This window comes from Pteropus alecto, unplaced genomic scaffold (assembly GCF_000325575.1).
Source record: "Pteropus alecto unplaced genomic scaffold, ASM32557v1 scaffold24, whole genome shotgun sequence".
Taxonomy (NCBI): Eukaryota; Metazoa; Chordata; class Mammalia; order Chiroptera; family Pteropodidae; genus Pteropus; species Pteropus alecto.
The window spans coordinates 15904526-15976614 of record NW_006439192.1 but is presented as its reverse complement, the minus strand read 5'-3'; the positions used below and the strand labels follow the sequence as shown (position 1 = coordinate 15976614).

Sequence of the window (72089 nt, the reverse complement as noted above, 5' to 3'; positions counted from 1 at the left end):
CCCTTTTTGTTTGTTTGTTTGTTATTATTTGTTCTGTTTTGGTAGCATTTTTAAGCGTTCATGATTCAGTCATGAAGAGGGAAAGAAATCAAAAGACAGTCATTTTAGAATAGACCTAGATTTAAAAAACAACAACAACAACAAAAAAAAAAAACCCCTGCATCTCAAGCACCAGCCCAAAGGCTAGAATGCAAATCTCAGCCCTGGATCTGGAAACAAGGTTCCTTTCCTCAGCGATTTGCCCTCCAAAGTCCTAACAGTCTTGGGCTATTTCCTACTAGCGCTCCAGATATAGAAACACTGTCACGCTAGAGTGCTTACCATTATTTCTTACAGTATACACTTTTTTTTTTTTTGCTTTCTTTTGTGTTCAAGAATATCTTCCTATTTCTCTGAAATGTATCCATTAGATACTTATTCCTTAATATTTGTATCTTTTCTCAGAAATTTCCCTAGTAAGCGTACAAAAATACTACTCAGAGAGCTGATATTTTACGTACTTTACATATTCATTGACATCTGGAGTAAGCCCCCCAGAGGTCAAACAAGGAACAGGTGAAATCCTGAATTGGGAGAATGTGGGGGAAAAAATACTCATTCTTTCAGCATGTTGTTCTCCTGCTCCAACTGTAATGTACACTTTAGTCATAATTTTATTTGGTGAAAAAATAGTGCGATTTTTTAAAAATTGTGAATGCACACTGGTAAGCCACACATACTCACTTTGCCAGAAGCCTTCCATATAATTAGCTGCCAATTATCGTGTGTGTGAATACATGCATGTGTATGCATACATATTAACATCTAGCCTGGTTCACCATAGTATGTGGTTATCTAGGCTACAGATGTGGAAACTAAAGTTCAAATATAAAAATGATTATTTTGAACCCTGAAGTAAAAATACATATAAGCATTGCAATTTCGAGTACTTAGGGCTAATATTAATTTACATGTTCAAAATGACTATTGAAAATCACTTAGAAATGCATTCTTAATATATAGCATGTTTCATCTCTTGGTTTTAAATTTTTTCAGCATTTATAATCATTGTTACCATAAAAAAAAATCCTAATATGGTATACTCATCTTTGACCTTATACTCACATTTACATGTTATAAAGCAATGATTCTCTATCCAACTCTCCAGGCTTACATTTCCTATGCTAGCCTCACCTGTCAAAGTTGAGAAGGAAGGTTCCTCTTCTGGATGTACCCTCCACCAGATTCCTTATCTCAGCCTGTTTTCTCTACCTCTGGCATCTTTAATCACTATATTCGGGATGAAGTTGGGGCAAAGATCAGGAAGCCTTTGGACAAATTCTTCAATTCCACCCCAAAGGGGAAAAAAAGAAGGACAGTGGATTAGCTGATAGTGAACTTAAGGTTATAGAAATTCTGGGCACTGAGAAAGTTAATTTGCCAGAGAGGCCAGTGCCATTTCTCTTTATCCGTGTGAAGACAAATTATCAACTGTGTACCAAGTGTGACTGTGCTTAATCCTTGGATACAATCTCTTGAATATAGTCATCCTTAGAGTCAAGGTGACCAGATTTCTAGCCTCATAGTCGCTAATCCTTCCTTCCGCAAACTGACTACATTTGATTCTTTGGTTATTGAGTTTCTTCTTTCCTCCTTAGGACCCTTGCAAATGTCCCCTTTGCTTTAGACACAGCCATTTCCTCCAGCCTTCCACCTAGGTTAACTCTTATATGTCATCAAGCCCCACACAAGGTTATTTGTTAAGGATGAAAAATAACTTTTTGATTGATTTTGGGACTCCTTTATTTGTTTTTGTGGCTTCTGCAGCAGAATATACACCACGACGTATAATTTCATGCATCTAAAATTATTTAATGGATATATTTTTTCAGCTCTGGACTATAAATTCCATGAGAGGGATTTTCATTGTATCTTCAGCACTTAGTGCTGTGCCTGTCACACGGTAGTTGCCAAAAGTACATACTTACTAAATGAATATATGAAAGAAAAATCAATACAATTCAGGATAGCCTTGAAAATAGAATGCTGGAGAACTGGGACATGACAGGGTAAAAAAGTCAAGCTACTCTATTTTACCCAAGTTGATTCTGTTTTCACCATTATTATGGAAACCCCTGTTATTTTTAAAAAGTCCTATGCTATCTTCAAAAATAAGATATCTTATTGTTACCTGTTAAGAAATAGTTGTATTACTATAGCAGTTACAAAAATGAAAAAATTAATATGGGCCTTCTGATTTCAGAAGGTTCCATGAAAGGGATAGAATAAGAAAAGCAGTTTTAAAATTAGAAATTTTGAGAAAGGTCAGTAGAAGAATGGGCACTTAGGAAGAAGTTAAGATGCAAAAGATTGAGTTTCAAAGGTATTTGAATGCTCTCTAAAAATTATCCCAGTAAGAAGAGAAACTTTATGCTCTAAATTCCCACTTGTCTTTGACATCTGCATTTTAAAATCTGACTTTGTGTGAATGCTGTAGTGGGAATAATTTGGCATTAAACAAGGGTGCAAATTTAAAGTTTTAAACACTTATGGTATTCTTACTTTACAATTCAGGGAGTTAGTGGTACTTTTTTTCAGTGAGGACAACTAAAAAGTCCTGTGCTCTTAAATACAATTTACAAGTACATATATTCATGAGGATTTAACATAAATGAAGAGATCTATATATTTTAAAAGATTATTTAACATTTTTCATTTAATAGTGAACCCCTCAAATGCATTTTAAATATAATACTTATCAATTTGTAAAATAAACATCTCTTATATGTAATGATGTATGTATAATATTTATGTATAAATAAAGTCAATCACAAAATGTTCTCCATAATTGACAGAGGGATCCAACAGGCTAATTAACGTTAAACATTAATTATTGTTAATTAATAAAAATTTTAGTTATTAAAAAAAAAAAGTTAATAATGCCAGGAGCCAAGCAATGTCTTTTCAAGAGGTAAAATTTCTCAGAGTTTTTGGAGAACTTTTTCAAATATTACTTTTAATATTTATTTCTGCTAAAATAAGTTTTAAGACTAAAATTTTCAAAGCTGTGAATGAGAAGGGAGGAGAGAAATCAAACTCAATAAAGAATTGAATATCACGAATGAATCCTTGTTACCCAGAACCCAACATAGATTTTTCAATTAGCAACTGAAGTGTATTTTATTTTTTTATTATTACTATGTATGCCTACAGCACCTGGTCTTCTTAGGTGGTCTCCCATCCAAGTACTAACCAGGCCAGACCCTGCTTAGCTTTCAAGGTCAGACATTGGGCTTGTCCAGGGGGGCATGGCCGTAGATCATGGACTGTGGCTCCACTGGGGTGTGAACCCAGGACCTTCTGCATGTAAAGCAGAAGCACTAACCGCTACACTATGGAACCATGTCCTGAAGTCTATTATAACTTATAAAAAAGAACACATAAGACATTTAACGAAAAGAAAGCAGTTAATAAAATTTTATTGTATCCTCTATGAAGAAAACAAACACCAAAATAACTATCTGGGATGAAGACAAAGATGAGGCACGTGAAGCATTCTCCTCAGTATATACTTAAAATGAGGTGAGAATTGAACCACAAATAAATGAATGAAGTAATATTTAAATGCTATATTTTTTAAATAGTGGTAAAATATACATAACATAAAAATTACCATTTAAATGATTTTGTGTTAATGGCATAAAGTACATTCTCATTATTGTGCAACCATCACCACCATCAATCTCCAAAACTTTTTCATCTTCCAAAACTGAAACTCTACCCATTAAATAATGACCTCCCTATATCCTTCCGCCCTCTGCCCTGGGCAACCACCTTTCCACTCTGCCTCTGAATCTGCCTGCTCCAGAAAACTCATATAAGTGGAATCATGCAGTATTTGAAAATTTTATGACTGACTCTTTTAATATAATGTCTTCATTGTTCACCTGTGTTGTAGCATGTGTTCTAGAGTTTTCTTCCTTTTAAAGGTTAGCTAATATTTCATTGTATGTATATACCACAATTTGTTTATTCATTCATCCTATAATGGACATTTGGATCGCCTCCAGGTTTTGGCTGTTGTGAATAATGCTGCTATGAATATGAATGTACAAATATTTGTTCAAGTTCCCACTTTTAATTTTTTGGGATATATATATCCAGAGGTGGAATTGCTGGATCACAAAGTAATTCTGTGGCTCATTTATTTATTTATTTATTTTTTTGAGGCGACACCATACTGTTTCCATGGCTGCTGCAGCATTTTCATTCTCACCAGTGCACAAGAGTTACAATTTCTCCTCAACCTGGTCAACATCTGTTCTTTCTTTTTCTTTTTCTCCCCTTCCTTCCTTCCTTCTTTCTTTCTTTTTCTTTCTTTCTCTCTCTCTTTCTTTCTTAATTTTTGTTAATGTCTTTCCTTTTTCTTTCTATCTTTCTGTTTCCTGGGGTTTTTTTTTGTTTTTGTTTTTTGAATAATAACCCTTCTAATGGATGTGAAATAGTATCTTGTAATTTTGATTTGCTTTTCTCAAATGATTATCAATGTTGAGCATCTTTTCATGTGTGTTTTTTTTTTTTTTTTTTTTTTGCCCTTTGTTTTTTTTCTTTGGAGAAATGTCTATTCAAGTTCACTGCCCACTTTAAAATTGGGTTGTTTGTCTTATTGTTAGTGAGTTATAGGAGTTCTTTATATATTTTAGATCTTAACCCCTTACCTAATATATGATTTGCAAATATTTTCTCCCATCTTGTGGGTTGCCATTTCACTCTATTGAGAGTGTCCATGGATGCACAAAAGTTTTTAATTTTGATGTAATCCAATTTATCTATTTTTATTTTAATGCAATTTTTAAATAAGAATTAATTTAAAAACATTATGAACAAAATGTCCGAATTTTAAATATAAACTGGTCAGTATTATCAGTATTTTCTTTGTCTCAGGCCCCAATACGGCTCAGCATGGCATTGCTCTGTGCATTTTCTACACTATGCACTGTGAAACATAAGAAGTCCTTTGAGTTCAAACACCTCTATTAACACATGTGGACACATCATATATGAAGGATTCTATAAGAGGAGTTCTGTACTGTGAAATAAATAGTACAAGAATAATGTAAGTTTATGATTCTCCTTATTTGGATTTTCTCTATTTTAGGAGAAGATAAGCAATAAAATTCAGGTCTATACATGCACCTTTTCTTTCATCTTTGCACAAATACGATTATTCTTGTAAATTAAAGGAATCTTATTCCTTGCTGGGAATCACAACTGGAAACAGCGCCCCAGTGGAGTTACCGTGGCAGTGGAGCAGGTGGCAAAGTTCGTAAAAACCTATTTTGTTTTTAACGTTGAGCCTAAAGCTTTTCTTAACCCAAAGAAATCATATTTTCATGTTATATAGGGGAATCACAAATCAAGAAGTCTGAAAATGTTCTGAAAGCTCATGGAAAATTTGAGATATTAATAGATTAAATAGATTTCTTTCCAAATGTCAGCATATGGCGCTCTAAAGATTCCTTTTATCTTAACCACTAGTGACTATATGTAGATTTACCTTGCTGAGCAAAGCATACACATATCTCATTGTTCTACAGTTCTGTACCTCTACTTCTGTCAAATGAAAACAATAAAGTAGATTAATGTACATTTTCTTCTTTGTAGTGTTTTCCATTGTCAAACACTGAGACCTTCTTTTTTAAACAGTTGGATCAATGGTTGACTTTGTTTTGAAGCTTGTATTTAAGAAGATATTGAAAGAGAATAAAGTTCATGCACTTAACATCCTTAGAAATCAGTCCTCAAAGAGCATTGCAGCACTTGTCAATCTAGTAGACAATGCCATATTACAACAAAGACCATGAAAGTTGCTGATAAACTACTTTGAGTTGGAGCAGTTTACTTTCTCAATAGATGAGAACAGAGGACTTTTTATTTTTAACAAAATGAAATTCAATTTTATAAAGCTATCTGCATCTTTTTAACTGCTTTCTTTAAACAGGCATAGTAAAATCTTTCATGTGAATTTCATTAAGCTTCAAGGTCATTAGGAGAAAATGGTAAGCATATCAATGACAGAGTGCTTTGCATTTAATGCAGGTGTTTGCCTAACAAATAGATATGTGTTAAGACAATAGACTCCTTTATTCATTTTCTGTTATTATTAATATATTTGGAAAGGGATCATAATATACCACATATTCTCTCGCTCTCTTTTGTAACTAAGATCATATCTACCATACAATATATACATTCATGTCACTATGGTTATTCTTGCTTTCAATGAATTAAAAGGAGAAGAGAAAGGAATAAAATAGTTTATTATTTTTAACTGATTTTAATTCTATCTGAAAGTCCAGGATTATCCGAAAGTTTTGAAAAAGAAATATATATATTATTAATCCTAATTTGGACTTTACATCAGAGGGTATTTTCATAAGTATATTAAAATTATAGAAATTCACAATCTACACTTATTGTGTTTTTATAATATATATTCAGTTTTAACTAAGAATCATGTCCACAGCAGAGAAAAGTATTTGAAAAGTTCGATTAAAAAAAAAATAATGTCTCAAATACATTTAATTGTAGGGTCAAGGATCTAAATTTTTACTTTTTTTTTTTTAAACAAACTCATCTCCAACTATGTTGCAACAAGATTTAATTATACATATTAATGTGTGATAATATAGACTGAAATTCTTTTACTCAGACACATGAAGATAAAGAATTTAAAAATATATTTTTTTAATTTTATATTATGTATAATTTACTGGTGCGGTTTATTGGAATTTCAATGATAATCATGAAAAACAGAAGATTTTTCTTTAAGTTAATAATCAGTGTTGTCAATAAATAGTATGCTATGTGAGCTTATTAATTGCTGTACCTTGCTGGTAATTGTGACTTCTACATAAAATTTTGAAAACACATTGCTAGTGGAAGAAAATCTCTACACTGAAGGAAAAATATCTTTTAGTCAAAATAATGAAAATACAAAAAATGTATTTTGCATTGAGATGATCTGATCTGAATCTTCCCAAAGACAAGAGGATTAGTTATGGTGAAGTCTTGATTAGTTAGAATGCTCTCGAATAGCTGTGTATAATTAATTACATTTTCGATTGAGAGTTAATTAGCATAGCTCTTGTTTCAATTATTTATCATTTTTTTTTATAAATGCATTAGAATAGTCCCTTCCTTAGAAAATAAATTATAGTAAACACTCTCAGCAACATGATTTTTAGGTAAGTTTATTTATTTTTTTAATATAAATTGAGTTTGTCCTGTGTTATAGAATGTTTCGAACATTAGAAATACAGAGACGAACAAATCTTACCTTCCTATCAATAGGTATTTCATATTTAGACATCCATGAGAAACGTTGAGAATGAGTGCAACATACACTGGCTAAAATAGGTGTTACTAAACTTTTCAAGCTTTGACAATCTAAAAGATAGAGATGCTATTCATTATAATTTGATATTAACTTATTAGAGCATGTTTGGTCATTTTCACCTTTTAAACTCCATTCGTAGTGTTTATAGTGTGAACTATTTTTTACATTCGATTCCCATTTTTAGTTGGGCTGTTACATTTTTTCTTACTGATATGTGGAAGCTGTTTATATATTAGATGGGGATTGTGGTGATTTGTCATATAATTTTTTATAAGAAAATAATCAAACTCACTGTTTTTATTTATGGCCTTTGAATATTGCATCACACTGAGGAAGATTCTATTTCAGCATTGTATATAATTCTCCCAAATTTTCTATGATGACTTTTGTAGATTCATTTTTTTTTTACATTTAAATATTTAGTTTTTGTGATATGAAGTGTCATTATGGATACAAATTACTTATTTTGTTCTAAAATATTCTTAGTGGTTTGAATGTCACTTAAATGCTCATGAATTTTGCCTTTTTCTGGATACCAGTTGATCTGGATTTCTATCAGTATCCTATTATTCCACAGTATTATTATTTTTGTCATTATAAAATATTATAATTTACCACCTGAAACAAACAGCGCTTCTCTTCCAATTTTAATTTCAAGTTCTTTGTTTCTCCTGACTTTCTAGAAGTAATTCACAGCTAAATGAAATGAGGAAAAAAGGTATTTTTTGGATCCCAAGAGAAAATTGGTGTGAGACTTCTTTTACTGAGGATTCAGTAAAAACATGAAAACTAAATCAGACCTGTAGGGCAAAGCCTGGTAATCTGCAGATTCTTGAAAAAGAGCTTACAAAGCAGAGACTTTTAAAACCCCATAAGAAAGATCAGTATTGGCCCCATGTTAGAATGTTGTTTCTCTTATAATGAAGAGAACAAGATAGAGGGAAGCTATGGACAGATTACTGAACTGGCTTGAGACTGAGTGTGTATGGAAGCCAGATGCCGAGAAACTTCTTCAGTTGTCCCAGACATGGGTTATGCCATGACTACTTCTACATCACTTTCTATTACTTGGTGACTGCTGACCCTACACATAAACTCAAATCCATGTCCGAGCATTGGGGCTGAAAAGAAAAATAGACATATGTCTGAGAGGGTCTGTTTTAGTTTCCTATTGCTACTGTAACAAATTATCACAAACGTAGCAGCTTAAGACAATACAAATTTATGATTTTATAGTTCTGAAAGAAGTCTGAAATGAGTTTTACAGGGCAAATATCAAGGTGTCAGTAGAGCTGCATTCCTTCTGGAAGCTCTAGGGTAGAATCTATTTTATTTCCTTGCTCTCTCCTTGATTTATGGCTTCTTACTCCATTTTCAAAGCCAGCCATGTAGCATCTTGAAATATCTGACCCCCTGCCCCTCGGCTTCTGTCCTCACATCACCTCTCTCCCTCTCCTTTTACTCCTCCCATATCCCTCTTATAAGGACCATTGGTCATTATCAGGCCCAGCCACTTAATCCAGGCTCATCTACCCATCTCAAGACTTTAACTTAATCACATATGCAAAGTCCTTTTTGTCATCTACAAAAACATAATCACAGGTTCTTGGGATTTGGATATCTTTGGAGAGTATAGCAGAACAATAAAGGAAGATCAGTCTCAAGGTTCAAAATATACCTCCTAGAGGAATGAGATGAAAACTTAAAGTAATGATAGAAGTACTTGAGGAAACACAGGAGCAGTACATATGCGTGCGTGCTCAAGCACACACACACACACACACACACACACACACACACACACGAGCGTACACAAAACATTAATAAGATATTTGGAGGAAGAAACTATTAATTTAGGCCCTGGAAGATCAAGGGCAAAAATATAAGGTGATGGAAATTCTGAAGGATAAGAAAGAGACTGTAGCACATATTCAGGAAATGCATAATAAAATTGATAGTCATTCTGGAAAGATGAAACAGAACAGATGGAAGAAAGGCAATAATTAAATAATAGGGGATAATTTTTCTGTGATGAAAAAAGACCTGCATCTACAGGACTGAGCAAGCTCGCTGAGTTCCAGACTGTTCTAATGAGAAAAGAAAAACACTTGGCAAATCCTGTAAACCTGAATGATGAGGACAAAGAAAAAATATAAGCGGCACAGGTGAAAGTACAGATCCTTACAAAGGGAGCACTTACTTGTGTTTGGGGTTCTCTTGTGCAACATTGGAAGTGAGAGAACAATGAAATAGCATCGACAAACACATAAAACTATGCTACCAGAGGATCCTATGCCCAGTCAAGATGGTAATCATGTGTCAGGGAGAAAGAAATATTTTGAGACTATATAGGAAATCATAGAGTATATAATTTATATGCTCTATCTGAGGAAAGTATTTGACAAAAGACTCTTAACTAGTAAAGAATTGATCTGAAGTAAAAACTTTAAGATGAGAGGGAAAAGAAATCAGAGAAAGGTGAGAAGAGCATCTCATTTTATGTTGTCATGGGCATATGTTGTCATTAGCACTGATAATTAATCCAGTGGATAATGAATGACTGCCAAGGAATATGTAATACAATTGCAAAATAGGAGTTTCCTAACAGAGGAACATACTGTTAATGGCATTCTAAGTATCACACAATCCAGGAAAACATAGGAGTTTGGGGAAGGAGAGAGATGGGTGGAGGGATAGATAAATGTTTTCCAAAGTGGTCATCTGGCAGAAGTGTGTGGAGGAGTGCAGAGAAGAGAAAAAAAAAAAAAAGTGTTCGAAAAGCTTGATTTTATTGGGACAGTTGTAAGTATCGACAAAATAGAGAATCTTAGAGAAAGAAATAAACAGCTTCTTGTTTTCAAATATGCTGAATCATATGGGTCTTAACACATGAGCCGAGAAAAGAAAGTGGTAATTAGTGGAATAGAAAAGTAGAACTTTAAATTAATAAGGGAAAAATTGAAATTATTGGCATCTGTATCAAACCAGTAAACACCAGGAAAGTGATAAATGAAATTAGCTCACAGGCCTCAATCTCATCACTGGAGATGGCCAGGTCTCAACCTTAGATGGCTTCTATTCTCTATCCACATCACTCCTTCGAGGAAATAAAGTAGACTCGAAACTTTAAATACTATTTCCATGATAATTATTCCCAATAATTCTTCAACTACACACATATATTCAACTACCTACTTGATCACTCCACTTGGATGTTTAAAAGATCTCCCACATGTACAATGTTCAAAACTCAACTTCTCATAAATAATCTGCTTCCCAACATACACACACACACACACACACACATATACATTGTAAAACACCTGCCTCACAGTCCCATTGAATATCCTCACTGCTACTCCCTCCTGACTGTCTCATCGCTCTATATGTTTATGGTCCTACCACCTTCATCTTTTGCTTGGAATATTCTCTATCGTCATAGTCTCCTAATGCATGCTCAAACTCCCATCTTTGCCCCATGTTTTTCCTTCTATTTCCTTTTTTTAAAAAAACAACAACTTTATTGAGATAAAATTCACACATCTTAACATTTATCCTACTGAAGTGTAAAATCGAGTGGTTTTAAACATTTTTGCAGAATTGTGCAACCATCACCATTATCTAATTTCAGAACATTTCATCTGTCCCAAAGAAACTCTACCTACTTGGAGTCACTCATTCTTCCTCACCTCCCTCCAGCCTGCGGCAAGCACTATTCTACATTTTGCCTCTATGAATTTGCCTCTTCTAGATATTTCCTATAAATAGAATCATGTAACGTGGTCTTTTGTGACTGGCTTCTTCAATTTGCATGTGTTCAAGTTTCATCCACGTTGCAGCATGTATCGGTACTTCATTCCTTTTTATGGCTGAATATATTCCAGTGTATAGCCATACCACATTTGTTTATCCATTCATCAGTTAATGAACATTTGGGTTGTTTCTATCATTTAGCTGAATAATGCTGCTATGAGCACTCATGTACAGGTTTTTTTGTGTGGATGTCTGTTTTAAATTTTGGGGGGTATGTACCTCAGAGTGGAATTTCTAGTTCATATGGTAACTCTATGCTTAACATTTTGAGGAACTGCCAAATTGTTTTCAAAGCAGCTGCACCATTTTATAGTCCCACCAACAAAATGTGAGAGTTATAATTTCTTCAAATTCTCATTTGTTCTTGTCCATCTTATTTATTTTAGCCACCCTAATGGGCATGAAGTCATATCTTATTGTGGTTTTGGTTTACAAGTCAGTAATGACTAGTGATGTTGATCATCTAGTCATATGCTTACTGCCAATTAGCATGTCTTCTTTAGAAACATGTCCCTCCAAATATTTTCCCTTATTATTAATTAAATTATTTGTCTATTTATTGGTGTTATAAAAATTCTTTTATTGTCCAGATTTATTGATATATAATTGATATATATTATCATGTAAGTTTAAGGTTTACAAAGTGATGACTTTATACATTTATATATTGAGCAATGATTACCACAAAAAGATTAATTAACATTCCAACCTCACATGATTACTCTGTGTGTGTGTGTGTGTGTGTGTGTGTGTGTGTGTGTGTGTGTGTGAGGTATGTTGCCAGAACTGTTGCAGCAGGAAGAACCTGGAAGAAATCTTTCAAGTATGAACCAAGAACTGTCGCAATGTGTGAATACCTGACAGAGGGTGTTTCCTGGGAATAATTTATTATTTTTCAAAAACAAGACTAATAAACCAATAACGTTCTAGACATCTATCTAAATAATCAGACCCAGGTTTCACACACAGTACTTTGTGGGTCTCTTTTTTATCTAGCTGAGCTACTAAAAACTCTGGAAGCAAAATAATAGTTTGTTAATGAATTCTGTGAATTCTGTGTACAGTAATGTGATTGAAAATAAGTCTAACAGCTGTAAAATGACATGAAATAAATTTAATAATTATAGATCAGCAAAAAATGTTAATTGTTTATGCTTTGCTTCCTGATTTTGTTTGTTTATCTGCATTCTCTTTCACTGAGTTTCTATAACATGATTATTTTAAGTTCTTTGTCAAGTAATACATATATCTCCATTTCTTAAGGTCAGTTACTGAAGCTTTATTCATTTTCCTTGATGGTGTTAAATTTGCCTGATTCTTCATAATCTGTGTAGCTTCACATTGATATTGGTGCATTTAAAGGAGCAAACATCTCTTTCAGACTGTTCCCTGGGCTGATGGGGTTACATCACAGTACTGTTAGCTCCTTCAGCAGTACTGTGAGGCTCTGTATGAGGCTCCTTCTGGGTCTGCCATGGGGTCCATGGTTGGAAGGCTTTTTATCAGAGGCTTGGGTAGACATAAGTCCTTTCATGTCGCTGTGTTGATGGGACTGCCTTCAGTCCCTCATTTGTTCATTTAGTTGGGACTGAGACAAACATATGCTTCAGGGTTCACAGTTATGTCCTCAGATAACTGGCCTATTATCAGGTACATGGTGGGTCTGGCTCCCATCAGGTGCCTGGGAAGGTTGCTGCCTACTCACTGGTTTCCTGGTGGGCAAGACTGGCCCTTGACCATGGTCAAGAGGAGATGAAACCAAGCCTGAGGGCTGTTTCAGGTTTCACAATGAAGTTTGAGGTCTCTAACCTCAAACTCTAGACATGGCTCTAGAGGCACAGGTCCCTGGGTGGGCTAAATGGGTCCCTAACCATGGCTAGAGGGGCTGGTACCATGTATAATGCCCCTTAAGAAGGTGTGGGTATATCTTATCTTAGTCCTCTTATCTTATTCCTGTGTGGCAGGAAAGCTCATGGACTGCAGCTAGGAAGACCTGGAATGGAGCACAAGCTGTTTTAAGATCTTCAAGGGCACACACAGAAGTGTCTCCTACTAGTCTCTGGGCTGACAGGTCTGCTGATAAACTTTTGCTATGATGGGGTTAGATCCCAGTATAGGGCCCTTCAGGATCAATAAGGGTGGAGCCAAGAATATCTTCTGCTGGATCCCTGTGCAGCAGGACTGTTCATGGGCCATGATTATGAGGGGCTGGAGTCCAGGTATAGGGTCTTCAGGATATTCAGGGTTACAGATGGGAGCCTCTTCTGCTGTAACCCTGGCCCCTCAGAACTGCTGGAAAACAGTGGCTATGAGGGGCTGGAGCCAAGTATAGGGTTTTTCAGGATCTCTGAGGACATGGATTTGCATGTCTCTTGCCTGGTCCCTGTGCCAGTGGACCTGCTTGTGAATTGTGGCTATAAGAGCTCTGGAGTCATGTATAGGGCCCTTTCATCATCTCCAGGGTTGCAAACATGTCTCAGTACTGGCAGCCTATGGCTGTGAGGAATATGGATCCCTGTACAAAGATTTTTAGAATATCTGGAGGTTTGGGAGGAGGGCAGTCTCAGCAGAGGGAAATGTCTCCTACAGGGTCCCAGTGTCAGCAAGACTTTTATGGGACAGGCAGCCCAGTTATAGAGCCCGTTCAGGACCTATGCTCTGACTGAGTTTGGCAGGCTTACCTCCAGGAGCTCCCAGGCTGTAGCCAAGAGGAGCTGGGGATGGTTCATGGGCCACTTCAAAGGCCTGCCAGGACTGAGGTCTGTGTGTCTATTGCCTGGTGCACGGGTGACTCCTCCCAGATCCCTTGGTATATGATGTGGGTCACAGACTCAAAGCCAAATGGTACTATAGCAAAAATCCTCAGATGAACAGGTGTTTCCATTTCTTTACTGGGGATCATGATGGGTAAGTTAGCTGCCGGGGTGCAAGCCTGCCTTCTCATAGTCCTCAGTCTTGGACTGCCCTGGTGTTTCACAGACTCCCACATGGATCCCAAAATTCCCATGGAGGTGCTTTTGTAAGAAAACTACCTGTGCCTGGATAAATAACCAGCTGAAAAACTCGGAGGGAACAGTACCAGATATACAAACAAATCTGGGAACAGTGTTAGTTTCCCTGAATGGAAAAACCCCTAATTCACAGTGCATTAAGTAGAATTCTCAGATAGTTCTTACTTCAGAATTGGGTAAAACCTGACCTTAGAAAAAAAAAAAAACACGTTGATTTTATTCTATGCAATAAACCTTAAAAGCAAGACCTAAAATTACTAAACTTTTTCCAAGTAATATAACAACATCCTAGAACAAAGCCCAAGATAAGTAATAGGAAAAAAAAAAATATTTAGCACCCATTAAGGTAAAACTCACAATGCCTGGCATCTAAGTAAAGGTTTTAAAACATATAAAATAAATAGGAATATATGACGTATACTGAAGAAAAAATAAATAAATTAAATTAAAATCAAACTGATACAGATGTTAAGATTAATAGAAAAGAACATGAAATGGTTATTTTAATTTTATTTAAAAGTGTTTAAAGGGTAAAGAATGGAAGATATAAAAAAGACCTAAACTGAAATTTTGAATGTAAAAACTATACTGTCTGAGATGAAAAATAGCCTGGATTGAATTAATAGCTGATTAGATATTGCAGAAGAAAAGTTTCATGAATTTAGCTATCCAAAATAAAATACGGCAAGTATAAAAAATAAAAAATAAAAGAAAATAGCATTAGAGAGTTATGGGACAACTTCAAATGGTCTAGTTTATGTGGAATGTGCACATAATTGGTATTTACATAAGGAAGGAGGGAAATGGTATGACAGAAAACAACATTTGAAGAAATAGTGGCCAAAACTTTTCTTAATTTGATGAAAATTATAAAGTCAGATTCAATATGCACAAGAAACACTAATAAAATGATATATAGGCGCATTATAATCATGTTGCTCACAGTTCATAGTAAAGAGAAAAATCATCTTTGAAACAGGCAGAGAAAAAGGTCACATTAGGTACAGAAGTACAAAAATAAAAGTGATAGTAGATTTTTTATACAAAACCATGTAAACAACACAGTGGAACAATATTTTAAGCAGAAAAAGAAAAAAGTCTGTATTAAGTAAAAATTTTATGTAAAGCTAAAATGCCATTACAAAGACTAATTTGACACATATAAAACTAAAAAATATGAAAATTATTTTTACCAGGAGATTTGCAAGAAATTATATGTTTAAGACAGTTCTTCAGGTAGATTAGAAATAAGGACCTATATAAAAAGCAGGAGAAATGATAATTGCATGGGTAAATATATAATATATTTTCTATTATTTAAAACTATTTAAAAGATAATTGACTTTTAAAACAATATCAATAATGCATTGTGGAGCTTATAACATATATAAGTGAAATATATTATAATAACATAAAGGCCAAGAAAGAAAATAGAAGAATAGTATTTTAAGGTTTTTATATATACTATCATTTGAAAGTAGACTATGAAAAGTTGAAGCTTTATACTATAAATCCCAAAGCAATAACTAAAATAACAAAGCAACCACTGAAATTATTTTTTTCAAAAATCAATTTAAAAAGCCACCAAAGGAGATGAAATGGGATAATAAAAAGTACTCTAAAGAAGGCAGAAAAAGATAGAGAACAATGCACAGATGAAATAGAAAACAATATGATGATAGATTTAGATCTAATCATGTTATATGTAAAATGATCTAAACACTCTAATTAAAATATACAGATTATCAGGTTATATAAAGCAAATATTGGGTTGGAAGTCTCAGTATTTTAATTTGTAAAATATTACTAAATTGATTTATAGATTCAACATAATTTCGATGAAAACACCAGCAGGCTTTCTTTTTTGTAGAAATTGGTAAGCTACCCAATGATTAAAATAAAAATGACAAGGACTGAAAGAGTCAACGGAACTTTGGAAAAACAAAAAGTAAGTAAGAAAAGAAAAAAATTGAAAGGTGTTATGAACTGAATTCTGAATTATGTCCTCTCAAAATTCATATTGAAGCCTTAACCCCCAATGTTTTAGGAGATCTGGCCTTTAAGAAAATAATTAAGGCTAAATGGGTTCATAAGTGGGGGCGCTAATCTAATAGGGCTGATAGGAAGAGGAAGAGATACCAGGGATTAGTGTCCACAAAGAAAGGGCCATTTAAAGAGGCAGCAAGAAGGAAGCCATATGTTTATCCTGAGGAAAGAGGCCTCAGGATAAACCAACCCTACTGACTCCTTGATCTCATAACTCCAGCCCCTAGAATTGTGAGAAAATAAATTTCTGTAGTTTAAGCCACTCAATCTGTGATGTTTTGTTATGACAGTCCTAGAGGGCTAATACGGGGTAACTCTACATATTTTCAAGATTTATTATAAAGCTACAGTAATCAAGGCAGTGTGATATTGGTATAAAGATAAACAAATTGATCAATAGAACATAATAGAAAATGCAGAAACAGACTCATATACGTATGGGCAGCTGATTTTTGACAAAGGTGAAAAGGAAAATAAGTTGAGAAAGGATAGACTTTCAACAAATGGTACTGGAACAACTAGATAATCATTTGCAAAAAAATGAATGTTGATCCACACCTCACATTGCATGCAAAAATTAACTCAAAATGGGTCATGGACATAAAAATAGAAACATCTAGAAGATATTTGTTTATTGTAGTCTTAGACTAGACAAAAAACTGAATGTCTATAAACAAATGAAAGGATAATCTGTTGTACATTTGTACAATGTAATACAACTGAACGATAAAAAGAAATGAATATAAATATATGGAAACCATAAACTAACTTCAAGATATTATTGATGAATGAAAGAAACAAGATCCAAAATAGTTCATACTGTATAATTCCATTTTATAAAATTCTAGAAAAGATAAACTATTCTGTAATAATAGAAAGCAGATGAGTGGTTGCCTGGGCAGGGCAGAGAGGGGATGACTGTGAGATATAGGTTATAACGGGGCATCACAAAACTTTTAGAGGTGGTGGATATATTCACTATCTTGATTATACTGATGGCTTTTTTCATAGGTGTCTACATATGAAATTGCATCACATTTATCAAAGAGTACACTTTAAATTTCTGCAGCTTATTGCATGTCAGTTACACCATAATAAAAAATGGAGGAAAATTGTATGTGTATGTATCTTCTCTGAATATAATGCCCATGACTAATAAGAGAGTGGAATTAAATACTACAATAAACACAATATTCTGTATTGATCCCAATATCTAGGGAAATGTCATCAAATAATATAGAATTAAGAAGGCTAGCATGTCTTCCTGGAGGGTGCACGGTGTGTCTTTAAGAAATCTTTATGCTATGGACTATATTAAGAAGCTATGAAGTAGTTCTGGGAGCTGGTCTTCTATATGGCATAATGCTTCACATCAACTTCATCATATTTACACTACAAAACAATAACATCAGCATTACATATGAGCCACAGTGTAAATAAAATAACAAGAGAATGAGCCATCAATACATTACTAAGAAACTTATGGAAAATATTTTAGCACATGGTAGACATTCAATTAATGTTTTTGAATGGATATAGTAAGCATTCTAGCATCAAAATCTTACTTTTGTTAAGATGAGAAAGAAGAATAAGGACAAGTAGGCCAGAGAGAAACAATACTATACAGCATAGCTAAAATTCTACTTAAAATTGTGCATTATAAATAGATACTAGATACATGTTAAATGAGAAAAAAAGAGATCAGAGATTGTCTCAATTTGAGCAAAGCATTTAAAAATGAATGTAGTTTTCAAATTATAGCCAAATCTACATAATTGTTTGCTCTCTCACGTATTTGGCTTTATTTGAATACATTTTTTGTAAATTTTATTATAACTGCCATGGACAACATAGAGGTTCTCATTTTCTTTTTATATAACCATATCAGTAGAGTATAGAATCACTGCTTAGCTTTTTGTTACATAACCTTCATTTCATTTTAAGATTTCAACGAAAAAGAAAAAAGATGCTGTTCAAATTTCACTTAAATTTTCATTGTATTATTATAATATAATTATTAATTCTGGTATCACTGAGATTCAAATTGTACTTCAGTGATTATTCAATCATTTAAAATATTTATTGAGCACCTATCAAGTGGCAAGTGCTGTCCTGAATAACGAAGACGCAAGTGTTAACAAAAGATGTAGTTCCTTCCCCGTGGAGTTTACAGTCTGGCAGGAAAAACTGAAAATTATGGGATGATATAGAGCATCAGTCAGAAAGGGTAAAGAAATAGAGGTTCAGAAAAGGCCTCTTTCAGGATGTTTTATTTCCAACTAAGATTTAAACATGAATAGAAGTTTACCAACAAAGGAAGAAAATCAAGTTCCAAGATAAGCATGTAACTGAGTGAGGCATATTTCAGGACCTGTCATAATCAAGCTATAGCTCAGATGAAAACAGAGAGGTGATACCATGGAACAGAATTTCTTTTCAATTTCAACACATACTTTTTAAAGTCCCAGCAATTATTTTGAATTTGTGTTTTACTCAGCAATATAGATTGTGATAATTTCATTAAGTAACTATACATTTACTGTACTATATTCTATAAAGAACTTTTTTCCTTTGATTTAATATTAAATGTGTTACATGTATTACACCTTTTCAAATTCAATGCATAAAACTGATAGCATGTTGGTATCCTACCTACAATGTGTTCATTAGAACATCATGCTTTCGAGATTTTTATTTCCTGGTTATAAAATTCTTTATATCATGAACAAAATGTATGTTATTACGTTGCCACAATTAAAAACTTTATGAAAGTATTAGTTTGGTGGATGGCTATATTCCTAGAAATACACAAAGTTATATAATAAATGTGGCATACATTTCTAGGGAGCTTATTTTACTATATAGCAAGTAATTTAAAGTATTTTCTATTAAAATAAATGCAATTACATTATGAAGTAAGATGTAAAGTTTTATTATTATTTCAGATAAAACATGAGTCTTCGAAGAAAGTTTATTTACTTTTAAATGGGTAATTTTGAATTATACTTCAATGCCTCTTTAATTCTCTTACTATAACGACTGGGAGTGGTACATTAGTGAAAATATTTGAGAATAAAAATTGACCATTTTAACTTATCTATTATTCATTCATTAGGTAATTGACTTTGATTATTCAGTAAAGTCTTTTTTATATGTGAGAAATGCTCAAATTTACATAGAATTTTCATGACACAGACCTGATTTTTCTTTGCGGTAATTTTCAAACACAAACAAGTGATACTTGTTAAAAGACATATTGCATAGGATAAATTATTTTGGCTTTATTTCCAGGTCATAAATTATAAATATCAAATAATTATTCCTGATGAACTACCTCAAGGATATCTGTGGAAGCTTGCAGTCTGCTCAAGTAGAATATTCTCTCAGAATAATGAAAATGTTATTAAAAATATTCATTTAGTTTATACTCTTTCATTATTGAGTGTATCAGCTTAAAATTGATAGAATAAAAGGATATATTTTAGTGTTATTTCTATTATTAATAAAATAGATTAATAGAAAACTCATAAATGTAAAAATAACTAATTGTCTTCCAGAATAGCCCATCTTAATTTTTCATTTCTCATCTATTAGAGTTCAAATAGACTTTGCCCCATAATTTTACAATGTGTCTTAAGAAGAAATTATATTTTTAATATGTGAGAGTGTTGTTTCCCCAGATTGATTATATAAGCTCATTAAGTTGTTGTTTACTCAGTGTGGTGAACCCAAAATCCTTCCTGAAGGGGATGTGCTGTTGGTGGTCCTGCTACAATAGGTCATTATAGTTTTCCATTAACTTTTACTACTAGAAATATTTGAGAAACTCCTTTGGGTTTCAGCATCATCTTCCCTTCTGTGATTGTGTAATAGAAGCCATACTTTCCCTTGGTAAATCAGGATCCATCACCCCAACCAGTACAGAGACAGCCTTCTATGCCTGTGTTTCAATGGCATTAGCAATCCACAGTGCTCATGGCCAGATGGCAAGCTTTTAATACAAAGGTACCACTGTTGTGTCAACAGGCAAATACATCTTCCCTTGGGAACATTGAGAGCACAATGCTGTAGAGAAAGAAGCAAATTTTTTTTCAACAGATTCTAAGAAATAATAGTCATAGGAGTCATCTCCACACATATGTTCCTGGTTTTAGAGAAACAACAGATTCTAAGAAATAATAGTCATAGGAGTCATCCCCACTTTTAATCTATTAACACATATGTTCCTGGTTTTAGAGAAATTGCATCTTCTTTGGACTTTGGTTCAAAACATAAGCTACATTTAGCAGAACTGCTTCATATCAGAGAGTGTTGTCTCCTGGCTGGGGCCACAATATTGTCTTCTATAGGCCACTCCAAAATTCTATAATGCTACATTTGAATGAAACGTGAGAAAAATTTAGTGAATTCTGTGAGGATAACTTATTACTATTTATACAAAATGAGTTTCCTGATCAAAAATAGTATTTTATAGGGTGTGAGGAATGTGAATAAGGCTTTATGGCAGTATACACATGATAGCGTTAACACCGAAATTTCTAGCAAAAAAATGAAAAACATGTAAAGAATGAGTGTCTATCTTGATGAGATAAATTGCTGCCCCCCACCCCACAGTGATGGAAAGAGAGCAAAATAATTTTCTAGATCCCTCATCTCCACTGGGCAGTGATTTATAAGAAGCTCAACATCAACATACATTGTTTGCAGTGTAGGTATTTATCAGTAGTGGGAGCTAGAATAATTTTGACCGAGAGAAGTCCATATTGTTTCATCACTGTATCTTGACCAATTTGAACATGATCCTGGGGTGGCTGAGGAAAGTGGCTAACATACTTCTGAAGAATGAGTCATCTTATCTAATTAACTTAATTGATAGTCAAAAAACATTATTTTCAAAAGCTGCAGAATCTGTATTCTTTACAAGTGTATATAAGATAGTCACCAAGATAAATAATATCTTGCCATGAAGAAAATTCTCCAAAATTTCAGTTGGTTAAAATCATATAAAGTATGCAATTAAGAACAAACATAACTAAACTATAAATGAATAACAGATAACTAGAATACCCCAATGTTTATAAATTAAACAAAACATTTCATAATAAACATGTTTCAAAAAGAAAATACAAAACAAATTATTAGAAAATGTTTTGAAATTGATAATGAAAATACAGCACACCAAAATTGTGCAAAGCAGCTAAAGCAATGTTTAGACATTTATAATTTTATACACTTAATAGAAAAAAATTAAAATGATGATGAGCAACAACTTGAAAAAGAAAAAAACAGAAAATAAAACTCAAAGTATAAATAAGGAAATAATAATGATAAAAGCAGAAATCAATAATATAAAATTAAATGTAGAAAGTAGGAGACACGAAAAGTACATGTAATGTAGGATCCTGGACTGGATCCTCAAACAGATAAGGAACATTAGGTAACACTAAGAAAATTTTTACAAACTATGGATTTTGGTTAATAATAGGTAGCAACATTGGTTCATTAATTGTAACAAATGAAGCATACTAATGAAAGAGGTCAATAATAGAGGAAACTGGATGAAGAAGTATGAGGAAACTCTGCCCTGTCTTCTGTAAATACATTTTTTCTATTAAATCTAATGCTATTCCCAACAATAAAGTCTTAAACTCTATGGCAAAAAAAAAAAAAATATATATATATATATATATGGCAAAAAAATATATATATACTATATATGTACACACATACACCCATACATACATACATATATCGAATAGAGAAAAACCAAAAAGTTTAAACATTGTTTTTTTTAAAAGTTTACAAAATTGATAAAATCCCTATGAAGACTTTACAAGAATCACAAGAGAAACAACACACCAGTTATCACTATCACTAATGGGGGAGGGACATCAATATAAATACTACAGTCATTAAAAGTTAAGAAAGAAAGATATTACAATAACCTTAGGCTAATCCATTTGAGAAGTTAAATGGGCAAAGTCCTTGAAAAGCCTAAACAAAAGCAAAAACACAAGAAGATATAGAAATTAAATACTGACTACATTTTTTTCAGAAATTTAAATTATCATTAAAATTTTTTCACACATATGTATCTCTTGTGTCAATAGTTTCAGTGGGAATTCTTAACATTTAAATGATAATATTAATCTTCTACAAATTTATTTAGAGACTAGAAATTAAAAAAATCAATGTCAAATTCCCACCAAGGCCATTAAATAACATTAATAAGGACATTCAATAAAAATGAGAGACTCAGTTTCTCCAATAACGCTATATGCAAACATCTTAAACACAATAGTAACAATTCAAATACAGTTATATCTAAAAAGGATAGCACATCATGACCAGTTGGAGTTTATCTTAAAATTGCAATTTATTATTTAAAATAGATCAATAAATTTCATCACTAACAAAGGAAAAAATAAAGACATTTCAATAGATTCGGAAAGAGCATTGATATGCTTAAACAACAGTATGATTAAGAAACAAACAAAAAACTCAGAAAACTGAAAATAAAGAGGACTTTCTCAATTTAATTGGAAGCGCCCAATAAAAAATCCATTAGAGTTTCATCTCTGAACCAGGCAAAATTTTACACACACAAACAACCCATAACCTATGGATGCCTCAGTTCACATATGGAGCAGGGACATATAAATGCTTTTTTTCCCCTCTGCAGTTGCTACAAAGCAGAGAGCACCAGAGTACTCACTCTTAGATTCCCACTCAGCCTATCTGGGTGGGAATCTAAGAGCGGGTACCACCAACTGGCCTTCCTTCGTTTTCTTCATCCCTATTCTGTCACCTCCCAAGGAGATAAACAAGACCCAAATGCAGAGTCAGGATTTGCTTACTCATTTGCCTCATCATAAATCAGAGTGTCATTCAATTTCTCCTGTGCTCCTCCTGAATATTTGGCAGCTACTTCTTTTAAACAATAAAAATACAAGTTCCATACCCTTTTTTAAGCAATAGGGAAGCAATGCCTTCTATGGCACCATGGTTCAGGATGAGGACCCTAGAGCCAGACACTCTGGGACTGAGCTCTGGCTTCATCACTTAACTCCTTGTTCTGTGTACTTGAAGAAAGTTTTAACTTTTTTCTCTCTCCCTGTACTCATCTTTAGATAGGGAATAATAACACTAGATGGTATATGGATTTTAAATAAGAAATAATAATGGCATATTTGGTTGAAAGGATGAAACAAATTAATATAAAGCACTGATAATAATGCCTGGCAACATTACTGGCACTATTAGGAGCACTATTCGCATCATTTCCTGGCAACCTCCAAAATGCGGATACCCTTTTAGCATTCAGGAAGAAAGCCATGTTGTTCTGAGCTTTTCTTTCCATGGACAGCTAAGATGTGTTTCTTACATTTTTCATCTTTGGTAGGAAAAACATACCCACACACATCTACACATACATTTTCTTAAGATTAATAACTAGAGCGTAACTTTCATAAATAAAAGTGTTTTGTTTCTGTTATATTTCCAATTCATATGGAGGATATTAAAGCTAAAGATATGCTTTCATTCAGAGTAATTTTTTACTTCTTAATGATAAACTTAGCTCCATGCCTAATTTTCACGGGTGCTATATTGTTAAATGAATAGTCTTAAATTTTTTTGCATGACACATAAGTTCTGCTTGTAGTATATATTCAGTGGCATAGCAAGGGTGTGGAAACCATAATCTATGACCACATTTATGTCTGCTATAAAATTATTTCAAAATCATTTTGTTGTGAAAATTCTTTTCTTGGCTGTTGTTAAGTGTCCATATAAATTGGGATATATAAAATGTGACTAACAGATAAATGAAATAATGTTGCTAATGAATAATGGATGACTCTGAAAGTGGAAATCAAATTAATGGTTGCCAAGACTTATCTGGTAAAGACTGCCTACACAGAAGAGGTACAGGAAATTCCTCTATCTTGTTATCAATTCCAGAACCATAAAGATGATGTACTAGAAAGGAGAGGCAAAATCTGACTGTATTCAAAATTTGGAGGGGAGATGATTATTCAGTTGGCCTAAAAAGATGTAAGGTCACTGCAGAAATAAAATAAAATAAAATAAAATAAATGAGGATCACAGGTGAAAAGTCAAGAAAAATCTAAGATTGAGCCTATTATGGGTAATTTAGGAGTGAGTTTCATGATCCATGAAGTGTTTCCTTTCTTGACAGCACACTTATTTCTATAGGATTTAAGGGATATTATCAAATTAGACTTTACTCTCTTAGTCATCAACATTTATCTGGACTAAATCTTTTTTTTATTGGATGGACTCCTGTCTAATAGTTGGAGAAATGCTTGAGGTGAGTTTGATGAGATTAAACACTTAGCTCTAGATCAGTTTCTAAAGATACTGATATAAGCAGTGGTAGAAAGAGAGATTGAAATTTAGACTTTTTTTTAGCCATGTATTGAATAGCTTCTCATAAAGCTATCTCTTGAGTATCTCTTGAGTAGTAGGCAGAGGCTGCTATGGTAATATTTCTCGTAAATAGAAACTTGGTTAAATATTCTATAGGAAAATTCTTCTTAGGTGAGTAGTACAGCAATTCAGTAGAACAGAAGTTTGGCACTTTATTTATTCTTCCAACTGTTCACACACTTCTCTTGTAACCAGTCTTAAGTGGCTGGTAATATAGAGACTCATTGAGCATATAAGCGCCTTAATTAGGACCTTACTGGATTTAACATGAATGAAGGATGTCAAGAACGAAATGATTTTTTGAATAAACTACATGGTAGTATAACAGAAAAAAAAATAATAACATAGGCAAATAGAACCAAGGTGTTCAAAGATGAAGAGGGTACAGCTTAGGGTAGCTAATCATCATGGTTCATCCCAGACTAAGATGTTTTCAGAATATGTGACTTTCAGTTTTAAAACTGAGAAAATTTTGAGCAAGCCAGGACAAGTTAAGCATCTAATAAAGTATTATCAGTATGGCTATCATGAATAAGATGGCTTCATGGGCCTAAAATGTCAAAAGGTCCAAGGTGAAGTCAAGCAAGGGGAAACTCTAGAGCCATTCAATAAACGGTATTTGTCTTTTCAGTTTTCCAGACATCTTCCTTTCAAAATATGTTATAAATATTTTTCTAGATTTGTATAAATTAGGTATTTTTAGTAACCTGATTATTATTATTATTATTATTATTATTATTATTATTTTCAAAATCTGTTTCCTGAGAACTGAATATAAAAACAGCAGAGGTTTAATGTAAACCATGTTCTGTTCTTTTGTGGCAGGAATTCCTGTGTGATAGCTTAATATAGGATGTGTCTGTTAAAATAGAATTATTTTTTGGTATCTTAGAAATATGTTGCTGAAATAATGCCTTATCAATAACTGACATCTTAGAATCTTCCAAGAATTGGTCTATATATATGATCTGAATACTTCAAAAATACTAGCACAGCCAAAATTCTCCAGAGTAGTTGAACAGGCATAAAATAAATACATACCAAGAAATTTCCACTTCTATCAGGGAATTGAGATGTTTCTGATATATCACAATTAGGACAGGGAGGTTTAGATTGAGACATAGCACCTACACTGTGAATTTCTGCTGCCATAGATAGCTAAGAATACACAGAGTAGTCCTTTTTATTTGCAAGCACTCCTGGTCAACCATGTGTGCTGCCCATCTCTGAAATATGAAAAGACTGTTGAGGAAACAGGATTCAACGTATTTTTCCACCTCTTTAGCCTAGTGCTAGACTTATCTCACAAAGATCTAACCAATACCAACACCTAGTAAACTTTCACAAAAAATAGCCACTCTTATTCAAGGCCAAATCCTTTACCTAATGAAATACCTGGCTGGGGCGGCGGGGGGGGGGAGAGGGCGGCGGAAGCAGAAACTAATACATTCCCCAATTCTGCCAGAGATAGTGAATAATTTACTGTGTGCTCTTGCTTGAGCTGGACATCAAGAACCCTGGAGAGCTGTTAGGAACATCTTAGAACATATGCAAAAAGAGGTGCTTAGGGACCTTTCTTCCATATTTTCTTTTTTCCTTTCTTTCTGAAATATTATTTGGGCAAAACACTTCAAGATAAGAATACAAGATTTTATGAGTATATAAAAGAGAGGATAATTGGATGGAATCAAATTCTAGTAGAATTATAGTTATAGGGAAAAATGTTTGATAGCTTTTAGAAGGTTTCTGCATTCTTAGTGAGTAAGTAGCTGGAGATCACCTACTGATATAATGTTTGATGTTGGTAAGTGGGAAACGTGTGAAATTGTTGTTGGATATACTATCGTACAACTTGATCAAATAAGTATTGGACGATATGCCATATGGAGAATCTACTTATGGTGAGTGATCTTGAATTCAGAGTGGCATCAATTTGCCAAGCTAGATAATTTTCTATAACTGTGTTCAGCTGTTCAGAGGAGAAAAAAGAATCAGGAGAATAAGAAAAAAATTTAAATAATTGTAGTGAAGACAGAAGATAAAATATAGAAAAAAAAATAGTAATGGAAATCAAAGTATCAAGATAGTTGAAATATTAAGTGCAATTGGTAGACCAAGTGAACTAGAAGAACAGAGCACATGATAGTCAAACTAATGAATTGGGAAATAGAACATTTGGATACTGAAATTAATAGCATAGAAACATTTATTTATAATGATCTAGAAGGCAAAAGCAGAGGGTAGGATTAGAAAGTTAGGTCAGGACCAAGGAAGTTAAAAAGAATTATGCAATGATAGACTGCTAAAAAATAGAGTCCCTGCCCAGGCTATGAATATGGGTGGGTGAGACTAATGGGGACTATATTAATCATGGTTGTTAATTGAAATAATAGAACCTACTTAAGTTATCTCGAACCAAAAAGGATTTATTAAAGAATCAGAGCATTACAATTGGGTCTCATACAACCAGGAAACACAGTGCTAGGGACAGCACAGCTAAGAAAATCAGACTGCCAATGACACTACTAGAGTCACTGTCCCTCCTCAGAACTTCTGATGCTAGTAACTGGAAGCTAAAAATAGTGTGCCATGGTTGCCTTGAACAACTGAATGTATCTGTGACACTGGTCACTTATAGATCAAGCCAATCATGTGCATTAGGTTGCTCACTGCCACATTTTAGGCTCATGCAGAGGTATCTGTGCAGTGGAACATAAGACACATGCAGGATTCTCACTTCACTGGTCTCTTTCAGCTTTTCGGTCCCTACAGACAGGTAAGGTTAGAATGGATACTAAAAGAGTGAATCTACTGTATCTGTTCCAAGGTAGTTTATATTTGAGTATTAATTGATGGACGAAGAAAAGAGAATTATGGTTCAATTCAACTGAGTCTCCAAGGTAGTTTATATTTGAGTATTAATTGATGGAGAAAGAAAAGAGAATTATGATTCAATTCAACAGAGTCAAATGGAAAGAGGTCCTTGTTGTTTTTATTATTATTATTATTAGTAGTAGTAGTAGTAGTAGTAGTAGTAGTATATTTTTAGCCAGATAACAATGGTCACATCACACAAAATTAAGTAAAGTATATGTGCTTGGTTTTGGCTCCTTCAAGTCTGGATGGTCAGTCTGAGGGATGGCAGTCTCAGCTTGTACACCTGAGGTATGACCTCTTTTCTTTCTCTTTTTGTAAGTAGGGCATGAAGAAATCTACTCACCACCTTATATATTTGATCATAAATCTAATGCATTTAAGCTGCAAAAGAGATTAAGCTATAACAATTTGAAAAAGTAACCATAGGAGTAAGTCTTCATAACCTTAGGTAAGGCAATTATGTCTCAGATATAACGCAGGACTGTAAGATCCAAAAAAATAAATATATTGGACAGCATCAAACTTGAAGATTTTATGCTTTAAAGAACACCATCATGAAAGTGAAAAGACAATTTACAACATAGGATAAATATTTGCACATCATATATCCGATAAGGAACTTGTATCCAGATTATATAAAGAACCCTTAAAATTCAACAAAAACCACAAAGGCAATTTAAAAATGGTCAGAAGAAGATAGGAAAATGGCCAATAAGCACATGAAAAATTGTTCAATATCTTTATTCTTGGGAAATAGATATCAAAACCACAATGATACACCACTTCCCACCCACAAGAGTAGCTAAATTAAAAAGACAGGCAATAACAGGTATAGGAAGAATATCAAATAATTAAAACCCTCATACATTGCTGGTGGGATTGTAAAATGAAATAGCTATTGTGGAAAACAGTTTGGCATGTCCTCAAAGTGTTAAATTGTAAAGTTTCCATATGAGCTGATAATTCTACTCCTTGATATTTACTAAAGAAAAATAAAAATGTATGTTCACACAAAAATGTTTAAAATGTTCGTAGCAACACTAGGCATAATAGCTAAAAAAAATAGAAATAACCCAAATGTCTACCAACTGATGAATGGAAAAAAATAAAATGGAATTTCCATGCAATGAAATGTTATCTGGCAATAAAAAGTACTGGCATATGTTATAGGATGAACCTTAATGATATTCTGATGAAGAAAGCCATCACAAAGTATCACATATTTTATGATTTCATTTATATCAAATACTCAGAATAGGCGAATCCATAGTGGTGAATAGATTAGTAGTTGCTGAGATTCAGAGAAAGAAAGGAATGTGGGATGTGTACCAGTAGGTATGGGAGTTTCTTTTGGGGTGATGAAATGTTCTAAAATTAAATTGTGGTGGTCAATGCACCATTCTGTGTACATACTAAAAGCTGATGAGTTGCACACTTAAAAATACACTGAAGATATAAATATAAATTATATCTCAAAGAAGCTGTTATGAAAATATATATCTGATATACTTGCAATCCCTAAAGGTGAACTAACAAAATACTAGCATCTTTGGTGATTTTTCAGCACACTATTGCTGCCATACTCGTTCTTCATTTATTTCTTTGCCTAATTTCTGATTCCGAACCTGTGTAATATAACTGCTCTAACTTTCTCTTTAGAATTGGTCTATTTGCCAGATATTTTGTTTGACACTCTGGTAATAGACACCTCCTTGTTATGACATGAATATTCACTCCATAATCACTGTTTCCAGTGAACACAATATTAATGGGGAAAATGCATCCCAGTCTTTTGGGAATGGGGTGTCTAAGCATGTTGATGCCATCCCCTTCAGTTTACAAAAAGTTTCTCATACCAGCGCTATGCCACACGTTTTAAAGAATTTAGAGCTGTTCTTTCAAGGTTTGTTTTCTTTATCTAGTTGCAACTCATCGTTAATGCTCAGCATGGCAATTTGTAGGAAAATCTCTATATGTGATGATCATAATCACATATACATACCATTCCATATTCACTCTTAGTATGGGAAGCAGGTAACTGAGCAGTCCTTTCTGCATCCCCCTTTGAGGAAACTTCAGGAAATTGTTGGCTGACGTTGACTTCATATTTGACATACTTGCATGGATGAGCTGTGTAATCCAACTCTCTAGTGGTTCTGTCATAAGGTAGAAGGATCCAAATGCCAGAGTATCATGGGAATCACACCATTTATGAGACATTCTGAGTTGACATCTGAAGATGAATGGCCCTAAACTACCAAACATATTTTATTTGTGGGAGACATAGCTCATTACATACTTCCCTGTTCATTACTATGGAACAGGCCACTTCTAAAGAGGAAGATATTAAAAAGCGATGTTAATTTGTTGACACAATTGATGCTAACAGAGTGAGCATATTTCAAGGTAGAATGGTTGTATACCTGTACACTGGTGTTCCAAGAGACATGCAGGTATGTGCAGACATGGAGAAGTATCTGGGCAACTGTGCAGCCACTACCTGGATATGATGTGTCCAGTGGTTACATGGCACAACCATCGAATTCAGCCTTAAACCATTGCTGAGCCTGATTCTCCAGTCAGGCTGGCAAGGGTTCTAGTTGATAGCCAAATTGAATATGTATTGAGCTCATAAAGTATCTCTTTCAACATGATTTTTGCTACGTAGTGCCACAGCTTAGCAATTTTTCAACTCTTTCTGCCCTGGAAAATATGTGAGAGTCGCTAAAGTTTCTTTTGTTCCAGAGATACAAGCCATCAAATAATAAAATATTCCAAAATTTTCTGTAGCTTACCAGGTACCTCTACTCTACTTTTTCATGCATATTATTTTATTAATTAGCTTTCTTAAAAAGTAGTGTGTCTTTAAAAAGCACTGTGTCCAAATATGTAATGCTGCTGCATTAGACATGCTCAAGAATCAGCCTGCCTCTCTATAAATCCCAGGGGTGAGACATATGAATTGTACGTCCTCAAGTAAGATGTTTTGACAACCTGTACCTCCTCATCTGAAAATTGGGGGAGTATTAATAATGGTTCTTAATAAAGTTATTATGGGGTTAAATGAGTTAATGTAAAAAACACTGTCAAGAATAAAGTAAGCATTTGATAAATATTTTAGTTATTTTACATATTATTAATGTCTTGGCTTTCACATCTGGTTTCTCTAGTGGTGATTTTGGATCTTTTGTTTAGACTACAGTATAAACCTTTCCCAATAACTCTTCCCACAAAGGATTTCCTAAAATGGTTCTTATTCAGTTCTCGAGAACCACCCCTCAGCTGTAATCTGTGGATTATCTTGCACACCCAAAGCAAGAAGTAAGGAAGAAGGCACAATATTATTAGTTAGGTTGGGCCTGGTTAGTACTTGGATGGGAGACCACCTAGGAAGGAAGACTGGGTGCTGTAGACTTAAAACAAACAAAGAAACAACAGCAACCAACCAACCAACAAACAAACCAACCGGCCATGCCACCCTGAACACCCCAGATCTAGTCGGAAACTATTTGCCAAGTACTATTCTAAGCAAAGGAAACACACAGCATCCACCAGGGGGTGCTTGTCTTGTATAGGTAGGTGAATTCTGTCAACCTCAGGGAAAATTCTTAAAAGAGGCTCAAGTTGAAGTCACTAAGCCCGATCCCAAGTATGAGGTGGAATTTGTCTTTAGTCCCACTTGTGTGGATATTGAACAAATGTTATAGCCTGAAAACACTTAGCAAAATTCTAGCAGAATTATTAGAATAATGTGAAAACCACATAAATCAGAAAATTTTAATCTTCTTCTACTTTACATTCTATACCCCTACCCCACACTGTGCACACACACACACACACACACAAACACACGCACACACACACACTCCTGCGCACACACAGACACACACACATTTACTCACAGGGTTCATGTTCTCCGCTTAAAAAAAAAAGATATTTCTTCACATTTACAATCCATAATCATTTCTCACTTACATTTATGTCTGTGTTTTATTTTATTTGCTGAAAACTATGATGTTTGGAGCCTACTGAAATACCTGAATCTGCCTCTTTGAATCAGAAACTGTTTGGTGCCTTTGTTCCAAACAGAACCAAATCATATCACGTTGAATTTAATAAATATAACCTTGATACTTGACTCTTTCCTCAGTCATTTGCATTCTCTAAATCAACTTTAGCAAGTTCTCCTGATTATTTATAAGACACACTCCACTAATAAGATATATACACCTGCATGTGGGTTTCTGCCCAGATGGCACAAATAAAAAGAAGCTTTGAAAAAGTAGATTAGGAAGGACTGATCACTTTGTCACCGATAAGAATTTATGAAAGACAGGTATTTTATGAAATTTTGAAAATTAAACTAGCTCCTGCTTTAGGGGTTGATTAAACAGTTCTTTGTAGGAATGTATGGACTTGAAATGCTTTAAAAATCTTATTTCATTAATATCATTACCATTCAAAATTAAGTTACATAGAGTATCTCAATTTGTTGTTCATGGGATATGATCTCTCTTAGTTTAAAATTACATTATACTTAGGAAAGCTTCAAACTATCAGGTTAGCTTGTTTGGCAGATTGTTAGATTAATGCTCTAATTCACTGAAATATCTATTACCATTTTCAAAAGAATTGACTTTAATGAATTAGAGAGCTAATCTCAACAATTTATCACTCAAAAGAGGTCATCGCACTTACAGAAAATTTAAGACTACCAGCCCATTACTAACATTTTCTTTATATAAGAAAAACATGTATTTTCTATATTATGCCTTATCACATTTTAATGGATTTAAAAATATACTAACAAACTGCTCTATTATTAGGTAGAAATCACATAATCAGTCTACTGTATAAAAATCTTGACAGAGTTAACAATAGTGTGATACATTGGTTATAAAGAACAATGATACAAGCTTGCTCTAAATTTTTAAGTATTTAGAAGAAAATCTAGAAAGTTTATAAATTATTTTCTGCTTTGTTCTTTAGACTCTCCTCTCACTTTTATTACAAATTCTGTCCTGTGTGTATTTGCCTACGACTCTTTATGCAATAAAATGTCTACCCTAAATCCTGTAGGGTGTAGCCCTTTTGTGTTACTGCTAGTATCACTCTTTTTTTATTCTCCCTGTTCTCCACAGGCACTCACTTCACTTCCCCACTGGAAAAACAGGCCAACCTCTGAGAACCAACCATCGGCCAGGTACTATTATTTCCTGTAGAATGAATGGCCTTGAAGCTGCTTATCTAAGTACATTTTAGATTTAATTTCTGCTATATGCAGTATTTTCCTGCTCCACCAATCAGAAGGTTATGTATCCAAAAATCTAATCTATATAGATTTATAGAGTCTGAATTTATTGTTATTTTTTTTTCAGATGGCCCTCGTTTAGTGTTTTATTTCCTCATATTTTATGATTTTTTTATTGTAAGCTTGTGTTTGCTGCAACTTGAACTGTGACGATGCTTTGAGGCTTGGGTTGAAAATATATCCTTCCTGAACACACATAACTTTTTCTTCTTCTCATAAGTTATCCAAAACAGAATTACTTTAAAATGATTTTCACTTGGGATCTTTTTAAACCTGAAATAATTTCAATTCAGTTTAAAATCTAACAGAATATAAAAAAATACATTTTTCATTCACCACCAAAAGTCACATTTTTATTTTAGCCATTCTGATATATTGATATAGTGATATCTCATTATGGTTTTAATTTGCATTTCATTAGTGGCTAATGACATTAAACATCTGTCTATCTTTTTCAGTTAAATGTTTGTCAATTCCTTTTGTCTAGTTTCTAATTTTATTTTTATTTTTGCTTTTTTACTGTTGAGTTTGAATTCTTTACGTATTCTAAATATAAATTCTTTTTCAGATACATTGCTTACAAATATTTTCTGTCACTTTGTAGATTGTAATTTTATCCTCTTCCCAGGATATTTTAAGGGCAGAAAATGAATTTTGATGAGCTCCAATTTGTCAATTTGTACTTTTACAAAAGTTGTGCTTTTGGCGTCAATTCTAAGGAATTTTCAGATTGTCTTAGGCCTCCAAGATTTTCTATTTTTGAAAAAAGTTTTATAGTTGTACATATTACATTTAAGTCTGTGGTCTATATTTAGTTAATTTTCATATGAAACGTGATTTTTAGATTAAATTTTATTTTTTTAAGTCTGTGTATTGCAAACTGTTCCAACACGATTTTTTGATATGGCTTTCTTTCCTCCATTGAATTACTTTTGCAACTTTATTAAAATTCAGTTGAGCATATTTTCGAGGGCCTCCATCTGGGTTCTAACATTTTTTTCCCATTGATCTATATGTCTAACCCTCTAGCAATACCACACTGACTTGATTGCTACACATATAATAAGCCTTCACATCAGGTAGACTGATTCCTCCACTTTGTTCTTTTCTTAAAATGTTTTTAGCTATTGTGTCTTGTGCCCTTTCATATAAGTGTTAGAATAAGCTCGTCTGGATCTGTTTAAAAAAATACTTTGCAGGGTTTTTGAGCAGAGCTGGATTAAACCTTTATATTGACTGCAAGAGAGTCGACGTCTTTTCTACACTGACTCTTCTAATCATAAACAAGTTATCTCTATCTATTTCTTCAGTATATGTTGATTTTTTTATTAGGTTTTTATAATTTCAGATCCAAATTCTGTGTAAGTTTTTGCTAGATTTATACCTGAATATTTAATTTTCTTTAGAATAATTAGCAGTGGTATTGTGTTTTAAATTTGTGTCCACATATTAATTTTTAGTATCTATAATTGTGATTGATATTTATGTGTTGTTCCTGTAGCTTTTAATCTTGTGGAACTCACCTTTTAAGTCTAGGAGATTTCATAAAAAATATGTTGTCTAAAATTGGAGTAGTTTTATTTTTTCCTTTCTACTCTATATTTCTTTTACTGCATTTTCTTGCCTGATTTTGCTGGCTAGAACTTCCAGTATTATGTTGTATTACACATATTTCAACATGTTATATTTTCATTTCCCTTTAATTTTACACACTTAAAAAAATTTCCTTTGAGCCTTCCTCTTTAACCCAAGAGTTATTTAGAAGCATGCCGTTTATTTTCCAAGTATTTGAAATTTTTCCTCTTGTTTTTCTGTTATTGATTTCTAGTTTGATTCCATTATGGCCAGAGAATAAATTTTGTATGGTCCTTTTAACCTACCCACTTTAAAAATATAGTTATCTTACTTATTTTCTCTACTTACATTGAGTACCATATTAAATTTTAATTTTTGCCTCAACCATCAAATGTGATTTGAAACCTCATGAGAAAAATGATACTCTATTATATTTTTACCTCTATTGTACTCATTATGATATTCATTGCTTTCTGAAATTTTAAGCATTGGTCTTTTCTAATATCTTTTCTGTTTAGAAAATTTTAAAAGCTATTCTTGCTAGGGATGCTTACTTATTACAAATTCTCTTAGTTGTTATTCATTTGAGAAAGTCTTTATTTCTCCTTCACATTCCGGAAATATGTTTTCTCTGAATGTGGCTGACAATTTTTTTCTTTCAGTATTCGGTTTCATCCATAGTTTCAGATGAAAACTCATTTTCATTCAATTGATATCCCCCCATGACTAATGTGTTGTTACTCTCTGGTTATTTTCAAAACATTTATTTTGTTTTGATTTTAGTATTCAGAAGTATAATTACGATGTATTTTGGTTTAGTTTCTTCAGTATTATTTTATTTGGAAAACACTTCACATCTTCAATCTGTAGGTTATTTTTTCATAACATTTAGGAGTGTTTCAGCTATAATTTTTTTCAAATACTTTTAGTCTCATTCTCTCTCTCTTACATATGTTTGGAACCCTGATAATACAAATGTTAGCTCTTTCATTATTATCTTATGAGACTTGATTTTTTTCATTCTATTTTCTTTCTTTTATTTCAGATGAAGTAAATTCTGTTGATCTGTCCTCAGTTGGCAGATTCTATCCTCTATCATCTCTGCTCTACCAGTGAACCCATCCAGTGAGATTTTTATTTGTTTTATTTTTTAGTTTTATAATTTCTACTTGTTTTTATCATTTATATTTCTTTCCTAGAATGTTCTATTCATTTGTTTCAATATAATTAATAATTACTTTTAAAAGCCTTTTTATAGTAACTTTTTTGAGGTCTTGTCAAAAAATGCCAACATCTGATTTATCTGTGTGATAGTGTGTCGATTGTCTTTTCTCATTCACACTGTAATTTTCCTGCTACCTTTTATTACAAGTAATTTTTAGTTATATCTTCAATATTTTATATGATGGGACTGAATATAATTTAAGCTAGTTTTTAATAGGAGGTTCTCTTATTAAAGCATAGAATGAAGGCCACTGGGTGTGTTTGTTCAGTTTCCTTATGGACCCTAACAATACCCCCCCTGCAAAAATAGAGCTCTTACTAATGCCTCCATGGTCCTTATTGAAAAGTCTTTTGTTGTAAAAGACTCAGAGAACTCAGTGCTGTGTCATCCTTCCTCAGGTCCCAAGCGGTCTAGGCACTCCTTTCTTTTACATTTCAGTCTTTCTATTTTCCTGTGTTTCATTATGACCTGAGAATTTTAATTGTAAGAAGGAGGACCTGGGAGGGATGTGACTCCATCTTGATGAGATACTATTGTTTATTTATTAGCCAAATATCAGAGTATATACATATCTCCCAGTACAACTTTTTAAACCAAATTTTTTGAGATCTTGTCAAAACAAGTTATACAAGGAATAAATCTCGAATTACATTTCAGAAACAATTAGTAGAATGTCAGAATCACATGTAGGTATTTTAAAAAGCACATCGATGAGCAAAACAAGATTTGAATCTCAGACATTGTTGGAACTTAGAGAGGTATTAGAGTGGATGAGTTATGTAGATGTAATAATAAATGTTCTTTTTGAATGTTATGGCAGTAAGGTAGGGATCCTTTCTTTAAATTAATGTCTTATAGTGATATCGAAAGAAGTTTGGATGTTATAATTGGCAGTGCAAAGAAACAAAGTTTCATTTATAATTTTTTCATCTTAAATCTTTAACCAACTCCCTTAAAACTTTTCTGTTCACAAGTTTTTACACAGCACCAGAATGGTAGAGAATCTGTATTGATGCTTCTGAGTTTGATAGCTTACCTCAAGTTTCTGCCTCTTCACCTGACTCATCTGTATCATCAACTTCTGTAATCAGAGAAAATAATGACTTTTCAACTCTCCCTGCTCCAAGTTTTAAATCTTCAACTCAACTGGTGAATTATAGTTTATTACAGAAAATTGCCATTTTACTGTAAATTTTTACATGCAGTTTTTCTAACAAATTTATGTATTGTTATGTGTTATTGGCCTTTCCATATCATAAACAAAATGTTTATGATGCTACATGTAAACTCTACATTTTACTGCATACAAAATGAATTTAACAACCAATTTAATTGTTTGATGGTCAGGAAGCAAAGTTTTAAGCATTTTTTACATGCAAACATGATATCTCATAACTTATAAGTAAGCATTTTATTGCATGTAGTAATGATTTAGAAAACTAGTTGTGGGGTTTGATTGAAGTACAATGCATTATAATTTTTCTCATTTGAAATGATGAGGAATAGGTAATTGTTCCCTTAAATATTCACACAGAATGTTAGGTTTTTAGAATCACATAATTTACATTAAATGGAAGATGAATGGATTCTGAAGTAGACTTGCAACAAAGCCCTAGATAAAATATTTCAAACAACTTTTTAAGTATATAGCCGAACTTACAAGTAAATAAGGTTTCAAAACATGATTGGATCTTTCATTCTTAGTTTTAAGGTAAAGCTGACAGTATTATGGTTCTTGGAAGGTGTTTTTTGTTTGCTTTGGCAGTACCCTGGATTTGCAGTCTTAGGATCAATGACTGCAGTGAACAGGAGAAAAGAGTTTGCTTCCACATAACAGATAATGCTTGTTGCCTATTTCATATAGTATTCTCATTAATCTTAACTATTGAACTCCAATTTTATTTGATTGGCAATGTGCACACCTAAAGACTAAATTTCCAACCATCCTCCCAGAGAAAAGTAATGATGGAAACATAAACTCTGTCCAATAATTTATCAGTGTATTTATTAGGTGGGTAGCCTATTAAATCTCTTTGTAGGAGACAGTTGTTAACATATTTTCCTCTTGCTTCCCCTTCTTTCTGCCAGCAATGGAGAACAAAGAGATCTATCTGTCATTTGCAATTAGGTAGCCTTGGTTATTAATGCCTGATTTTAAAGCTGGTAGAGCATAAATATAGAAGAAAATTGGTTTCATAACAACTCTTGAATCATCGTGTCTATCCTAAAGTAACTGTTTTCACATTTTTTAAACCCTAAGAGAAAACTATTATTATTATTATTATTATTATTATTATTATTTTTGATATAAGACACTTCTTTGGTAGAAGTTTGGGGCTTCTGCTACAAATCACTAAATTTAGTCTTGACTAATATAAATATGAAATTCCTGAATAAAACAAGGGCTTACAAATTTAATTAAAAGGGAGGCCTACAATAAAATAATTTCCCTTTTAGCAAAAAAAAAAAAGAATGAGTGAAAAATTCTGTCTTTTTCAGACTAGTATTTGGCTGGGGATCCATAAGCATTTGAAGGTACAGGTCCTCCCTCACTTGGATAAACTGGTCATTTTTACTGGTCATTCTATTAAACCCCAGGCTGAAAAAAATACTTAAAGTGATTCTTTATGCAAACGAATTTATAAGCAGAAAAAGAAATTTAAAAAAAAGAAACAATTAAGATGGAAAATATGAGCAGAATAAGATGCATCTAGTGGTAGATCCACAAGAAATAAGAAAAAATTAGGACAAGGTAATTTTGCAAATGTAACAACACGAATGTTGAGAACCAGTAGCATGTAAAAAACTCAGATTTAAGAAGCACAATGAATCCGAGATAGCACAAATTACAAATACTCACACCTACACACATCAAAGTAAAAACTATTGAACATTTAAAGAAAAGTTTTAGAAAAAATAGCTATATTAACTTACAGAAAAAAGACAATTACCCTGATCATTCAATTCCAAATAACAATTTTGGAATCAAGGAGATAGTACACAATAATTTTTTTTTTTTTACTGCCAAGTAAAAGTATTTGTTAATCTAGAATTACATATGCAGTGAAAATATATATCAAGAAAGGGTTAAAATGGAAAAAATTTAGACAAAGAGAAACTTGCTAAATAAACTTTTGATGGATGAATTTCAAGAAAGAAAAGCCTTAATCTTCAAGGTAAATGAAGATTAACAAAGAACAATTAGCAAATATATTAATAAACATGTGAGTAATTTCAAACGAATATTGACTGTATAAAACAATATTATTCATTTCTAACTTGGGGAATAAGTCATATGGATGGAGTTAAATATTAAAAAATAATAGCATGTAAAATTTGGATGAGTACTATTAACGCTAAAGTATTCTAATTTTTTTTAAATTTTGAATTATGTATGTAGATATATTGATTAATGGTACAATTTGTTAAATGGAATGTGTATGAATTTTTTATTTATAAGCACTAAAATAAAGTCTTTAATTCAAATAAGTATTATGATAAATTAAACAAAGTTAATTAAAATTACAGGGAGAAGAATGTAAGGATAGAAAAAAAATTAACTAGGATTAAATACAAGATCATCATAGTAAATCCAGATACATCAGTAATCACAGTATGTATAAACAAAATGAAATGGCCTGTTAAAATAGGGAGATGTCAAACTGGTAAAGAGAACAAAATCAAGCTACGTTTGCAAGAAATACATTTTAAACAAAATGTTAAACATTGTACTTAATGTTGAGAAACTCCAAGCTATCCCACTAAAATCAGGTACAAGGCAGGGATATCCTTTCTCACTATTTCTTTTCAGGATCCTACTGAAAGTTCTACTTAATGCAATAAGAACACAAAGGAAAGAAAAGATATTCAGATTAAGAAAAAATTGTCTTTGTTTGCACATGACATGATAGTCTATGTAGAAAATACAGGAGAACTGACAAAAAACACTCCTGGAATTAATAAGTGATTATATCAAGGTAACAGGATTATAATATATGAATTTATATAATTATACAAATATAATTATACAAATGTATATATGACAGATGATAAATAAATAGATGATAGATAGATATAGATAGATAGACATAGATGGATAGATAGATAGATAGATAGATAGATAGATAGACAGATTTTTGAGAAATTGGCTCATGTCATTATGGAGGTTGAGAAGGCCCACCATATGCCATCTTTACGTAGGAAACCTGGGAAAAAACATAGCATAATTTATTCAGTTTCTTAAGGCCTGAAAACCAGAGATTCTATGCTGTGACTCCTAGTTCTAGGGCTTGAGAAGATATGAAATATCCCAACTCAAGCAGACAGTCACGAAGCAAGAGTCAAATTCCTTTTCCTTTTGCCTTTTTGCCTTTTGTTTGATTCAGATCCTTGAGATTGGATGATGCCCACCCATATTGGAGAAGTCAATCTATTTTATATCATCTGAAAGTATTCTCACAGACAGACTCAGAAATAATGTTTAATCTGGGCACCCTGTGGCTAGTCAAGATGACATATAAAATTAATCATCTCAATGCTTTATGCATAGTTTTTTCATTCAATTACAAAACCATTATAAAAATTAAACATGTATTTGGTTATAAACCAAACCGCAACAAATTTCAAATAAAATCGTACATGTTATGTTTTCTGATCATATGAAAGTATGGTAGTTATAAGTAACAAAAATATAAAAAGAAATCCATATATGATTTGAAATTTATATACCTCAAATAATTCAGGTCAGAAATCATAAGGATTTAAGAAATGTTTTCAACTTAATGAAAATTAGATATAATACATCAAAATACCTAGGAAATATGTGTATGTCTGTATGTGTAATCTAACAAAAATTGTGGAAGTCTTTTGTAGAGAACATGATAAAATTTAATTGAAAGACATTAAAAAAGACAAATATAAATGGAGATGCATACTATATTTATGACTAAAGAAACAATTTTAGCTAACATTCATGCCCACAATTGATGTATAGATTTAGTTACAATCAAAATTACAACAGGAATTTTTAAGAAACTTGGAAAGTTGATTTTATATTTATATGGAAAAGTAAAGGCTAGATAAGCTACTCCTGTAGAACTATAAGATGGGAATATTACATTACCAGGTTACAAGAACTGTAAAATTATAGACTAATTAAGCCGATGAAAAATTGATAGGGATGTAGGCAAAATATTCACATATGTAGGGACACTTGGAATATGACAAGATGACACTGTATATCCTGAGAAAATATGGATTATTCAAATTGGGAGGGGGAGATAATATAACTGAATTCCTATTACACCTTAAACATAAAAAAATTCTTAATGAATTTAGCATTTAAAATTCAAAAATAATTTTAAATATAATAGACTAGATGAATCTGGTTTAGTGCTGTATTTATTTGAAAGAAAAATATTTATAACATATACAGAAATATTAACATTTGACTACACTAAAATTAAACCATTTTATTTATCATGAGGCATCACAAGAGATACTCAAACTGCAAGAAGATATATAGGCACATACCAGCAAGAAAGGATTAACATCCAAAATGTATAACTCCTACCAATCAGAAAGAAAAAGAAAAAAGAAATAGAACAACATTGGGAAAAATTATGAAATGGCATTTTTTAAAAACAAAAAATAGCCAATTTATCTATGACAAAAATCTAGATTTTTTTTTTTTTTGGTCAGGAAAGTGAAACTATGACCATAATGAAAAACAATTATACACTCATTAGATTGGCAAAAGTAGAAGTCTCATAATTCCAAGAATTGGTGATTGTATCAATCAATTCAAACCCTTAGAGCTGTTGATGAAAGTAAAACTGATCCAACCCCTTTAGAAAACAATTTAGAACTATCTTGCAAAGTAGAATTTATGTAAACATTATGACTCAGCTATTCTATTTCTAGGTATTCATTTTTGCAAAAGCTCATTTAAAAATAGTGTTTAAAAGGAACAATAAGAAATTCAGGGATTGTGATAACTCTCTTAAAGGAAATGGTAAGAACATTTGGAAACGTAATTATCATCAGTTAATTTCTAAACCTTAGTTTAAGTGATTAATCATTGTTGCCTATTTTATAATTATGTTTTATAGTGTACATTTATTTTATATACATTTTTGTACATATCAAGTATATTGCACAAATATTAAAATAACTCTAAGTAGTAAGGAAAAGTGGTTTATAATTATATTTTACCTCAAAGTATGAACTTTAAACATATTTTTAAACAGAAGAGAAAATTATGCATTTTCATTGTGAGGGAAGTTCAATAGAATATTTTATGGCAGTCAATTATTTTATTATTAAAAGTACTTTTACTTAGTTATCAAATTTTTTCAATGGATTGGGGAAAAAAAATGAGAGCTTCCTAGGTTTTTAAGACATAAAAATAGATATTTCTTTTTAGTTTTTATGCAAATGAACATAGAATGTAAAATTTTTTAACGTTTGCTTTTCCAACACGTTTTTCATATATTAAAACTTTTCAACAATTAAATGTGGAAAACATATTAAGCAACTATATTATTCAAAGCACTTAGCACTATTTTAAAAAGATAAATAATGAGTTGAACTTTGTTGAGGGTTAATTTTTAAAATGTAACCCATATGAACTCAGATCTTACTAGTATATGGGCACATATGAAGTCATGGTAATATTAATAACTCAAATTTCCCTAAGATATTGTTCCACTTACAGAATCCAAGTCCTTATTCACTTAGTAATGCCTGTATTAGTTGTTTTTGATAATTAGGAGTCAGTTATTTTTTTTACCCTGGTCCTCAACTTAACAATGGATCCTCACCTGTGCTTCTATGTCAATACTGTGCAGGAGAATGCTGAGTCCTTGTCTACAATGAAGTCTAAAATGACAAATGGATCTATCAGTATACAGTGAAAGAGAACTATACACTGTCCCATGAAACATTGAGGAGAATGGGCTCTCCTCCACAATAAATGAAAATGGAAAGGCTACAGAACGAGTCTTAGTATAGATAATGGTGGCTTAGACTGTAACGGAAGCCTAGAAGGTGAAGAGAAGTGAGTGAATACTAATATGTGTGTCTTTGAGTCTTTGTTAGAAAAAAAATGTACCCAGAGAAGCAATTTTTGATATAGGTTTAGAAACAAGGATCAGACCACTATGTCTCTACTCTTCTAAAAAACAGCATTTATTCTTGGTATAGTAATTGAGAACTTTTTATTAAATTATTATAAATATAGCTAAGCTAATTATGGTTAGACCATAGATTTGTGATGACTTCTAGAAGAAGAAGTAAGATTTCCTTCTCTCATTTCCTTCTTAAGAATGAGGTGCCTAGAGCCCAAATTTTAAGAGGACACACTTAAGGCTCTGAGAATGCACAGTCCACACCTGAGTGTAAGTACCTCCTTAAATTTTGAGCCCTAGATACCTTGCTTACCTCACCCTACTCCTGACTCTATTTATGGTATCATAGTGGTTGTATATACTGTGTATGTTCAATAGAATCTGGCTGACCAGGCTGAGATAGAAATTAATATAGGAAAAGTATTATTTGCAACAATTGCTTTAGGCTACCTACACATTGACACCCTGCTAAGGCAAAAGAAGGAAAATTATTTTAGAGTCAGTTTTCCAGATAGCTTCATTCATAGAGACAGTAAACTGGAAAACAAATAATTCCAAACCTATAATCTTCATCTAACATGGTTTAATTATCGACACGTATTATCTGGTTTATTTGTTTTTCTTTCTTGTTAAATTTTAAATCAGAATCTATGGCCACGCTACCTTGAACAAGCCTGATCCCGTTTGATCTCGGAAGCTAAGCAGGGTCGGGCCTGGTTAGTACTTGGATGGGAGACCACCTAAGAAGACCAGGTGCTGTGGGTGTAAAAAAATTAAAAAATAGGAGATTGTAAGCTGACAAGGTCCTTGCAATCTACAAGGTCAACCAAGGGTTGCATCGCCTAAAAAATTTAAAAAATAATAATAAAATAAAATAATTTTTAATCAGTAAATTTTTAAATTAGAGAAGGTAAATATAACCTTTATATGTGAGATAACTAGGTTTGTGTCAGGCATTGCACATGTGCATCCATTTAGGTGCCTGGCAGTCGTATAAACAGGCCAGCACAGTAGGTATGGACTGTAGTGGCCTACGAAAGCCATACCTCACCTATGACATTCAACTTCAGAATTTTAAATTCTGTGCTGGAAAACCAAATAGTTCCACTAATCTAGTATTTTGTCTTGTAACTACTCTTTAAAGCCTCAGAATATAAAATGTAGTATTAAATGTTTATATTTCTCCATAATTTATCCCCCTCCTCCCAACCTACAAACAAGAACAAAACAGCAATAACAGCAAAAACAATAAAAGCTTAGCCTTGCACTAGAGAAACTGAAATGATCTTAATTTGTGGCCATTCTTTCCAGAAGATGGAAGATATGAAGGTGTTATCGACAATTTAATGTGATTTTCTGAGCAATAGCCAGCCAATCGTCTAGTAAGTCCTTGAAGGGATGAGAAAAAAACAGCTGTAGTTATCGTGGGTGAGTGAGGACACGTGAAATCTAGCGGCAAACCCTAATGGGGTATGACCAAAGTGTCACTAAGCACTGGGCTAGCGAGAAGGTAAGGCCAGAAGCTAGCCGAAAGATTCTTTTTAAAAACAAAAAGGGAGACCAAGAAAGACCAATTTAGATGACTTTCTAAATAATCTTTATTTAATCCATTATTTTGCCTAAGACTAGTGCACTGTATACAGCATTATTGTCTTTAATTTTTTTTCTTGTTTCTGCAATGACTTTTTTTCATCAGAATAATTTGTCTTGAACAATACTAGCATGTTGCAACACCTAACATAATATTTGTAACTAATTAATTCCATTACTTACTTGAGTGCAATCGGCCTTGATATAGTTATAACATTGTCTACATGAAGACCACAGATACTGTGAATTGTTTAGTTCTTAAATGAATTGGTGATTAAAATATAGAAATAACCACACACAATTATATGTGCAAAACAAAGACTTATATTGCTTTGTGTCAAGATCTGTCACAAAGAATAGAAAGGCAGTGAAAGCACAGAAAATGTTCATTTCTGTAGTGGGCTTTTTTACAAGGGAAGAAGTGTGCTTCAAGAGAGCATGCATTGAAAAAGTTTATACAATCACTGGACCATTTTGGAAGGGCTCCTGAGAAAACATACACCATTATTCTTCCCTCCGTTGTCCCACCACCACTACCCTATGTGCAAACTTCGGTAGCCTAAAACTTTTGTTCCTGAGAAATCTGAGGAGAATTTTATTTCATAAGTTTTCTTTGGTCACTCTCTCCAGCATTAATGCTCAGGCTGTAAAAATACATGGCTAAATTTAATTGAAAACTCATGTTTATTTAGGGAAAACAACTATTGTGTATACCTAAGGGTATCAGTATCTCATTTAAAAAGATTCGTTAAGAAAAATGAGGTACTTCCACCTTTGAAATTGAGTCTTGACATCAAAACTAATTTTACAGAAATGGGCAGGAATGTTTCTGTATGAGAAGAGATCCTGAACTTTTTTGGATAGTTCTCTACAGTCCCATTAAAATTCTCATTCCCTATTGGTTCCCTGGAGACCAGAATTTTACTGGTTTTTACACTTATTAAGAAGTAAGAAATCGTTTTTACCTCGCAACATTTCATCATTTGCAAGTTGAAGTTAGAGTATTCCTCTTCCCTGAATTATAGAATGCCACTTCATTGGAAACATTCTTCAATATAAATACCAAGTATCATTTTTGTTCCTCAAAGTTGTTCTTGATTCCAGTTTGTTTCCAATTTTTATCCTTTCTTAAAAAAAAATAAAAAAAAATCTGTCTAAAGCTATGATTTATATGGAATCCTGATTAAATTATTTCATTTTAGACATGAGACACTCAAAGGTGTTTTTGTGATTGTTTTTTGCCATAGACAAGCTACTTTAGGATTTTGTATTTATTTGACCTCAGTGTGACCAACTTTAAAAAGAAATAGCATAAAAGACAAGAAACATTCTTAGATTTTTAATTCAATTTCTTAATACCGAAAAATTAAAATAAAACTAAAGTATTATTTAATTAAATTAAAATCACTGCCAAGTCTCTCTCTTTTTTGTTACTTATCTTTTCCTTATATGAATGTTTTAACTTTTCATCTGGTTAATTCTAATTTTCTTTTCCTTTGTGATTTCTTCCAGAGCTTTGAAGTTTAGAATGTCATCTTTTTATAGATACTAGATAAAAACGATCTTGTTATACCTTCTATTTTTTGTTTTATATTAATATTTTAATCTGAAATTTATTTGAAATAGAGCACACTGTTAAGGTTTTACTATATTTTTGTACTGACTCTGAGCATTGATCGTGCCCTTCCCCACTCCTGAGGCCAGTGCTGGAGGATTTCTCCTGGGGCTCTCCCTGCACCAGTGTGTTCACTCACGCATGTCTGTGACTTCGGGCCAGAAAAAATATCAGTGATAAACTCATCATTGGCTGAGGGATACTTTGAACTCTTGTTGTTCTCCCAGTCCTCCTGATTAGCTCTGTGATGGCTGTTTCATGCATTCTGTTTAGGTTTTACAGCTATATTCAATGGAAAAGGTAGGATCGAGCATTCTTACATCATCTTATTCAGAACCAGAAGTAGAATTGTCATTTTTAATGTTTATTTATAACTTCACTGAAACTCTAAAAACTGAACTGAAATAGGCAAGTCACAGCCTTAATAGACATATTTGTGAGAAGAAAACTGTTCCAGAGTTTTGAAATAAAGATATATCTTGGACTAACTATCTCTGTGGAGGTAAGCCAAAAGCAAGGTTTTACTCATACTGCCAGTCAGTTGGAACAATAGTACAGGAGCAAAGCCCAATTTAATCCACTAGCATGAATTGAAAATTATACTAGAAATCCAAAGATACAGCAGGAAAGTCACAGTTCAAATTATCTCTTCTTTCTCTCTTGAGTATACTGACAGAGAACATGATCAAAGAACATTATGTGTTTATTAAATTAAACAGATATTTTAGGAATGGAATTTTATTTTGCCTTAACTTCCAAGGACACAGATTTCTAAGAAATGAGACTAATTGAAATGATATGAGACTGACTGAAAAAAAATCATACTATTTCAAAGATATGTCAACCTGAGAATGAATGTCTTGGACATATAGACATAAGTAAAGTACGTCGTACAGACTGGAAATGCTAAACTAGATTATGGTCTACAGGATTCTTATGGAGTCTATAAAAAATGTAACACAGGATTTAGGAAGAAGGATTGACTTGTGGTGCAAATAAACCATAAAACTGGATGAATCGGAGACTGAGAAATGCCTGGTAGTAAAAGATAGATGGAGTGTGTGTGTGTGTGTGTGTGTGTAAATCTATATAAGAGACTGGGATGATAGTTTCTAAATAATAATTTAGAAGGGTAAATTTTAAACTTTTTTATAAATGACTCTTTTTAATAAAATATACTTATGTTTAATGATAAAATAAAGTTATTAAAAAAACACTTTAAAATTTAAAAAATAAATGTCTAATTGAAAACAGGATTTATTTTATTTGGATTTTTTTTATTTGGTTCTTTTTCTTTATTCCATGCCCACACTATCACAAAAAAATAGTTTAGAATTTTTTTTTTTGTTACAGTGTTTGTTTCCTTCTTCTCTCTAAAATGGAATTGCATCATATATATTGCTCTGCACTCTGTTTTTAATCACATAACTATATCACAATGAAATATTTCCAGGTAGGTAGACATAGGTACAGCTAATTCAGAGGCAATACTAAAACTTCTTAAATCATTCCATATTTAATATATGTTAGATCCATTTCTTGTTTTTAAGGAGATAATTTTTATTCATCTTTGACTTGTCTCATTAAAGATTTAATAAAAAGTACATAAAACAATCTTTGGTTTTTGAAATATGTTTTAAAATATTTGAATAATAAATTTATATATTTATTTTCTATATTTCCCCTGCATTATTTTTATTATTCAATTTTTTAATTTTTATTATAGTTTCTCTATATAGGAAATGACCTCTACTTAAAATGATATCAACTATATTAGGCTGCCTGTTAGTTTAAGTAAATTCGGAAAATAGAATATTGGCAATTGGTGAATGGTCTCCAGAGAATTTAACCTACTATGTTGGTAGAAACAGAAGTCCCTACAGAGCACTTTGATTCTGTTAAATTCAGTGAATGGTGGTTCCGTATCATAGAATTATAATATAGAAAAATACCATGGAAAAATAACATTCATTTATCATCTTTTCATTCAATAAATCTTGTTAATTAAATAAGCATTTATGGGGTATTCATTGTGAGCCAAGCATTGCAGTCAGTATTGAGGCCTCAGGGGTATAAGTAATGATCCCTACTCTGAAGAATCCATGTGTAGTGAAGACACAAACCAACTTGCAGTGATAATACAGTACTATATCTAGAAAATTAGGGAAACAAGCACACATGAGTCAAACACAATGTCATCTATTCACCATTTCTCCTCATATTACTTCTCCCTGAACATTACAAAAACTATCTTTCCCCCCTCCAACCTCCCATCCCCACCAGGTAGTAAGCCAAGGCCACTTGACTATTAATCTGGCCTATTAAATGTGGCCAAATAGAAGTGGGCCACTCCAAGGTTAAAGCTGTGAGAATCTCCTTTGTGATCTTAAAGTTTTTCTATTCCTCTATAGTGGTAAGTACAGAAGTCTGGATCACCTGGATTACCAGCATACCACAAGGTGAATCATTGCCCTTGGCCATGATTAGGACTCACATAGGACTTTATGAAAGCAGCCAAGTCCTTGAGATTTTTGAGATGTTTATTAAATGTAGCACAACTTAGACTAACCTCCAAATATAATATGCAAAAAACATAGATAATAAAATTGATTTTTGGTAGCAATAAGAAAAGGTTTTGGAAGACCAGTGCTCACAAGTAGACAAAGAGAGGATCATATATAAAGACATTAGGGTGAAAAACTGATTATATAGCATTTGTGGAAGTATAAAAAGTATTGCAAAGATAATCATTTTAGGTTCAGAAAAGGAATGAATTTTAAAAACACTAGCCATAGTGAATAGCATTCTAAAATGATTTATCAGTCAGAGTTCTAGACTGCAAGTAATAGAAACTGATTCTTGCTTATTTAAGTTAAGAAAAAAGAGAGAGATAAAGAAATTGGAAAGGTTCTCAGGTAAATCACAGAAATTAGAGTACAAAGCTCAGAAAATAAAAAAAAAAAAAAAATAGGACAAAACCAAAAGATTCTGGTGAGCAGGACTATTGCCAAGGTTACTCAGCATACACAATCTGGTCAGACCATATCTGCTTGGCCGCATCCACTAGACTCCATTACTCCTGCCCCAGGACTTGGGACTCCTGCCACTCTACAATTCTCCTTTTATTTATTCATCATTTGTCCAATGTTACAGTCCTTTTCTAGAGACATTTTATTGCCTAAGCATAGATTTACAATGCCCCTATTTACTACCAGGATACAGAGAGGGAGTATATCTTCCTGTTTTTTTTGTTTGTTTGTTTTGTGAAAGCAAGGTTTAGATACTGGGCAAACAAAATAACAACAAAACAAACAAAAAACAAAAAACTGTATGACCCTAATTTATCTCTTCCTTTACTCTCTGCATGTCAAATATATGCCTTTCTTCTATATCTTCAAACAAGCCCGACTTAAACCTATGCCCACTATCTCCTTTTCTATCTTTGCATTCACCTTTTCAATAATTATCAACTATGTTGTCACCTCCACAGGGAGATTTTTTCTGACAATCTGTACTTCTGCCAACTCTCCTTAATCACTATATATCATATAACTTTTTTTTTAAAATTAGCTGATAAACTTTGTTAATATTTGAAATAATATTAGTCATTTTGTTTGGTTACATGCTTGTCACCTTTCTTTCAGGATACCGAAAGCAGATTTTTTTTTTTTTTTAATGAGTACAAGTATCTGTATCCTACAACTTTTTTATTCATTCATCCATTCATGGACAATTAGGTTGTTTCTATGCTTGCCTATTGTAAATAATGCTGCTATGAACATGGGAGGTGCAGATTTTTTTTTGAGCTAGTTTTTGTTTCCTTTCAATATGTTCCATAAGTGGAATTACTGGATTATATGATAGCTCTTTTTTAATTTTTTGAGAGTCCTTCATTATTTTCCCTAGTGGCTGTATTAGTTACAATATAATCTACAGTGTACAATAGTACCTTTTTCTCTACATCCTCACCAGCATTTGTTATCTCTTGTCCTTTTTATGATGGCCACTTAACAGGTGTGAAGTGTTATCTCATTTTGGCTTAATTTGCATTTCTCTAATGACTAGTGATGTTGAGCATCTTTTCATGTACCTGTTGGCTTTTCATATATCTTCTTTAGAGAAATGTTTATTCATATCCTTTGCTCATTTTTTTAAATTGTTTTTTGGCATTGAGTTGTATGAATTTGGATATTAACTCCTTGTCAGATAAATGGTTTACAAATTTTTTTCACATTCTCTAGGCTCTTTCACGTTGTCCATGGTTTCTTTTGCTATGCAGAAGCTTTTCAATTTGATGTAGTACCATCTGTTTATTTTTTATTTTATTTCTTGTGCTTTTGCTGTCATATCCAAAAAACCATTTCTAAGACCTTTGTCAAGGAGATTTTTCCTATGTTTTCTTCTAGGAGTTTCAACGTTTCAGGTCTTAAATTTACGTCTTTAATCTACTTCAAAATAATTGTTGTAGTGGTGTAAGACAAGTGTCCAGTTTTACATGTGAATATCCAATTATTCCAGCATCATTTATTGAAAATATTGCCTTTTGTCCACTGAATATTTTTGACTCCCTTGTTAGATATTAGTTGACCATATATGCTTGGGTTTATTTCTGGGATCTCAATTCTGTAGCATTTGTCTATTTGTCTGTTTTTATGCCAGTACTGTATTATTTTGATGATGATAGCTTTATAATATAGCTTGAAATCACGAAGTGTGATGCCTCCTGATTTATCCTGCTTTCTCAGAATTTTTTTGGCTATTTGGAGTTTTTCTGGTTCCATATATATTTTAGGAGTGTTTTTGGCCCATATTATATGTTCAATGGCTATCCAGTGAATGAAGTTTGGGGAAGCTGGAACTCTTTTGACATTAAAGGGCTACTAATGATAAGACAAAGATGACTTTCACTTAAGTATAAGACATATGAACAGAATTGTAGTATGTTGAGGAATGTTTATAGTAAGATAAAAACTAAAATGAAAACTGTAATTTTGAAATAAAGTAATGGTTATTTTTTTCTTCCTTAAAAGAAACATTGCAGATCATCAGTCAAATGTACCTCACTTAAAGCTGATTTAGCTTAATTTACCTGCTTGTCCTGCTGATTCTACAGATCTTTCCTCAAAAGTGTCAAATCCATGAGTTTAAATTTTAAATTTTCTGAATTTCACTAAAATTTATTATCCCAAAATAACATATGAGACTCCTGTAAAACTAAAAAGAAAGCTTAATATATTAAGATAATTATATTTTCTACTAATAATTTCAGGTCTAATAAATTTCATAAAAAATTAAAATTTTACTTTTTAATGATATTTAGCTTGTAACATTATTCTCTCTTTCTTTTGCACTTTCCATAACCAGTAATTTTCATCATTATTGGTGAAGGATTGTCTTCAAAAAGAATCATCATTTCTTCTTCATTGAATTGTATCTTACCTTTGTAAGGTGAGTCTTAAAGTTGAAATTGGAACCATTTGCTTTCTTTCTAGTGATGTAAAATCAATGGTGGTTCTTTATTTAATTTTATATTCAACTTGAATAAAAATTACAGAATAAATGAATTATTTATTTTTTTCTGTCAGCCTTATGAACAGATATTATAGTATCTCTGTGGAGCACAGAAAAACTACCTTATTTGTCCCAAATAACACAATTAATAAATGACTTGATTGGTATACAAGTATAAATAGTCCAATGGTAGTTTTCACTTTTAACTACTTTACTATTAGTATTTAATAAAATATTTTCATTTATTGTTTTCATTAGTCTCAGTATATGTGTAATTATTATGTGACTCTCACAAAGCAATCCTATTTTGTTTGGGGAAAACAATATAAAAATATATATTTCAGCTGTACATATATCAAGAGCATCTTACTTATAATATGAAAAGGAGATAGCATTTGAATAATTTGGTTATGTTTATCTACTCCCTATTTGACATCTACCATTTATATCATCTAAGTTATTCTACTAGGATCTTCAATACTGTAAAACATGAAAATGTCCTTTTATTTTGGAGCTAAAATTTTGATATTTTCATGATTTTTGTGATTTTATTTATAATTTTACTGAGATCATTCTTTAATATGAAGAAAGGTTAATACAATCAGAAAGAATTAAAATAATTAATTAAGTGTTTCAGGAATGAAATTATTCATCTTAAGGAGTGCAAATAGCTTTCTCCAGTTCACTGTATCCAAGTAAATCCAGAGTAGATAATACAGCATAGGCACAGATATGACTACTTGTTTCATAAGTAAAAACAGAAACCTAGAAAAATGTCTTCAAATGATATACCTAGAAAATAAAGATTGTACTTGAGTAAGAAAACAATTCTAACAGTGTATTAGAGCCTTTGACTTAAAAGGCAATATACACATGAACAAACCCAGTCTAGCTCTTCTGCAAGAAGGAAGGCACTAGAGCACAAACCACAACATATTGAGAACTCTCCTTGAGTAGCATCAAGGTTATAAAACTGAAAATGAAATGGAAGGAAAATAACTCCACCAAAAGTAGTTTTCGGTATATACATGACGATAAAAATGAGAAAAAAAATATTGCTCAATCAAAAAAGATAACAGAGACTCAATACATCATATTAGCTAAGTAGTTACCAATGACTCTATTTTGACAATTATGTTTCAAAATTTGCTCATATTTTCTACATGTATAACAAGAACAGGTAAGTTATATATTTTTAATTTTTAGCATAAATCTTGAAGAAGAAAATAGAAGATCAAAGGCATAAAGTTCTCTCAGGTTCCCTCCACTGATATTGTCCATATTTATTTCATAAAAAAAAAATGTTCTTCATGAATGATATCTGTGTTCTAAGGGCCTCTAAAATAGAAGGGATTCATTTCCTACTGAAGACACTATTATCTTAATTTGAATATTGTAATTCTCTTCTTGGTATTTTTTGCTTGGACATTTTGAAATTAAATATGCATCCAGTCTAGTTGAAATAAATAGCATTATATTATCATTAGTTACAAATTCTTTGTGAAATCAGGAATTTTTTTTCCAAATTTTCAACAATTCTATGAGAATATATATTTAGATGAGTTGGAAAGAAAACTTCGAGTGTAAAATTCCTTGAGATAAGTAATTTTGAACAAAGATAGTAACATTATCCATTAATTTATTAATGTTAGAAATATTTATTAAACCCCAAATATTGCCCACTGGGGATAGACAAATGACTAGGGTTACTCCTTATCCTCAATAAGCTCATAAACAAATAGATAAGAGAAGTCAAAAAACTAATTTATAATGTAATTATTATAAAAAATAAACTACATAACTCTATATTTAGATAAATTGTATATTTATATAATTATAAATTATAAAAATATAATAGATTTGTGTTTAATATTATATGAGAACACAGAAAAATAATTGTATATTTCTCATTTCTCACCTCCTGTTTTTCACTACGAGACCTTGCTCATTCTCTTCATGAAATTTATCAAAATATTAAATATTTCTTTATTCACTTGTCTTTGCTATTACTCTACAGTGCTAATTAGTAGGGCATAATAATGTTCCATTGAGTATAAACCAAGTGATTTTTTTTAAATAGTATATTTATTTGCTCTAGAATGCAAACAGAAGGTTTCTGAGCCAGAGGGAGACTTAAAAATCAGTAACTATATAGGTTTCCTAAGCTACAGTTTTCTTCAAAGCAATGTGATTCAGTACAGACCCCATTGGTATAGCCTTTTGGGGTCTATAACGAATCACAATGGGGTCTGTACCAAAGCTGAGAAACCTCAAATTTATGAATCTAGGGTCTTATATAGTAATTGGTACACGTCAATTCTGTAAGGTTATTTCTGTTTTTTTATTTATGGAATTTTTGGATTGGACTAGATTGTACTCATCGATTTATGAAATCATATGGTTAGACTAACCAAAATTAGGAGGTTGCACAAGAAGATATTTAAAATCATTTTAAACTCAGAAGTCTATATATTGTCTTGTTTTATATACATATGCACAACACATACACACTTCAAGAAATAAAGCCAGAAAAAAATAACTGAAATGATAAAATTTAGTTATGTCCCATAGTTAAAGAATATTGTTAGTCTTCTCTCACACAGACATTACACATTTTATAAAACAAATTGTTACTCTGCATTTATCAGTAATGTTACACTTAATCACACAAACAGGGAATTCCATTTTATATAAACATGAACATATTATAATATTTGATATTATTATTTGAAGTTATAGATTTACATTTAAAAAGCATTATTTCAAGTGTGAATTTTCTTAGATTTTACAGCACTTCATAAATATTATATAATATTAAGATTGTGAAAGTGAACATATGACTGTTCTAATTGTAAATTTCTGTATATATTTGGGTAAACTGCTAGTTATCTGTGGTAACTAGCGAAAAAAGACACCTAAAATTTATTCTGTAAACTCATCCTCTCTGGTATCTTAATTATATTATGATTCTTTTGGCCTTAGCATAAATACTAAAAAAAACCAAAACAAAACCATGAACCACACTTAGGCATGTGTACACACACAAGCAAACATATACATGTACGCACCCAAACAGATAATAATTTAGCAGTTGTTTAATTAATTCTATCTAAAATGGATTTATCTTCTCTATGATTCAGATGATGACCAATAGGAAAATAACCAAAGACAACCTGTAGTAAACAGAACTCTAAAATGGCCCCTAAGTTTCCTGCCCCCGGGTGTACAAAAACTGCATAATCCCTTGAGACTGAATATGATGGATTTTACTCCCATGATTAGGTTATGTGATTTGGTACAACTGATTTAAGAAGGGAGATTTCTAGTATTGCCTGACCTATGCAGATGAGATCTTTAGAAGCAGAGACTTCTCCCCAGTTGGTCAAGGAGGAAGAAGTTAAAAATTGAAAGAAGCATGAGGGGGATTTGACCAGGGAGAGATATTCCACATCTGGCTTTAAAGATAGAAGAGGCTATGTTGCAAGGATTTGAAAGCAGTCCCTACTTACTGAGAATGGCCTCAGCTAATGGGTAACAAAGAAACAGGGACTTTAGTCCTATAGCCACAGGAAATGAAAACTGCCAACAATCTTAATGATCCTGGAAGCAAATTTTTTAACAGAAGTATTTGTTTTTTTATTGTTGAATTGTAGTTCTTTTTGTTTTCTGGATATTAGCCTTTATCAGATATATGATTTGTAAATATTTACCCCCTTTTGTGGCTGTCTTTTAATTCTTTTGATAGTGTCCTTTGATGGTATTTGTTTTCTATACTTTGTGTTTTCTTTTGATTCTCAATTTCTCCATTACTGATTGTTTTATATTTAGTTCTTTTTTTTTTTTATAGCATGCCATTTTTATTCCCTTCTATCTTTTTTAAAATTTCTTTTTTAGTTATTCTAAGTGGTTCCATAGGTTGTTTAAGTTTAAGGTGTTAATGTAATGCCCAAGATAACAACTGAGGACCTCGATTTTTGATCTGAGTGAAATGGAAAGATGTTGGGTGTTTTTGACTGGATCTGTTTTTTTTTGTTTTTATCTAGATGCAGTGCTAAAAAGACTGTTGAGGAAATGTGCCAGGCAAAGGCTGAAGTCAGATGTGTTAGGAGATTTTGTAATGATACAAGCAAAAACAGATGGTGGCTTGGACCAATGTGGTAATGATGGAGGTGTTAGTTTTCAAATTCTAAGTACACTTTTGATAATAGAACCATCAGGATTTGCTAAGGAATTAGATGTGGACTGTGGAAGAAAGAGAAGTCAAAGGTGACAACCAGAAGATTTTAAAAGATTGAATTCTATTTGGAAGTAGAATTCCTTTTGGAGGTAGAATCCCAATATTTAAGAGACCTGTATTAAATGGATTCCTCATCAATTTTTTGATAAATTGTATTCCATATTTAAGATAAACTATATTTCAAAGCTGGTATATTCATAGGTTAGATTTCTGTTTTATTTTGTTTTTCATTAAACTATCAGAATATAAAAAAATAACATGGAAATAGAAAATTTCTAATCTTGTTTGATGAAATCACTCTCTGAACATTTTCTGGCTTCCTGCAGTGACCTAGTTCTTTCAAGTCAATGGACTATGGTTATGGTTAATTTTTGCCTTCTTTTACTCATAAATATACAAACTGACTATAAAATCAGGGAAGGAAAACAACTATGCCTACCTTTTCCATGTGGGCAAACCAAAAACAATCCCTTGCTTCAACTGATTAGATTCAACTATGCCTACCTTTTCCATGTGGGCAAACCAAATACGATCCCTTGCTTCAACTGAAATTATTAGATTTATATATGTGTGTGTGTATACACACACACACACACACACATATATAGTTTATATGTAAACTATAGATTTATGATATTAAAATTCAGTTTTCTAACTTGTTAAGTACAGCTCTCTGACAATTTGAAAATGTAATCAATTTTAGTTCTACAAAATTATGCTCTGCCACTGTACATATACATACATATATGTATGTGTGTGTGTATATATAGATATAGATATATATATATAAATGTAAAATATCAACATATAAAATTACTGAATCTTAAAATAATGGGTAAAGATACCAGTTAAGAATTTTCTCCCAATTTTGACCTATTCTTCTTCAGATTTGATAGTTGTTTTTCATCATTTATCAGTGGAATGCTAGGGTCAATATATGAAAGATCTTTATTGGACTAAAGGTATTTTTAAAGTTTTTCCATTGCCTGGCACCTATTAACATGAAAGAGTTAAAATAATTTTTGAAGAAATCAAATATATAAACATGGCATAGCATATCTATTAAGGAAAAATGGTCTTAGTTTTTATGAAAATAAGTTTAATCAAGTTTTTAAATTTTTCTTTAGCATGTGATTTAAATTAAAATAATGTGACAACAAAGTTCAAACAAAAAACATTACAGTTTAAAATAGATGTTATTATTTAAAAAATATTATCTAGCTTATTCAATATTTATTATTCAAAATAATTTTACTGTTACATCTCAACTATTTACTAATTACTTACAAACAATAGACCAAATTGAGTAAAATATTCCTATATCTTAGCTGCTATAAGAAAAACAATGTACAAAATTTTATCTTTTTAGATAAGTAATATAGCTTTCAGTAAAATACACTATTTGTAGCTTAGAAATTTAAATTCCAGAAACAGCTTAGCTTACTTATTTTAGGAACAAAGTCTCATGCATTTTTATCTATGTCTATATTATTTATTATGCTATACCTTACTTGAGCTAAGTTACTATTCTGAAGCAAAATTTTAAAAATTAGCCCTGGGAAACTTTGAAAGTATACTCTGCCAAATATTATTTTGCCTTGGTCATATTTAGGACATTATCATTAGTGTTTTGCTGTAGTTTTATTTTAACTTTTTTTTTTTTTCCTTTGTTATGACCTTGGGCATGAATAAGCTCATTAAAAATTAAATTGCTTATTATAGCCTGGCATCACTTTCCGCTTTGATCAGAAAGCACAATAGGTTCCTTGAGTGGATTTACCTATAAAAAATTCTAGTAATGAGAACAGAAAAGGCAAGTTTAATAACCTTAATGCTGAAACAAAAGCTATGGAAATGCCACCAAGGGGGTGATAAGAAATGTGTTGTATAGCAAAAATAAGCTATAGATTTATGATAATAAAATTTTGTTTTCTAACTTGTTAAGCAAGCCTCTGTTATGATTTGAAAATCTAATCAATTTTAGTTATACAAAATTATATTCTACCACTATACATATTTTGCTGATAATATTTATGTTGTCATCTCTCTACTGCCTGCCTCAAACAGAAGAGTATTATGAGCAACCTTTGAATAATTCCACTGAAAAGAAAACAGTTTAAGTGGGTAGTTTTAAAATAGTTTCTATATTAGGTATCTCCATACATTGAAAGCTTTATTCTTTAAAAAAAAAAAAAAAATTGGTTGCAGTTATTTTACAGTTTTGATTGTGCTATAACTATTTAGGTCAGTGTAACTCTGTTCCTAGAATTAGAATGTAATTTATAATTTTCTACCTTTTCAGCATATAGGGGAATAGCAAAGTAAAAGCAGAATGAATTATATCAGAGGTTTATAGCAATTATGAATGAACTGAAATATTCTGAAAACTTTTACTTGAATTGAAATTCTCTCATATTTTTAGTTTATAAACACTTGCATTTGAAATTTAAAAGCTCTGCACTTGAAATTTCATTTTATAAATGAATATGAAAAGAATTGGCAATATGTCTACTTGTTAATTTTGAATGTAGTTATATCAACATGGAGAAAGAGAAAGTTTTTAAAGTTATTTTTTATAAATGTTGGAATAAAGTATATTTTAATAATAATGTACAATTTAATATCATTTAAATGAAAATTCCAACACTATTCAACTCGAACTGTCACAAAATCATTGGAATCATCAAAAGTCTATTATAATCACTACCATTTATCTTTTACCATAATGTTGAAACCAATCAAATATGGCAAAGGTCTGTAGTCAACCTACTCTGTGCTTAGGAGTTTCCAAGATTATAAAGTAAATTTAAGCTATTGTAAAGCAATGATACTTTAATCGAATTATGGAGATGACATACATTTCTATTACTGAAGTTTGTTAATATTGATTTATAACTCACTTTGAACTCAAAATAAAAGAGAAGAAAATTTTAACAAAATAAAATTATTTGTGATCTATGTATTGCATACTTTTAAGACCATATTACTGTTGCTGGAATGAGTATGTACTTATAGCCCTGAAGAACCTTAACTTTGGATATTTCTTTGCATTAAAATTTGAGTTTATTTTTATTATTTATTTATTTCTATATAATTTTAGTACCTCTTGTTGAAAATTAAATATATATATACTTTTATTATACACAATAAGCAATTTTAAAATACTCATCAAATATGTATGATGTCTTACAATAAAGGACAGAAAATAAAGATAGACAACTAGAAATAGAGCTGGAGATGTAGACTAGGAATTTATTTACACACAGGGTATCAATGATAATTAATTTTTCATGTTAACATGTAGTTGCTACATGTTAATGTACTTACCTCGTCTCATATTATAGATTTATTTTGGCTAGTATAATTTTTCACTAATATAATTGATACTGTAATATTTATATGTATGTCTTATAGCATTTTATCTATATTTATATTTATCCCAGATGATAAATTAACAGTAATTACATCTCTTAATGAAGAAGTACACATAATTTCTATTTCTTTAGCATACTGGTAAATTGACTTATAAAGCCATTTTATTAATTTACAATGATATAAGGTAAAAAAGGAATATAAATTTCTCGATATTTTCTTGTTACATTTGCTTATGTGACAGTAGTAAAGTAAATTTTATTGTTCTTTAACTGTGTTTTTTAAATTATAATTGTTATCTGTAACATTTGCCTGAATATCTACTAGAATCTAGAATATTTTATTAAACTACACAAATATTCTTATCTATGTTATAACACTTTTCCTACACATATAAATTAGTCTTTAGACTTTTATTTCTGATGTTTTGAAGTTATCGAAGTTTAAAGAGTTAAAACAACTGGACCATGACTCATTTTCCTCTCCTTCCCTGTAGGACATTCTGAGAAAGAAAGCAGGTGACCCAGGCTAATCTTCCTGAAAACGTGCTGATAATTGGACCTCTTGGCAAATAGACTAATTATACTGCTATGAGGAAAGTCTTTATCTATGAAATACTTTCAGCAGACAGCCTACAGTTAAGTTTTGCTTATTGGAAAACAAACTTAGAATCTGTATATTTACAAGGCATTCTCCTTGGCAAATATCATATAAGCTACAAATGTATAAGCCGTAACTGTATAATCAAAATTCTATTTGTGTGTGAGACATCTGATAAATCTCTTTAGAGTTCTCAGCTATTACTCTGGGCCAGAGAGCTCTGGTCCAATGCCGGGAAAAAAAGACCAGGGGACTTGCTCTCGATGTCTCAGTCTTCTTGCTTTCACTATGCATAATTACTTATTACTTTAAAATTATTAGAAAATATTTCACACTGGTAATGACTATAATTTATGTGAATCTGATTTGACAATGCAAACTTTTGTTTTAAACTCATATATACACATGTGTGCACACATACACATACATAGTCACAAATTCGTATTATTTAATGTTTCTTTTTTATTTCTGTAAATTTTATAACCATAAAATCTCTCACATATAAGATAAATGTAGATAACAAAGGCATACTATATACCCAAACTTGTGCTAGATAACAAATAAGTTCCTTGTAATTAAATAATTTATAATTTAGTGAGTTCTATAACCTGAGTGCACAATGAAGGAATGTCAAGGAGAGAAATTGATCTACCACGAATACATAAAATAAACTAGAAGTAGACATATGTAGTTTTAAGTTACTGAGATTTTCATTGTGTTCATACCTATACTAAATGTACTGATAAAAAATATTATTAGCAGTGTGGTTCTACATTAAAAAAAAGTAGCATAGGCTCTTGTCTAGATGTTGAATAGCAAGAAAACTTTGTTTGAAGATTGGAAAACTCTCACTCCATGCATTGTGTTGGTAGAAATTCTGTAAGCATCTCCTGTAGCAACTCAGAAGACTGAACTAAATGAGTCTATGGCTTCAGTTGAAAGTCAGGAAACAGAATGTTAATTACTACTGGCCACATTACACAGGGCGCTGCTAGAAGAGTTTAGAAAAACAAATCATTATAAAAAGGGTTAAAAGAAAATTCAATGAGTCTATATTCTGGGACTTTTGGAGTGGAGAGATGAAACTTATCTTCTAACTATGAAAAACAAATCTGAGAAAACCATCATGTAGCAAAATAGAAAATCAGCCCTGTGGTAAGAACCAAGTCAAATTTATTTCCTCTGTTAAATCTAACTTTGATTAAGTTCATACCAGTGAATATTTCCAATTAGTCGAGAGTCATTCAGAAGAAAAAGTCTAAGGAATAGCTCTCCTTTTAAGTTTAAAGTACCTGTAATTGGGACTTGACAAAGAAACTTGCCACGAAAATTTGGATATAGCTACTAGAACACAAAGCTGATTGGAATCCACTGCTGAATGACTTTTAACCACAAATTCCTATGGAAAATAGTCCAGCTCCCAAGGAAAGACTTCTTTCTAATGCCTTCTTTGGCTAGAACTAAGTAAGATATTGAAAAAACAAAACAAAACAAAACATCTTGAAGGCTGAGGCAAGTTCCATGTAAAGCAGTGGACCAGGGTGAGATTTCAGAATTGTTATAGAGTTGTTTATGTTCTGCAACTTTCATTTTCTCCCTTTTGAATAACTGTTTATTGAAGTTATTCTGTATTTATTGAGTATATCCTACTAATTCTTTGATCTCTGGATCAAGAAAACCACATGCAAATCTGACATAGAAAATATATGATCCAAGACACTGATTCTGATGTTAGATAAGACTTTTGGATATATTACTTGGGTTGAGCATATTTGCATGAAAATGGCAGAAAAGTAAAATTTTTTGACTAAAAGGACAGGCTGTGTAAATTGTTTAATTTTCAAATTATTTATCTCCTCTACACTGTTACTCAGAATAAATAATGGTCTCCCAAAGATAGCCATGCCCTAATCCCTAGAAACTGTGAATATGTTAATTTACATGGCAAAAGGAACTTTGCAGATATGATAGTTTATAAATTTTGAGCTGGGCAGATTATTTTAGATTCTCCAAGTGGGTCTAAAGTAATCACAGGGTCCTTATTAGAGAGAAATAAGAGAGGTCACTGTAAGAGAAGGAGATGTGTAGTGACAGAGGAAAGGTATGTGAGAGAGAGGTAGAGAAAGAGAAAGAGATTTGAAGATGTTATGTTGTTGGCTTTGAAGAGAGAGGAAAGGGCCACTAGCCAAATAATGCTGAAAAGCTGAATTAGGCAAGGAAATGAATGCCCCACTAGATCTTCCAAAGAATGCCCCACTTGATACCTTGATTTTAAGACTTCTCAATTATGGAACTGTAAGATAAATTTATGAGATAATAAATCTATAAGACAGTAATTTGTAGTCGATTGTTACAACATCAATAGGAAACTAATAAAATCACTTCAGTTCTCCTTCCTGTGGGAAATTATACCTTCCCAACACATTGACATCATTCTTGCCAATGTAACTTGCTTTAATTAATGAATCATGAGCAGAAGTGTCATGTCATTTCCAAAGATAAGTTTTAAGAGCCATTGTGTTTCCACCATGTTTGTTCATTTGTTTCTCTCTTCAACAAGAACAAAAGTGTCCTAGATAGGGGTAGCTTCATTCACCTGGGCTCCAGAGTAAAAACATATATAACAAGACCATAGTTAATCTAAGATGAACTTTAAACATGAATGCAAAATAAAACATGACTGTTGTAATTCACTTGTTATAGAGCTATAGTTTAATTTTGACACAATTGAGATCTTTCTCCAAAATTTCTAAATCTTTCCATACAATCTTACATATCTTTCACATATGCAATTATTAAAGACTTTATGATATGTCATGTATATTTTAAAGTTTTCTCTAGATTTGCTATTATTATTCTTCATAGTTTTAACAGTAATTCCTGATATGTAATAAAAAGGAACATAAATATATCTTTGTATAATTTGAATCTGATATGTGTAATAATAAATCATGGGTCCTTACATTTCTTTAAATCTCTTTTCTGTTGGGCTTGGTTATTTGTTTGGTATAGTTTTTCTGGGTGATATAAAGGATGTTGTCCCATTCATTGTCTTGTGAAGACTAGTGTATTAAAGAATACTGTGACCAGATAAAATTCTTACATATAAATATATAATGTATGTTATATCTTACATATTGTATATACATGATCTACATAAACATATATATAAATAAAAAAATATATATATATATATATTGAAAGTTCAATCCAAAATATGCTCAATATTCTTGTGGTAGACTGAATTCTTTTCTAATTCATTACTCCCCCATTAGAGTTTTACATCCACAGCCTTGCCAGTAACTACTGAAGGCATTCTAGGAGACTAGGTGGAGAATGTATTCCTACACACTAACTTTAAGCTTAGCCATGTAAATTATTTTGATAAATAAATGTAAACATGCTATGAAGGGAAGCTTAAATGTGCTTGATATGTTTGGGATTGTCTTTTAGTACTTCTGAGTTCTTTCATGAGAAGAACATCCCTTGAATAGTCACTGGTCCCATAAAGAAGATACATGAGAGCAGATCTATACCCAATGACAATGTGAAGTCAAGCTCAGCTGATTTTAGCTGAGTTCAATAGAGCCAGGCTTTATCAAAGTTATTCAATAAGAAAAATAAATTTTTGCTATTGTTAGCCATTGAGAGGCTAATCGTTGATTAGAAAAGATTGTCAAAGCAATGGCTCATTCAATTGTTATATCATTTTGGCATGTCATTTTTACCTGTTGAATATATCTTCTGCCTTGGGATGAAAGGAAACTCCAAAGAATTCACTTGGAGGATATTTGTTAAACCATACTTTAGTTTTTATTTTGAACGCCATATCTTCATTCAAAAAGAAGATAGTATAGTCTGCCCAGGGTGAAAAGTACAAAAGAGTGCCCCATATAAAGCTAATACATTAAAAATATTTTGACAAATTAAAAGAAAGCCACATATAGACATATCCTTGCAAAACTACAAAATATAAACAATAAAGTATCTTAAAAATAGTCAAAGAAAAATGCTGATTGCCAAGGAATGAAACTAATCTGAGAGTTGATTCTTTTTTTAAAAAAAATATATATTTATTTATTTTAATTAGTTTCAAGTATACGGTACATCGGTTAGACATCTATATAGCTCATAAAATGATCTCCCAATTGCTTCCTCCCTCCCTCTTAACAGTATCATTTAGAAGCCAAAAGTCAGTAGGATACCATGAAGAATGTGCTGAGAAAAAAATAGCTGTCAATCTAAAATTCTGCATGAAGCAAAACAACTGTTCAAGTTGAAGAGAAAATAGATATTACTCAAGCAAACAAAAGAACATTTATCACCAATACAATCTCATTTAGAATAAATATAAAGAATATGCTGCACAATTTTCCATAACGCTTTGAATATAAAGTATAGTTCTTGGCCAGTCCCTCAACTAGAGTATATATGGTTCATAGTGGTACAGGTGAACACTTTTTAATAGTAATGTATTTCAAGGTATACTAAATTTTTTAAAAAATTTTAAGTGTTAGTATATAGTTTTTCCTTAGAAAAATTAATTTTATTAAAATGAATGGTTGATTTAAAAAAAAAAAAAAAGGATGTACTGCAGTCACAAGGAAAGTGATCCCAGGAAGAGAGTCTGGGTGAAGAAGAGATTCAAAGACCCCCAAAATGACAACTAGGTGAATCATCCCAAACAAATATTGGCTGTGTGAAGAGTAACGATAATGTTTAATTATGAGATTAAAACAATGGATGAATATGGACAAAAATGACATATATGCAGAGAAATGACTTCTAAATTAAAGGGTTTTTAAAATCTAGTTTTGTTCAGAAAAGGTAAAACATTTCCGTACAGCAAAGAAAATCATCAACAAAATGAAAAGGCAACTTACAGGGTGGAAGAAAATGTTTGCAAATTATGTATCTGATCAGTGGTTAATAACCAAAATATATAAAGAACTCATAAAACTCAATAGCAAAAAAAAAAAAAAAATTGACAAAATTGTGCAGAGAATCTAAGCTGACACTTTTTCCAAGGAAGACCGACAGGTACATGAAAAGGTACTCAACATTAGTAATCATCAGGAAAAAAAATTCAGAATGACAATGGTATATCGCCTCTTGCCTGGTAGAATGGCTGTCATCAAAAAGTCAAGGTGTAAGAAATGCTGGTGAAGGTGTGGAGAAAAGGGAAAACTTGTGCACTGTTGGTGGGACTGTAATTATAAGGAATTAAATCTGTTTAAAACACTAAAAGTTTGGGATTTATTATACTTGAAACATAAGCTGGTTTTTCCTTTAGTTCTTTGAAAATAATAAATAATAAAATACACAAATACACAAACACATGCACATACAGACACACCAGGACACATACAGACAAACACTATATGTATATATTTGAATAAAAAAGGAGAAATAATATAGATGCTGCAGAGATTAAAATAGAATGAAAATATATAACAATTGTCATGCTAATCAATTAATGAAATAAAAATAAATTTGGAAATGGCCTACTAAGATTAAATCATGATTAATTGGAAAACTGTAATAATTCTATACTAATTAAAAAATTCAGCAAATATCTTAAAATCTTTATACTAATGAAACACTAGATCCACAAGGCCTTAGAAGGAAGTTTTACCAAATTTTCAAAAAACAAATAATTCCACTCTTACATACATTCTTATAGAGAATAGAGAAGACAGGAGCATTTGTCATCTTGTTTTATGAAGCTAACAAAACCTTAATTTCAAATCCTAATGAGAAAAATAATAGGAGAAAGGAAAATTACCTACCATCTTAGTCATTAATATACAGTATTATATTAACAAAATGAATCCCATCATGAATTTGAAAATAAAGGAAAAGGTAAACCTAATGCAGCAAGTTGATTCTCATTAACAGATAAAAGAAGAGAATAATAAAAATTATGTAATTATCTCAATAGACAAAAAACCTTTCGGTAGGAATCTATATTCATTTGTAATTAAAATAAGTTATTAGAAATTTAAAATAGAATGCCCTGATAAGAGCATCACAAAATAACAAAAAAAATGTAATATTTCATAGTAAAGCATTAAAGCAGTTACTTTAAGACCAGATACACTATCACTATGTCTATTCAACCTTATAGTATACACTCTCGACATTAAGACAAGGAAAAAAAAAATGATTGAAAATGAAAAAATTAAAACATTGTTTTAGGGTCATGAAAACCCAAAAGAAACCACATAGAAACTTAGAATGAATACAAAAATATGCAGTTTTTTTGGATTATCAATATCAAGTTAATTACACTGTGATACACGAGCAATAATATTTTTAATATAATCTAAAAATAGCAATCATATAGCTATTTTACAAATTACCTAAGATACACAAACTGTTATAGAGAATATTTACTTATCGAGAATAGAACTTTATTAAAAGACATCAAATCAGGTGTAAATAATGGAAGAAGCTTATGATTTTGACTGCGAGTCTCAATACTGTGAAGTCACTTCTCCCCATGTTGATCTGTAGATGAATGCAATCATAATCAAAACCTCAATGGTATTTCTTTTAGAACTCATAACCTGATTACAAAATTTATGAAAGAATGAAGGGCAAGAAATAGCCAGACTTTCCTGAAAAATAAAGAACAAATTACTAACAGCATTAAGACTATGTGGTATTGTGGCAAGCGGAAGCACCATGCAAAACATTTAAAAGTTATTATAGAAGTGTATTTTCTCCTCTGTAAGTGGTAAAGATTTCTTAAATCAAATGTAAGTGACAGAAAATGTAATTAAAAATATTGATTACTTTGTCCAAATTAAAATTTATAACTTCTTTTCATTAAAAAATAATAAAACATAACCATATGCAGGAAGGCTGGGGTGTGGTAAAATGGATACTCTTATTATGCACCACTGGTTTTGGAGTATAAACTAGTAGAATTGTATTGTAAAACAATTTAGAAATATTTAGAAAAGTTGAACCTATGTGTAATGTCAGAAATCCAGAAACAGAAAAATTAAATTCAGATCAGTAAAACAGCATTTAGTAAGAGTTCAGTGGGCATAGAATAACAGATTAAGAGCTGAACATCTTCAAATCCAAAACTGATATGAAGGTCAGAGTCAGGGCATTACAGGGTGGCTCATAAAGTGAAAATGAAGAAGTGGTTTAACCTTCACAATGATTGGTTATTTCAATGGGGTTTCCAGATGGCAGGGGATTGGTTAAAAGTGTTATATTATAGCAAGCACTTTAGCAAGATGATTTAAGTTTCTTTAATGATTATCAGAGGCATTTATAAGAAATAATCTAAATTAAGTTTCCCTTATGTTCATGAAATAAGCTGGATTTAGTTCTGCTTACATGGCTTAAATGGTTTTGTCTGCCTAAGGAATTTTCAGATTTGGTCTCCATTATGTATTTTACTTTAGCAGTGCCCTACAGTAAATTCCTATCAAACAAAACAAACAAACAAAAAACCCTACCTTGTACTAGAAGCCCTTTATCCATAGCTGCATTGATCAGAATAGAAAGAAAAAAAAAGTAGCTGCCTAAATTGCCATTAATAGAATAGTAGAATAGTAGAATGAAGGATTACATTATAGTATAATCATATTCCAAAATGAAATAAAGATGTATGCATAAACATGATTGATTCTCAAAATGTACTATAATTCTGAAAAAAAACAAGACGTAAAATATAGGATTGCCTTTATCGAAAAAGCAGCAAAATTATATATAGATGATAGGTAAGTAGATAGACAGAAAGATAGGTAATTTGGTAGAACCATAAAATCAAGTAAAAATTATTAAGAGTTCATAGTTATAATGACCTCTGGAGTGTCGGGGCGGGGAACAGATAAATCAAGATCAAAGGGCCACTAAAATCCAACCACTGTTCTATTTCTTAATCTGAGACTAGAGAACATGATGCTCATTTATTGGTACTTGGACTGTATGTTTGTGTGTGCACACAACATACGTTCTTTTAAAATGTGCTAAATTTCACAATACTAGCAATATTTAAATTTTAGGGTAAATATATGCCAGTCATATTTTCCTTCTAATGATTTTTGACCTGTGTTTCCATTTTTTCCTTGTCAATGTTAAAATCTAATTACTATATTCACTCTCCAACTAAATTTAAAAACTTAACCTATCTTTTATGTTTTCCTAGTGTTCCCAAACACTGATGTCTTATGTTTATATTTATAAGTTATTGCCTGTTCATAAAATAATTTTTTTTCCTCCAGATATGTTCTGTGTACAGGAGGTTTTCTAAGGACTTGGATGACTCGAGTCTATTTAGCACTCATGCATTTAAATTATAGCATAAAGTGTTTGACTTATAGCAATTTAAGTATATTGCTATTCAGTTATAGTGAGAAACCTGATGTTGACCCCACATTCTTTCTTTTTATGTAATCTATTCCTGTTTTCTTTCTGGGAGGTTGTCATTGATATTCTTAAAATTCCCTAGCATGTGTCCAGTACAAGATATTTCTTTCTTTTCCTTTTTAGAGTTTTACAAACCAGCTGTTCAGGGTATTAGATGCTTTTCTGAGTCATGCAAGGCATATCCTAAATTTGAAAAGCAGCTGTGGTGGACAGACTCTTGATGGCCTTGCAGCAACTCACCCCAGAATCCTGTTGCATCTTTCTGGTTTTCTGCCTTCGAGAAACGGCTTGTTCAGCCTACCAAGGGCAATCCACAAGTTTCAGAAGTTCAGTCCCAAGTCTGAAACATGTTCTATAAAGGTCCTCAGAGTCATCCAGAATGAGCCTCGGTTTGATTGCAAACCAATTTCTCCTTATCTCATTTTGTTCACTCCTTCATTTTTGCTTCCTGGGATCACCTGCATCCATATGTTTCAGGTACTTTTTTTGTGGGGAACAAAAACTATAAAATGTATATAATTTTTCTAGTCCTATGGAATACTATACTTGATATTATTTCTATAAATGCACGCTCTTCTTGTCTTCCCTATTATTCCTCTTTTCGAAGTCTCTTAGAGAGAAATTGTTCTTTCTAATTCTACCCTTTATATGGATTATTTTTCTCACATTTTGTTTCTAACTAAGCTTTCTTAAAAATTTATGGGAGAGTTTCTCACCTCAATTTTCCAGCTCACTAATTTTCACTTTGCTTGTAGCTCATCAGAATTTTAATTAAAAAATGAGCTTTGAGTAGCTGATGTAAGATCTGACAAAATGTTATATGAAAAATATACATTATATGGAAAATAATCATTTGTCAAATAGAAAAATGATGTGATTTAATTTATTCTTTGTCAAAAAGAAAATTATTGTATTTCATTTGCTTAGCCCACTTAGAAATATTAGACATCCGTAATCGCCATAAATTTTCCATATCTTCATTTATTATAGAGATTTCAGAATTTTATCATACCTTCCATTATGTTATTCAGAAACATATGTTTGTGTCTCTCTCTGTGTGGATGTAGGCATTTATACATCAGTTTTAGTAGTACTAGTTTAAACAAATTAAATTTTTTCTTGATCACAGTTCTTTCTGGACTATTAAAAAAATCATTCTAAAGCACTATGTTTGAATCATTTTTCCCTGAGATATGAACTAAAATTATACTTCAGTGATGGAAAATATGTATGTCAATTGATCCAAAGCAATAAAGATTCTCTAACCACTTAGTACAATATAGCGTATTCTATAATTTTTGTTTTCAAATTTTATATATTTTTACACTGACAATTTTAAAAATCTATTTTGAAACATAATTGTACAACTCTCCTTTAAGACTTTGAAAAGAAATAAGAAGGAATAGAAAAATTTATGAATAAGAAAAGAGAGAATCACATACACTTACCCTCTGGCTTCTGAACAAAGTTGCTTATGAAGACTTACACATATTGTGAATCTGCCACTGATTATATCAGTGGCCTCAGCCATAACCTCTGGACTTCTCTATGTATCATCTTAATTATGGAAATAATAATGCTTACCTGCTTCATAGGGATGGTGAGAAAAAGAAATATATACTTATGAAATGAAGGGGAAAAATATACATTAATTAAATCAAAACTGTTTTGCTCATTATAATTTTCCTTTACATGTTTAAATTATTTAAAGAAAAATAAATTATTTTTTAATTATTTTAATTATTTTTTAATTATTTTTAAATAATTTAAAGAAAATCTACAAAAGAACCTTGAAATAAAGTTTATGTATGATAACTTTGTTATGTGCTCTGTATATATACTTCAGCTATGAGAATTTTTTCAAAAGATGATGAGGTCCTGTATTTAGTGCAGCACTAACCTTAATTTTAAAGCTTTTACTCTAAACTATATGTATATTTATTTAAGTTTATTGATATTTGTGTGTCATAAAGCAAACAAAACATTTACATATTTGGAATTTTTAATATTATAGTGAATTATTATTATATAGTGCAGTATCTTTCAAGCTTCATTTATTCTAGCTAAAGATATATTTTATTTTGTCATAATAATTATTTATTGACTAAAAGTAGTAATATTTTGATTGGCTATCTTAAATCTAGAGGGATAATTAAACATAAAATTGACTTTCAATTTACAATGTCACATCAGCTTATTACCCAAAAGATAATTTCACCTTGAATCACTACTCATGCTTAATTCAATTCTGTAATTCATCATTGAACATTGGACATAATAGGAATTCAATACACATAATTTGAATAAACTAATTTATGGAAGCAAATAAGAAATGTTAGGACACATGTTATTTTGTTAACTCAAATAAAAAACAGTTTCTGCTTTATTGATGCAAATAACTAATTTGTGTAGCTATTTCCATTTATAAGATATCGGTTTACGATTTAGTTCTAGATAGCTATCTCTTCAATTGCATTTTTCTCTGTTAACCTTCTTTTATTGCACTTCTGAATCATAGGTTATGCTATAATCTACTTCTATTCAATTCAGATTTTGATGAAACCCTTCCAGTATCATGGATTTGGATATCTCCATTTTTTTTACTAAAATCTTTCAAGGACATGTTTTAAACCTGACACAAATCCCTAGTGAAATTCTCACAACTTTACTATGTAAAATGGCAATAAAAATCAAGATTTAAAAGATACAGCACATATTTACAGCTGTACTTAACATTATTCTGTAAAGAGCATCTTGACATTGAGCATCACCAGCAAATTGTGCACAGGATGAACAAAGTATATCATGTGTAACTGTTTCTATTCCAAATCACTTTGCACTGTCTCCATCCATGAAACTTGTGGTCATGAGGGCATTGTTATAATTCATAATGAGCTTTAGCTTAACATTTAGTTTTTAAAAAGAGAATCTACTATGATTTGGACCTGTTTTTTTTTTTTTCCCCCATTTATTATTATTATTTATGCCTATAGCACCTGGTTTTCCTAGGTGGTCTCCCGTCCAAGTACTAACCAGGCCTGACCCTGCTTAGCTTCCAAGATCAGACGGGATTGGGCTTGCTCAAGGTAGCATGGTGGTAGATCATAGACAGTGCCTCCACTGGAGCACGAACCTAGGACCTTCTGCATGTAAAGCAGATATGCTAACCGCTACACTATAGAACCATGTGACCAGTTTTATACTTGGTCATATGAAGGCCAAATTTATACCACGGCATAAGAAGAGATCAGATGGGATTTGAACTAAGAAATCAAGGACACCCTGCTTTTCAATTTTTCCTTTTATTCATACAGATTTCACCATTCCATTAATTTAAGTGTTCCATTTGGTTTAAGCAAAAGTGAAAGTACACCATTTCACCATTCCATTAATTTAAGTGTTCCATTTGGTTTAAGCAAAAGTGAAAGTTTAGATAAAAAGGAACTGTACTTAGTTTGGTATTGATTCCCCTACAGGATATGTTAAATATGAAAAGAAAATGAATATAGTGATAGTAATCATTTTATTATTGCAAGTCATCTGTGCAACTAAGGGAAATCCTTCAAAAAGAATGATTCTTAAGGCATCACAATTGAAAACCTGCAACAATAACCATTCTCCTTTATTTTTAGGTTAAAAAATGAGTTTCAACTAAAAATATACACTACACAGGCATTTTCCCCTAGTCTGAAAAATGTACTCAATTATCTTTAGGATATTTCATTTAAAATCTGCCCCCTAAGTTTCAACTACTTACTCTATACTTGTCACAGAAAGGTCAGGCCTCCCTCGTGTTTGTAGATATTTGGTTCCACTTAAAGAGTTTAAAAGTCACAGAAGAGAAAGAAGATGGAACTATTACTTCTTTCTTATAAAATAGTTTTCTTGTTTTTATCCTTTAAAAAATAAATTTATCTCAAAATGAAGTACAAATTATTTTCACTTTGTGAAGGCTCAAA

The 72089-nt window shown here is 31.8% G+C and overlaps 3 pseudogenes; 1 reads left to right on the top strand and 2 right to left on the bottom strand.

Moving 5' to 3' along the window:
• Nucleotides 1-3183: 3183 nt before the first annotated feature.
• Nucleotides 3184-3299, bottom strand: LOC112483462 (annotated as a pseudogene).
• Nucleotides 3300-43460: 40161 nt separating this feature from the next.
• LOC112483496 lies at nt 43461-43579 on the top strand (annotated as a pseudogene).
• A 27535-nt stretch (nt 43580-71114) lies between these two features.
• On the bottom strand, nt 71115-71233 carry LOC112483404 (annotated as a pseudogene).
• Nucleotides 71234-72089: the final 856 nt, after the last annotated feature.